At 47.8% G+C, this 69,586-nt stretch overlaps 3 protein-coding genes across 3 annotated transcripts; all 3 read left to right on the top strand.

Annotated features, from left to right (window-relative positions):
* Positions 1–8,860: 8,860 nt before the first annotated feature.
* LOC114605532 (neo-calmodulin) lies at positions 8,861–20,834 on the top strand. Its single transcript, XM_028746897.2, has 2 exons — positions 8,861–9,629; positions 20,600–20,834. The coding sequence occupies exon 1, from the start codon at positions 9,171–9,173 to the stop codon at positions 9,618–9,620; it is 450 nt and encodes a 149-aa protein (XP_028602730.2). The 5' UTR covers positions 8,861–9,170; the 3' UTR covers positions 9,621–9,629; positions 20,600–20,834.
* Positions 16,045–16,370, top strand: LOC114605533 (calmodulin, striated muscle-like). The gene has a single exon (XM_028746899.2). It carries the CDS (start codon positions 16,076–16,078, stop codon positions 16,346–16,348), a length of 273 nt encoding a protein of 90 aa, XP_028602732.2. The 5' UTR covers positions 16,045–16,075; the 3' UTR covers positions 16,349–16,370.
* A 5,350-nt stretch (positions 20,835–26,184) lies between the features above and the next one.
* LOC144329016 (neo-calmodulin-like) lies at positions 26,185–27,343 on the top strand. The gene has a single exon (XM_077935365.1). The coding sequence runs from the start codon at positions 26,399–26,401 to the stop codon at positions 26,846–26,848; it is 450 nt and encodes a 149-aa protein (XP_077791491.1). The 5' UTR covers positions 26,185–26,398; the 3' UTR covers positions 26,849–27,343.
* Positions 27,344–69,586: the final 42,243 nt, after the last annotated feature.

The following is a 69,586-nucleotide window of genomic DNA, read 5'->3' as shown; positions in this document are numbered from 1 at the left end:
GCAAGCTATATGGGCTTTGCTGCTGGGAAATGAACCATAGAATTATAAGATAATTATAAGGGAGGAATCTCTTGCCCAGCGTGAGTCTCGAACCCAGAGCCCTGAGATTAAGAGTCTCATGCTCTACCCGACTGAGTGATCTGGATGTGGCAGCAATGCTTGTTGACAGTAAGGGAATGTGCGCATTCATAGGGAGCTGGCTTATGTGGAGTCAAACCAATAGTCCACCTTTGCAGTCCTACCTGAGGATTCTGGTAACTGTCTCTGGGACCTTATACATTCAAAGGATGAGTTCTACCATTGAACTACCACCCTTCCCCAATTCCCAGCATAATAAGAAGCTAGCATTGCATACACAAACAGTCCAAGGGAACCTGGCTGTAAATATTTGCATTTTAAAAAATCCCTCTTGCTTGAAACTAATGGCATGACGCCTACATAATAACATTAAAGGTAAAGGGACACCTGACCATTAGGTCCAGTCGTGGCCGACTCTGGGGTTGCGGTGCTCATCTCTCTTTATTGGCCGAGGGAGTGCAGCTTCTGGGTCATGTGGCCAGCAGGACTAAGCCGCTTCTGGCGAACCAGGGTAGCGCACGGAAACGCCGTTTACCTTCCCGCTGGAGCAGTACCTATTTATCTTCTTGCACTTTGATGTGCTTTCGAACTGCTAGGTTGGCAGGAGCAGGGACCAAGCAACGGGAGCTCACCCCGTCGCGGGGATTCGAACCGCCGACCTTCTGATTGGCAAGTCCTAGGCTCTGAGGTTTAACCCACAGCGCCACCCGCGCACTGCATTACAAAGATGTCTCTGTCAACTCCGCTGTGTGGGAATCCCTTGTAGACGACTGCAGTTTCCTGGAGACAGGCAGAAATGTTGTGCATCCACAGCAGTGACCAGCGGAGGAATGACCGCTGGGAGGAGCGCAGAGAGAAGAAACACCATGGTGCAGCTGCAGCAGCACAACCAGATGCCTTCCTCTGCCCTAGCTGCAACAAAACATATCTCTCCTGTATCAGTCTGCCCTCCTTCCTGACATCCCTAGAACACGCCAGGTGGCTCAACCTATCTCGGAGTGATCTGGAGCTGTCACCAGCATCCTTGGCTAAAGCATGGCTTTCTCAAATAGGCCTGATTCAGTCTGGCTTCAGCTGAATCCGGTACACAGCTCTCCCAACCACCCTTCAAAGAGAAATCTGTCTACTGGAAAGGTGGACATGCAGTCCCACTCCTTGACTTCATGCTGGTCTGGGATGCCTGCACGAAGGGGAAGAGAGGGGTCTCCCGGAGCAAGAGAAAACCTCCAGACTTCTCCATCCCCCAACCTTTTATACGTTCAGCTGAAATGAAAGCACACGAGGCTTTGCTTCTGTTCGAAAGTGCCCTCTGAACCCCAGAAAGCTCACACGGTTATTCCCTCTGCCCAAGTTGTAATCGGCACGCTCTGTTCAAAGAGCAGCATCTGGCTTTTGTGTCTTGCTGTGCGTGATGTGCTTTTGGAAAACATCTGGCCCAGAAACGTTTTATTTAAAAGGGGGAGGGGGACACACAATTGAAGCCTAATTGTTTTCAGCTGCTGAGCTGCACGTCAGACGCCGAGCTGGTTTGTAATGAGGCTGCGGGTACCACTTGCGGCTCGTGCGCCGTTCCTCCTTGAAGCTGTGCAACAGCTTTTCCCCATCTCCCTTCGCATCTCCCAGCTGCATCCTACCCTAACCCCAGTCTGGTAACAGAGGGAAAATCCAGCACGAAACCATAGGTGGACCAACTAGCAATAATAATAATAATAATAATAATAATAATAATAATAATAATAATAATATATTATTTATAACCTGCCCATCTGGCTGGGTTTCCCCAGCCACTCTGGGCAGCTTCCAACAGAATATTAAAATACAATAACCTATTAAACATTAAAAGCTTCCCTAAACAGGGCTGTCTTCAGATGTCTTCTAAAAGTCTGGTGGTTGTTGTCCGCAGTATAGGTCAAGAGTATTATCCCAACATCCCAGATGGCTTCTGAGAGAGAGAGATGGTTAGCTGCTGAGTTTCTGGGCAAGGTGATAATTGAGGACTTGGGAGCAGAGCAAAGACAGGTGAGGGAAACAGGCAGACGTCGTAAATAATTGTGGGTTAGTCAATGAATTGCTTGCGGCTACTGGTCAGGTGCTTTAATTAGCCATGTGATTAATTAGGATATAGTTCAATTATCCCTAGGACCTCATGCAGCTGGTATGTGGTGTCCTGTTTAAAAACAATAGCATCAAGCAGGTATGTCGTTTATACATTGGCACATGATATATGGTAATTGCGATAATGATAGAGGAACAATTCCATTCTTGGATATTTTGGGGTTTTTGAGTGGAAGTCACTGGGTTGGGATTAGAACTCAGTGCCATCGCCATCATGAACAGAAGAACTGAGTTCAAGTGCCACCCTAGTGAATTCCCAGGACCCCAAATTCTTTACCAGTAAACAAAGGTCCATATAGTTCAATCTCTGGTTTTCCCAGTAGTGATGTATGGAAGTGAGAGCTGGACCATCAAGAAGGCTGATCGCCGAAGAATGGATGCTTTTGAATTCTGGTGCTGGAGGAGACTCTTGAGAGTCCCATGGACTGCAAGAAGATCAAACCTCTCCATTCTGAAGGAAATCAGCCCTGAGTGCTCACTGGAAGGACAGATCCTGAAGCTGAGGCTCCAATACTTTGGCCACCTCATGAGAAGAGAAGACTCCCTGGAAAAGACCCTGATGTTGGGAAAGATGGAGGGCACAAGGAGAAGGGGACGACAGAGGACGAAATGGTGGGACAGTGTTCTCGAAGCTACCAGCATGAGTTTGACCGAACTGCAGGAGGCAGTGGAAGACAGGAGGGCCTGGCATGCTCTGGTCCAGGGGGTCACGAAGAGTCGGACACGACTAAACGACTAAACAACAACAGCACTGGTGTGCTTTCAAACTGCTAGGTTGGCAGGAACTGGGACAGAGCAATGGGAGCTCACACCGTCGTGGGGATTCAAACCTCCAGCCTTGTGACTGGGAAGCCCAAGAAGCTCAGTGGTTTAGACCACAATGCCACCTGCATTCCTCAGTGAGCTTCATGGCCGAATGGGGATTTGAACCCAGGTCTCTCCCAGGCCCTAGTCCTCATTGAATCCCCACAACAACCTGGTGAGGCAGGTTAGGCTGAGAGGCAGGAACTGGCCCAAGGTCTCTTCCAGGTCTTAGTTCAACACTATCCACTGCACCACTATTACAGACAGAATTATTACGGATAGGACTGACGGCTGGGGCAGATGTGGGGTGGCAGCTCTGACATCTACTCCCCCCACCAAAAAAGCACCTCTTTGGTGTTTGAAGGGTGGTCCAATCCTTCTCACCAGCAAGTTTTAGTCCTGATGCAGATTGTCACCCGCTCCCCGGGCACAGCCTGTTTTCCTTTCTGTCTTTCCTTTCTGGTGATGATAAAAAAGTGGGTGTTGAAATATACTCAGAGTCGAGTGTGGATTTCATGCTCTTTATTCAGCTCATAGTAGTGAGGAATGGAAGTTCCCCCAGAATGTCTGCTTTATATACATTATTCACACAATGGGCCCCACGTGATTGGCTAATTCCAGGATTCTCCCGTAGGCCAATCAGGTTGCGGATTCACTTCCACCTGCAGTTGGATTGGGTGGCTCCTGAGGGCCAATCAGACTGCTGCATTCTGAATCCTATTGTTCTAGGACCAATCAGACTGCTGCATTTTGGATCCTATTCAACTCAGTACATAACAGGTGGGGTTTTAAATTGGAAGATCTGCCTGGAGGGGGGCAGGGAAGCATTAAACCTGTTTCCTCCCCATGTGGTTGTCAGGAGCTCAGCCTACACTCGAGTAGGACCCTGGCAGAGACACATGCCCGACTGGCATGTTCCTTCCCTCCTTTTCGATTGTTCGGGAGCTTCATTAGCTTTCTTCAGCCCGAACATCACAGCAACTGATGCCAACAGAAATCGGCACACTTAGGGATCCGCAGAGTCTTCACAGCTTACATAACAGCAAACTCAGCATTTTGGCTAATCTACTTTATTTAAATATAAACACACACGGAGCACTGCAACATGGCTCCCTCTCTCTCTAGCATCAGACAGCAAAGAGAAAAGGAACAAAGGACGATAGTCCCACTTCAAGGGACACAGTAACACAAACATCCTGCCTCCGTCACTTCCCACTCTATGGAGTCAAAACACACACCGTCATGTGATAGACAACAATCCCATGACTGCAATCACGAAGCAGGAATTCTAACAGTGTTATCTTGCTGCAAATCACGCATGTGCACACATACAGGTGAATTTCTGGGAAAGGTGTTGGAAATTCCAATCACAGAATTTCCGACTTCCCATCCACAGTGGCTTCAGGGCACAGCCCTTACTCTGTAATGGTTAGAGCATCAAACTAGGACCTGGGAGACCAGGGTTCAAATCCCCATTTGGACCTGAAGCTCACTGGGAGACCCTAGGCCAGCCGCTGCCTCTTAACCTACCTCAAAGGGTTGTTGTAGGGCTTTAATGAGGAGAAGGGGAGAAACATGTGCAACACCTCCAGCTCCTTAAAATGGAAAAAGTGGGTTATAAACGCAACAAAGAATTAAAATATATATCTCATTCGAGCACCTGAAGAAACATGGAGCGGGAGGGAGCTCTACGTCCAGTTTCCTGCTTTCTTCCACTGGCATGTGTGATAAACGAAAATCTGTCCTTATTCCATTATAGGGGACACAAGAGCCCTTTGTAGGTTCTCCATCGGTTGGAGGAAAGAACAGAGGCCAACCAGAGAATATTGAGAAGCAAAGCAGCTAGTAAGCCTGATCTTTATTGAACTGTTGCAACAAGGTGCTCCCCTCAGATGCAGGAAAAGAGGAGGACCCAAAACAAAGGTGTGCCGGCCCTTAAATAGACATTTTAAATTGCCTTCCCCGGAGCTCAAGACCACCCCCCACAAACATCATACCTACATCACAGAAAAGGCGGTCTACAACAGAAATTTGAATGCTGTTGTTTTTCCTGTCTGCCAGGTTATCTGATAATGCCTTATCTGATTGCCTTTCCTGGTAGTCTGGCCATTCCTTTGAGATGGTGATTTCCCAATTCCTGAGACAATGGGAAGGTTCCCTCACCCCTTCCCTCCTTGCAGAGAAAACATTTGGTCAGTCTGGGAGTCAAAATGGTTTCAGGACAATCTTCCTGTGCTGCTCCAGACATGTGGTTTATATATTTACGTGTTTGCTTGGTACATTTATGAACATTTATTACATATCTAAGACCTTAAAATTCTTAAAGCAGCTTGCATGAGCTTGACGGAGACCTCAGCGTCCTCGTCGCCAGCGACTGACTGGATACGGCACCAAAATGAAACGAAGAGCCTGAACCCGAAACCGAAGGTAAAGTGTGTTGGCAAGGGTCACATCCTGTTTAGAAGTGAGTCACCTCCGTCCTCCGAGTGCCTCGGAACTGCGGGAAAAGAAGTGAAACTGAACAACCCAGGCGCTGCGTGCGTGATATTTCTGCATCAAGGCTTCACGGGGAAATAAAGGCAGGTTCTTCCTGGGTTGTCAGCGACACAGAAAACGCCTTGGTTTTGTTTCTTGAAAAAGAGACCTCTGGAGAATTGCAAGCGCAGTTCAGGCTCAAAATACACAACGGAGAGAAATACTGTAGAACTGAGTAATAATGGAAAACAATAGCGCAGAGGCAGGGGGAATCCTACTTGTATGTAAAGGCTTATATTGAGATCTTGAGCCACGGAAACTGGTCCGGTGCCAGGATCCGTTCCAGGAACATGTGAAGTCCTGTTGAAGCAGAGAGTTACAGGCCCAGCGCTGCCATGAAGGTGAATGAGTCCACAGTGGTGTTTATCAGAAAGGGATCCATCACTGTCGCTTAAGCTGGGTGGAGAAACTCCATCAGAAGGTTGTGTTCGCTCCCAGGCAATTTCCCAGGGGCAAGAGGCACTTAACACCTGTGCTGTGAAATCCCTGCTGTTCAAACTGCTGTGAGACGCAGCTGCCCAAGCTGATTTGAAAGTTGGCAACCTTAGCCTGAACCTGGCTGATCCTCAGGAGTTGCTGATCTGAAACTTGTTAACGGATAAATCTGAAGTCCCCCTTGGACAAAAAACAAGGACACCAGCCAGGAATACCAGAGCAAAACAGCAGCCAGTCGGTTTGGTCTTTATTGAAGACTGTCGGACAGGACTCCCACCTGACACCAGGTGGAACAAGATGGAAGCCCCAAACAAAAGACCCCCCAAACTTTTATTAGCTGCTAATCCCCGTGTTACACCCACCCAAACTACATCACGGTTAAATCATGGTTACATCATGAAAGGGGAGGTCTGGTGGCAGTAATTTGAGCATCCTGGACCCTGCCCCATGGTTCCCCTTGCCCTCCACCAAACACCCATCAAGTGTAACAAAAGAGATATTGACATTTCCCTCTTTCCCAGCCAAGTTAATCACACCCTTTGTCTTCATCTGGGTTGGTTATTTCTGGAATGGCTACCTGTCTGGCATTCGGGTATCAGGATGCCAGGGATTACCACTCAGGCAGAGGGGCTGCTGAGTAGCTGAGCTCACATGTCATATATGAATTTCTGAAGTTTTCACAGTGAGCCAGTACATAGATCCATTTATCAGTGAATTCTTACATTTGGTATCGTGCAGCAAAGGCCCTTTGAATAGATAGGAAGAAACTGTGATGGAGTGTTTGGTGGGGGCAAATCACAAAAGTCACAAAAGTGATGGTGTTGATTTTGGCAGTGGGCTGCATGTGCATGATATCTGCTGGAGGGGCAACCCCCCCCCCCAACCTATACATGAATTCCTGCAACAAACCCTTTGCAGCTTGCTTCAGAGATTTGCTCCCAGGTGGAGGGGTTGGGAAAGCAAGCAGACAAACAAACAAAAATCCACTGCGTCACAGGGTGGTCTCGGCCCCTGGAAATTTCCACGCAGCCCAGAGCGTTTTCCCGTGTAACGGAGGGGTGGAGCGCTGGAATCATATGATATGTAGCTGCTTTGTTTTCCTTCGGACGTTCCTCCTTGTCTCTTCCCTTCTTGATGGAGCAGCTCTCTTGCTTTGGGAAAACAGAATGTTTAAGTCATCATAAGAGTAGCAGACAATTGGGGGGGGGTGTTCCCATGTGAAATAAAAAAAATTAAGGTCTTATATATATAATATATATAATAAATGTACCAAGCAAACATCTACATAAATATATAAACCACATGTCTGAAGCAGCACAGGAAAACAGCCCTGGAACCGTTTTGGACTCCCAAACTGACCAAACGTTTGCTCTGCAAAGTCAAACGGAAAAGCCTCCCCATTGTCTTTTCCTTCACAAATCCTGTCTTAAGGGTATGTCTGTGTATGAATAGGGTGTGAGTCTATGACCATAGTGCAAGTAGATAAATAGGTACCGCTCTGGCGGGAAGGTAAATGGTGTTTCTGTGCGCTGCTCTGGTTCGCCAGAAGCGGCTTAGTCATGCTGGCCACATGACCCGGAAGCTGTACGCTGGCTCCCTCGGCCAATAAAGCGAGATAAGCGCCGCAACCCCAGAGTCGGCCACGACTGGACCTAATGGTCAGGGGTCCCTTTACCTTTATGACCTTTATGACCTATGACAAAAGACTGGCCAGGCTCCACAGGCTATCCAATCAAGTAAGCATTAACAGGTAACTTGCCAGACAAGAGACAAACAACCCACTCAGATTTCTGCTGTAGACCACCCTTTCTGTGATGTAGCTTTGATGTTTCTGGGGGTGGTCTTGGACTCCAGGGCGGGCAATTTAAAATGTCTATATAAGGGCAGACACACCTTTGTTCTGGGTTCTTCCTCCTTTCCTTTGTGTGAGGGGAGCACCCTGTTGCAACAGTTCAATAAAGATCAGGCTTACTAGCTACTTTGCTTCTTTGCCAATCTTATATGTAAGCAAATATAAATGCTGTAGAAAATATGCTCTGGATCAATGCCCATATGATACTGCAAGATTGTCTTGTAAAGAAATAGAACTGTATCCTTCTCATATTAATTCTCACAAGTCTGGCTGATGAAGAACAGATCAAGATAGGCTGGTGATGATTGGTTATCCGGAAACTCTGTTCCGGCAATATTCGGTGACAGATTATGTACATATCGAACTTTTGAATTATTCTACCGCGACTGGTGAAGAAGATTTAGAGACTTTGATTGCAATTTCTGACCATTTGCATTAGTCTATAAATAGTGTTTAGTGCCATTGTTATTGGCCATCGTGTTGTGTTATATTGTTCAGCTTAGCTTCGGCCCAGTATATCTGAAGGAGCGTCTCCACCCCCATCGGTCTGTCCAGACGCTGAGGTCCAGTGCCGAGGGCCTTCTGGCTGTTCCCTCACTGCGAGAAGCCAAGCTACAGGGAACCAGGCAGAGGGCCTTCTCGGTGGTGGCACCTGCCCTGTGGAACACCCTCCCACCAGATGTCAAAGAGATAAACAACTACCTGACATTCAGAAGACATCTGAAGGCAGCCCTTTTCAGGGAAGTTTTTAATGTGTGACATTTTAATGTATTTTTAATCTTTGTTGGAAGCTGCCCAGAGTGGCTGTGGAAACCCAGCCAGATGGGCGGGGTACAAATAATAAATTATTATTATTATTATTATTATTATTATTATTATTATTATTATTGAGATCCCTGCGTTGCAAGGGCTTGGAATAGATGCCCACAAGGACCATTCCAACTCTACAATTCTATGATCCTAGGAACTATGGCCAGTCACAGTAACTAACCGGTGCTTTTAGCTCAAAGGAGTCCCTCTCAGCCCTTCCTGGAGATGTCAGTGGGAACTGAACCTGAGACCTTCTGCTTGCTAGGCAGATGATCTTCTCACTGAGCTACGGCCCCTCCCTGAGGAGCACCCTCCATCTGTGGCATCAGACCACGCCTGATGAGTCTATCTCCCCAGCAGGTTTCTCCAGAAAGGAGCAGCATCTAAAGCCAGGCCTTAGGCCACGAATGAGGGTGTGGGCTGACATCACTCAACGCCCCTACACCATGCTAGCTTTTCCTGTTTCGGCAGGGATCACAACTGAGAGAGAGCGAGAGAGAGAGTGTGCGAAGTTGCTTGTTGTGAGACTGGAGGCAGCAGCATGGCTCAGCGGCTCACGGAGGAGCAACTCACCGAGTACAAAGAGGCCTTCTCGCTCTTTGACAAAGATGGCGACGGGGCCATCACCACCAAGGAGCTGGGCACTGTCATGCGCTCGCTGGGCCACAATCCCACCGAAGCTGAGCTGCAGAGCATGATTGACCAGGTGGACGCGAACGGCAGCGGCACGGTGGACTTCGCCGAGTTCCTCTCGCTGATGGCCAAGCAGTCGAAGGATTCTGACAGCGAGGAGGAGATCCGGGAAGCTTTCCGGGTCTTCGACAAGGACGGGAATGGCTACATCAGCACGGCGGAGCTGCGGCACGTCATGACCAACCTGGGGGAGAAGCTGACGGACGAAGAAGTGGACGAGATGATCAAGGAGGCCGACGTGGACGGAGACGGGAGAGTCAACTACGAAGAGTTTGTGCGGGTGATGATGGAGAAGTGAAGGCCCTAGGTAACAAACCGTTGCAATTTTCTTTTAAAAATATTTTTATTAGTTTTTTAACATATCATTTCCAACATTCATATAACATAACTTCTTATCTTATACAATGTTTTTGACTTCCGTCAACACCTCTGATGATTTTCCGTTCTTCTGCATTTTGTAATTTCTCTATTACTCTTAATTATCACTAACTAATAAGTCTCCTCATAATCTTACTTGCAATATTTCAAATAGTCCTCCTTACAAAACTTCTTGCAATCCTACTAGCGTAATCTGCTCATTACTATTACTTTTCAAATGATTCATATATTTACTCCAGTCTTTTAAGTATCTCTGGTCCTGCAGGTTTCAAATCCTTCCTGTTAGTTTATCTAATTCTGCATAGTCCATCGATTTCGTCCTTTTGTCGGTAGTTCTTCTTGCTTCCATTTTTGTGCCAATAATATTCTTGCTGCTGTCATTGCATATAAAAACAACTTACAATCCTGTCTGTTAATATCATCTCCTACAATGCCAAGTAAAAATGCTTCTGGTTTCTTAATAAATGTATATTTCAACGTCTTTTTCATCTCGTAATATATCATTTCCCAGAAGCTTTGAACCATTGCAATTTTCACGGCAGTACACTGCATTGCGGTGGGGTGCAGGAGGCAGTTCCCTGCCCCAAGCTGCCTACAGTCCCAAAACTCAACTGGAGAGAGAACGAAGGGAAAGGAGGAATAGGAGAAGGCAAGGGATGGGGATGAACAGGTACTGGCACAGGCCTGCAGACTTTACTGTGGCCAACGATGACCACTAATTCGTGGAGCTCCATGTTTAATTCGCAGGGAGCTCCGTGGAGCTCCGCAAATTGCACTTTCCCTTAGTAGTCATTTGCTTCTGTCCTCTGTGCTCTCACTTTTTCTTTTGCCTGGCCAGAAGCCTTTCTTCCTGGGAAGGTGGTGGTGTAGCAGGCAGGAGAAATTTGACAATTAAACTGGACAAAGCGCCGCCTGCACTCCGTTTCTCTGCAACCCAGCGAATTTGAGAGGCTTCTCAAACTGCTGGAGGCAGCAAGCAATCCTTCTAAATGCCAGTTCCTGGAATCCACAGGAGGGGAGACGACTCTTTTTTATTTTATTTTTGAATCGGTTTTATTAAGATTTCGGAAAAAAGGAATGCGAAGTTTATGACCAAATATCTTTTTGTCGAAACTGGAAACCTAATCAATGCGAAAACACAATCCAAAAAGAGAGAGAGAGAGAGAGAGAAAATAGGGAAATAGAGGAAGGAGAAAAGGAAAAAGAGAAAGCAAGAGGAAAAGAGAAAATAGAGAACTTCCGATTCTTCATCTGTCAGTTGTATATAAAAATTGTTCAACACATCCAAACAGCCAGCAAAACTACTTTCTTATATGCCAACATTATCTTCAATCCTCAACCCGAAATATAATAACTTATTTTTTCTTTTTTGTGCAAAACAATTAAGATCCCCCCCCCCCATCTTTAGTAAATGTTGACAACGGCTTTTCTCTGATTAGGCACGTCAGCTTTGCCATCTCAGCTGAATCCTGTAATCTAAACAAGCGTTGAAGAGGGATCTTGTGTTCGAATCCTGCTTGTGGGTTTCCCACGGGCGTCTGGTTGGCTGCTGCGTGAACAGGGTGCTGCAGCAGATGGGCTGCTGGCCTGATCCTGCAGGTCTCCATAGCTTAGCGGCAGAGCATCCACTTTGAGTGCAGAAGATCCCAGCTCCATTCCACCAGCATCTCCAGGCAGGGGTGGGGAGGACTGAGGGTTGAAACCCTGGAGAGCTGCTGCCAGTCAGTGTGGGCAATATCAAGCTCAATGGGCCGACGGCTGGACTCAGTTGCCTTTGTTCCTGTGGTTTGTATCCATCTAAGTTGCATTCTAAGGCAGTGAGAGATTTTCCTTTCTTGGGCTCCATGATCACTGCAGATGGTGACAGCACTCACGAAATTAAAAGACGCCTGCTTCTTGGGAGAAAAGCAATGACAAACCTAGACAGCATCTTAAAAAGCAGAGACATCACCTTGCCAACAAAGGTCCGTATAGTTCAAGCTATGGTTTTCCCAGTAGTGATGTATGGAAGCGAGAGCTGGACCATAAAGAAGGCTGATCGCCGAAGAATGGATGCTTTTGAATTCTGGTGCTGGAGGAGACTCTTGAGAGTCCCATGGACTGCAAGAAGATCCAACCTCTCCATTCTGAAGGAAATCAGCCCTGAGTGCTCACTGGAAGGACAGATCGTGAAGCTGAGGCTCCAAGACTTTGGCCACCTCATGAGAAGAGAAGACTCCCTGGAAAAGACCCTGATGTTGGGAAAGATGGAGGGCACAAGGAGAAGGGGACGACAGAGGACGAGATGGTTGGACAGTGTTCTCAAAGCTACCAGCATGAGTTTGACCAAACTATGGGAGGCAGTGGAAGACAGGAGGGCCTGGCATGTTTTGGTCCATGGGGTCACAAAGAGTCGGACACGACTAAACGACTAAACAACAACAACAAGTTGCATTCAGGGCAGACACACTTAAATTAATGGGACACAGTTAGCCATGGGAAACATAGAACTGTAGAGTTGGAAGGGCCGTTCTAGTTCTAGTACATGAAGGAATCGAAGAATTTCCATAGGGCAAATCTGAGCAGGGCAAGGTCTCGGTACCACCCTGTGTCCTTGTTGCTCATTCACTTACTTCCAGAGAGCTGTTGCACTCAGGTGCCACTTGTGGCTGGCCGCTGTAGGAACGGGATGCTAGAATAGAGGGGGCACTGGCTTGATGTAGCCACAGGCGCATAGCTGTCAACCGTCCCTTATTTGGCGGGAAAGTAACTTATCCCAGCGCTGTGTCCCACTGCTGTCCCTTATTGATGATGTCCCTTAAATTTCCCGGGTTTCAAAGGAAGCAGCTCCTCTCCCTCCCTCCCTGCCAGCCAGGGAGGAGGGAGGTTCCAACTGTGTTGCTTGGCTGCGTTGCTCACCCAATAAGAAGTCTGAGAACGACTGGGGGGTGGAGCTTGCATGCCTTGTGCCGATCAAATCGGCCGTGTTGCCTGGGGACTCGCCTTTGCTCAGCGCTTCCCAGCGGAGAGGTGACGGTGGTTTTCCTTGCTGCATCCCCTTTGCCGGGTTGCTGCGCTGTGGGAACCACTGCTTGAGGCTTTGTTTGGCTGTTGGCTGGGCTTTCTGCCTTTGGCTCGGAGGGGCTCAGAAGTTGAACATACTTGAAAATCCCTTATTTTGGCTGCTGATTCCTTATTTTCGAGGCTGCTGGTCCCTTATTTTGAAATCTGTAAGTTGACAGCTATGCACAGGCATCTCCTGATGCTCTCATCTTCTGAAATCAGGGCAAAGCCCAGTGTAGTGAAATATGGAAACAACCAGGGTGGCAACTTAAGTTGACAGAATTTGCGCAGTTAATAATAATAATAATAATAATAATAATAATAATAATAATAATAGACTCCCAGTCACCAGTCCAGCTGCCACATTCTGGATTAATTGCAGTTTCCGAGTCACCTTCAAAGGTAGCCCCAGATAGAGCGCATTGCAGTAGTCCAAGCGAGAGATAACCAGAGCATGCACCACTCTGCTGAGAGTGCGCGGGCAGGGAAGTTCTCAGTCTGCGTACCAGGTGGAGCTGATAAACAGCTGCCCTGGACACAGAATTGACTTGCGCCTCCATGGACAGCTGTGAGTCCAGAATGACTCCCAGGCTGCGCACCTGGTCCTTCAGGGGCACAGTTACCCTATTCAGGACCAGGGAGTCCTCCACACCTGCCCGCCTCCTGTCCCCCCAAAACAGTCCTTCTGTCTTGTCAGGATTCAACCTCAATCTGTTAGCCGCCATCCATCCTCCAAGCGCTTCCAGGCACTCACTGCCTTCACTGGTTCTGATTTGAAAGAGAGGTAGAGCTGGGTATCATCTGCATATTGATTAACATCCAACCAAAACCTGCTGATGATCTCTCCCAGCAGCTGCATGGGGGAGAGGATGGAGCCCTGAGGCACCCCACAAGTGAGAGCCCAGGGGTCTGAACACTCACCCCCCCCCACTTTCTGTACACGACCCAGGAGAAAGGGAGAAAGGAGCAGAACCACGGAACCACTATTATAGCGGAATCTGTAATAATAATAATAATAATAATAATAATAATAATAATAATAATAATAATAATAATAATAAAAAAATTAAACCCTGCCCATCTGACTGGGTTTCCCCAGCTACTCTGGGCAGCTCCCAACAGAATATTAAAAACATGATAAAAGGTCAAACATTAAAAACTTCCCTAAACAGGGCTGCCTTCGGGTGTCTTCTAAAAGTCAGATAGTTGTTTATTTCCTTGACATCTGGTGGGAGGGCATTCCACAGGGCATGCACCACCACCGAGAAGGCCCTGTGCCTATTTCCCTGTAGCTTTGCTTCTCGCAGCGAGGGAACCGCCAGAAGGCCCTCAAAGCTGGACCTCCATGTCCTGGCTGAACGATGGGGGTGGAGACGCTCCTTCAGGTATAGCTTGCAGACTTAACGTATAGAAAAAGAGAACAAGAAGAACATACATTTAGAGAAGATTGGAAAACGTTTATTGAATATATGGGAAATAATTGTGTACAACTGAAAACGCTGGCAGCATTAAGATAAATTTAACAGGGTAAATAATTTATGATGGATGTAATAATGGAACACTGAATGGTATAGTTTCTGTAAAATATGCAGGGATTTATGATATGTAAAAGGAACCATGGAAAGAGAAGGAGGGAAGTCACTGGTATTTTAAGGGTGTGAAAATGAGTATCTTAAATTGTAAAACAGAAAATTTAATTAAAATTTTATACAAAAACAACAACGCAAATTCGAAAAGGTCTGAGATTGATGCAGACAGGAGGAAGGATGATGTAAGTTGTCACCAGTGATATCCCTTTCCAATATGGGTCTAGGAGGGTTGATGAGATCAACGTTTCACATTGTGGTCATAATAAGGATGCAATTATAAAAAGCATAATAAGGAAATAATTATATGTCCTTACAATAAAGACATAATTATAGAGGCCCATTGTTCTTCATCTCAGATGCTTCCTAGAATCTCAGGGTGTGAAAGAATGCATTCCATCAGTAGCTGGCACTGAGAGGTACACTGCCTCTGCACAGGGAGGCAAGTCATCAAGTATAGGAACCATCAGTAGCCTAATCCTCCATTAACTTGCCCAATCCTTTAAAAAAAACCCAAACACCTGATGTCGAGTTCATCTCCAAACTGTGAGCGAAGGATCAGCAATAGCAATGGACTAGCTAGAGAGGGAACTGTGTTTTCCCTGTCAGTAAAATGGTGTCTCTTGAGAGTTGAGAAAATGTGTTACACCTGCAGCAGAATCACTGTGTGGACGATTAATATTTGGCCTATGTAGCTCAGTGACAGACTGCATTCTTTCCGCACCAGGAAAGAATGCAATTCTGCGATTCTCTGAGACGAATACCGTCAGTTCGACTCCTAAGTTCCTACCATAGCTGTCAACTTACAGATTTGAAAATAAGAGATGAGCAGCCTCAAAAATAAGGGATCAGCAGCCAAAATAAGGGATTTTCCAGGCACAGGTATGTTCTGCTTCTGAGCCCCTCCGAGCCAAAGGCAGAAAGCCCAGCCAGCAGCCAAACGAAGCCTCAAGCGGTGGTTCCCACAGCGCAGCAACCCGGCAAAGGGGATGCAGCAAGGAAAACCACCATCACCTCTCCACTGGGAAGTGCTGAGCAAAGGCGAGTCCCAGGCAACGCGGCCGATTTGATCGGCACAAGGCATGCAAGCTCCACCCCCCAGTCGTTCTTAGACTCCTTACTGGGTGAGCAACGCAGCCAAGCAACACAGTTGGAGCCTCCCTCCTCCCTGGCTGGCAGGGAGGGAGGGAGAGAAGCTGCTTCCTTTGAAACCCAGGAAATTTAAGGGACATCATCAATAAGAGACAGCAGCAGGACACAGCACTGGGATAAGGGACTTTCCCGCCAAATAAGGGACGGTTGACACCTATGCAAACGGTGCATTTATCACACACACACACACACACACACACACACACACTCAACTAGGGAGACCTCAGGGCTTTGTCCTGATGTCATGAAACCAGACGGATAATGCAATGGATAATGCGACGTGCGAGAGCTCCACCCGATTCGGATTCCTTGAAGTTGCAGAGATGATGGATGTCGATAGTGGAGCATCACCTGCTTCTGCCAACCCTATAAGAGTGTGACCTACACTGGGGCAAAGCTGTTCCTCTGGTTTTGCCACAAACAAGTAGATCCCTCTCCAGGCCAGGGTGTGGACCGAAGCAATCTGGCCCTTCATCATCTCCTCCTTCCGGCAGACGCTGGATTTTCCCATTTCAGCAGGGATAATGAGAGAGTGATTTCCTGGAGACGAGAGAGAGAGAGAGAGAGGTTGTGCTGGGCAGAGGACGGACACGCCATGGCTTACCGGTTCACAGAAGCAGAACTCAACGTGGTCAAAGAGGCCTTCACACATTTCGACACGGACGGCGACGGGGTGATCACTTCGTCGGAGCTGGGAGAGGTCATGCGCTCCCTCGAGCATGTGCTGGTCAACCTGAGGGAGACGTTCACGGACGAGAAGGTGGAGGAGATGATGAAACAGGTGGACGCCAACTCGGATGGGAAAGTCACCTACGAGGAGTTTGAGAAGCTGATGGTGGCCAGAGACCCCCGAGGCCCTGCACTCTAGGTACAGGTTAATCTCACATTAAATGCACAGTTGCAGGAGAGTTCTCTGCCCTGAGGAGCTTCCAGTTCAAGAGTTTGGCAGTGATGCGTGGATGAAGGATGAGGGGAGAGGGGAGATGTGACCACGGGCAGGGAGCCATCTCTTAGGGACAGGGCAGAAATTCGATTCAATACGTACCATTCTTTGAAATTTGCGCTTCTCCGAATTTTGCATTCTGTTTTTCTTGCCCCAACCAAGTAATGCAAACTCGTGAAAATGACGAGGTGCAAAGATGCATTATATTAGGAGAAGTTGCTTAGCAAAAATGTATATATTAGGCATATATCTGTCAGCACTTTAGCATGGGTTTCTCCGAGAAAAAAATGTGGAAATATGGAGAAGGGGAAACGAAGAGTAAAGAAAGTGGGTGATTATTCCTGTTCCTGCTATATATCCCATTTTGGGATGGAAATTGGGCAAAATCAGAAATGTGTTTCTTGCTGACCTTCTCTCTTGCTTCTTTCCTCTGCCTAATCCTCAGCTCTCAAACTACCTTTCGTTTCAAGATATTTGAGATGCACAGAATAGCTTTTAAAGAACAACCAAAACTGAGGGTGAAATGTATGGATGTGACTAACTTTGGCCTGTGAATTTTGATGCATCTACTTTGAGTAACGCTTGGCTGGCGACAATCCGAAACACACAGTTTTTGAGGGCTCTGAGTTTGACCAGAGCAGGAGGTTTGGGGAGAGGGGAGAGGCTTAACCCCTCCTATGCCATTTTCCTGATGTAAATATCAGAGGTACAGACACAAATATCAAAGGTCGACTAAAAAAAAAAAAAAGGCACGGCAAAACAAAACAAAAACTCTTTTTTGGGTTCGTTTTATTTCATAAGATTTATACACGGTAAAAACAACAACCCGTAAAGGTAAAACAGTAAAATCAAGGGAAATTTACAATAGTAGCTTAAAACCTACAAGAAATTAAAATGATGAGACATTTTAAAATTCACATCAACTTTCTAAGAATCTGGGTAAAGGTAAAGGGACCCCTGACCATTAGGTCCAGTCGCAGACGACTCTGGGGTTTCGGCGCTCATCTTGCTTTACTGGCTGAGGGAGCCGGCGTACAGCTTCCGGGTCATGTGGCCACCATGACTAAGCCGCTTCTGGCGAAGCAGAGCAGCGCACGGAAACGCCATTTACCTTCCCGCCAGAGTGGTGCCTATTTATCTACTTGCACTTTGACGTGCTTTCGAACTGCTAGGCTCATCTAAACAAGGATTTCTTTAGCAGGCGCCAGAGTACAGTACAGTGGTACCTCGGGTTAAGTACTTATATCGTTCTGGAGGTCTGATCTTAACCTGAAACTGTTCTTAACCTGAAGCACCACTTTAGCTAGTGGGGCCTCCTGCTGCTGCCACGCCGCTACCGCATGATTTCTGCTCTCACCTTGAAGCAAAGTTCTTAACCCAAGGTACTATTTCTGGGTTAGCAGAGTCTTTAACCTGAAGCATATGTAACCTGAAGCGTATGCAACCCAAGGTACCACTGTACAGCGAAGGCACCTATCAATAGGCAGGGAGTTTCAAAGTGTAGATGCTGCCACTCTGAATTACCGAGCTATTACAAATGTGGAGCAGGTATTATGTGGCACCCGTGCCAATTCCACCAATCAAAGCGTTTGAATGGGCTCATGTGGGGCAAGGTGATCTCATAGAACCGTAGAGTTGGAAGGGACCCCAAAGGTCCTCTATTCCAACCCCCTGCAAGGCAGGAATCTGAGCGAATGCGTCTTGTAGCTGAAGTGGTCCCAAGTTGTTCATACCCAGCCTTTCCCTGGCTGGGGCTGATGGGAGTTGGAGTCCTAAGGATCTGCGTGAGCAACGCTCATCAGTAGAGCCTTCGGACGAGAGGATGGGGAGTCACGCTGCCTCCCTGTCTTGCTTGTGGGTTTACCTGGATCCCCCCGGTTGGCTGGACACAGCAGGATGAGGGATGAACTCTGCATAATAATAATAATAATAATAATAATAATAATAATAATTTTTTATTTTTATCCCGCTCTCCCCAGCCGAAGCCGGGCTCAGAGCGGCTAACAACAATAAAAGTAACACAGCATTCTGAAATCAATTCATTCTAAAATCAATTCAGAATCAAATTAATGGCAACCACTGGGCTAGAGTGCTATGAGGATTACTGAAGAAGGAGGTCAGGCTGTGCCTTGGCCAAAGGCCTGGTGGAACAGCTCTGTCTTGCAGGCCCTGCGGAAAGATGTCAAGTCCTGCAGGGCCCTAGTCTCTTGTGACAGAGCGTTCCACCAGGTCGGGGCCACAGCTGAAAAAACCCTGGCTCTGGTTGAGGCCAGCCTAACCTTCCTGTGGCCCGGGACCTCCAAGATGTTTTTGTTTGAAGACCATAAGGTCCTCCGTGGGACATACCAGGAGAGGCGGTCCTGTAGGGCTGAGGCCCTGCAAAGCTCTCCTCACGGCTCCAGCCTTACAAAAGGCTTTACCTGGACGAAACCAGGCATGAGACGGAACGTGTCTTCTTCGCATTGGCACCCGATTGTGTGTCTGTCCTTCCCATGCAAACAGCAGCTTCAGAGGGGTCCTTTTCATCAGGATTGCAGGGGCAGTGAGGGAGGGAAAGGGTTAAACTTCCCCACTTTGCCTGCTGTGATTAAAACCATTATCGGCCTCGGCCCAGTATACCTGAAGGAGCGTCTCCATCCCCATCGTTCTGCCCAGAAGCTGAGGTCCAGCTCTGAGGGCCTTCTGGCGGTTCCCTCATTGCGAGAAGCCAAGTTACAGGGAACCAGGCAGAGGGCCTTCTCGGTGGTGGCACCCGCCCTGTGGAACGCCCTCCCACCAGATGTCAAAGAGGAGAAAAACTACCAGACTTTTAGAAGACATCTTAAGGCAGCCCTGTTCTGGGAAGTTTTTAATGTATGACATATTAGTGTATTTTTGGTCTTCGTGGAAGCCGCCCAGAGTGGCTGGGGTACAAATAATAAATTATTATTATTATTATTATTATTATTATTATTATTATTATTAGCCCGTCCAGCAGTTGCTAGTTACACGTCTCTAACATGCATGTTAAAGGACATTTTTAATATAGCGTCCGATTCAGTAGTATCCTTCTCATAGGATGGGAACAACAGAACAGGTGAGGGATAATGGTACAGGATCTGTCCTGGCGATTATGCTATGTACTGCTGCTCTTTAGTGTTTTTCTATATATATCCATGGACTCATGGAGTGGGACCCGGGGCGGTCATCTAGTCCAACCCCCTGTTATGCGAGAACCTCTCTCTGTGTGTGTGTGTATAAAATACTGGATGAACACAGCTTTTTTGGATTTTGGACTCTTCTTGGGACTTTTGGCTATAGGAGTCGGCCTCACCACCAGGTGGCCCTGAGGCCCGAACAGATGATCTTTGGGTTCCCTGCAATTCCGTTACTGTCTGTGGTGCAAAAGCTCTTGCTAGCTTTTTCTTGGACAGTTGGACAGCTATCGGACATGGATGCTTCAGTTGAGATTCCTGCGTTGGAGGGATTGGACTTGAGGACCCTTCTGACTCCATGATTCCTTACACGGCTCAGGACCGCAATATGTTAAGGACCGCCTCTTTCCATATGAACCTACCCGGACCCTGAGATCATCCTCTGAGGCCCTCCTTCGTGTGCCTCCTCCTCGAGAGGTCTGGAAGGTGGCAACACGAGAACAGGGCCTTCTCTGCAGTGGCTCCCCGTCTGTGGAATGCCCAGGGAAGTTCACCTGGAGCCTTCATTATATTCCTTTAGGCGCCAGGCAAAAATGATCCTTTTTAACCAGGCCTTTGGCTGATCTGATTTGCATCCTATGTGGGTTTTTTTGGGCTATTGGATTGTTCTTTTTATATTTATTAGGTATTTTGTGGTTTTATATCTTGATTTTATTCTGTGAACCGCCCTGAGACCCCCGGGTATATAAATTACAGTGGTACCTAGGGTTAAGTACTTAATTCGTTCCGGAGGTCCGTTTTTAACCTGAAACTGTTCTTAACCTGAAGCACCACTTTAGCTAATGGAGCTTCCTGCTGCTGCTGCACCACCAAAGCACGATTTCTGTTCTCATCCTGAAGCAAAGTTCTTAACCTGAAGCACTATTTCTGCGTTAGCGGAGTCTGTAACCTGAAGCGTATGTAACCTGAAGCGTCTGTAACCCGAGGTACCACTGTATTCTCTATTTTACCATTTCTTTCTTCTCCCCTTTTCTCTTTGCAGCGGAGCTGAGACTTCGGTTTACCCGCTGGCCGAAAATTGCAGAGAAATGCTATGTGTCTCGCCTCCATCCCGAACTGCAACCTGAGAACTGGAGGAGCTTGCAAAGGAACATTCTCAAGCGTCTTCCTCTTCACAGCCAGGTTGAAGGAGGCACGCCCGAAATAAAGATCTGGGGCAGATGTTGCTGATGTTGACATCTCAGGCCCCAGGGGAAAAATAAATCCATGCTACTCTTTTCAGTTGTGGAGTCTATTATTTGGCAAGGCTGGCTCCCCGGGAGAACACCTGGCAGTTCCATCTCTGGGCGCAATCTCCTGGGAGCTTCTCCCATTCAGTTCAGGGGAGCTTGTGCAGTAGACCTTACCAGGGTTGGGTCACATGTCTTTGTAAGCCAGAGCGAGCAGGTTTTGAGCTTTGATCTTCCCTTGCTATTGGGTTGGCCCTTTTGCCAGAATACCTACCCATTCCCGTCCAAACTTTAGTCATAGGCAATTCACAGGCAACTTGGTTTCCAGTGAAACTTCGGGCACGGACCCATCTCAACCAGGGAGAATCATTATTATGATTTATTAAATGTTTCTACTGCCCTTCATCCGAAGATCACAGGGTGGTTTAGAACACAGTGGTACCTCTGGTTGCGAACGGGATCTGTTCCAGAGGCCCGTTCGCAACATGGAAGGAACGCAACCCACAGCGGCGCGTCTGCACAAACGCGGGTTGCGATTCGCCGCTTCTGCGCATGTGCGCGACGCCATTTTGCACGTCTGCGCATGCTCGAGCGGTGAAACCCGGAAGTAACCCTTTCTGGTACTTCCGGGTCGCTGCGGGACGCAACCTGAAAAAACGTAACATGAAGGAAACGTAACATGAAGTATGACTGTATAAAACCACAAAAATACATACCATAAAGGTAAAGGACCCCTGACATTTAAGTCCAGTCTCGGACGACTGCGGTTGCGGCACTCATCTCGCTTTACAGGCCGAGGAAGCCGGCATTTGTTCGCAGTTTTTCCAGGTTATGTGGCCAGCATGACTAAACCGCTTCTGGCACAACGGGACACCAAAACCAGAGCAGCGCATGGAAATGCCATTTACCTTCCCGCCAGAGTGGTACCTATTTATCTACTTGCACTTTGACATGCTTTCGAACTGCTAGGTTGGCAGGAGCTGCGACCGAGCAACGGGAGCTCACCCCGTCGCGGGGATTCGAACCGCCGACCTTCTGATCGGCAAGCCCTAGGCTCTGTGGTTTAACCCACAGCGCCACCCGCATCCCGATACATACCATACCATATGTACCATACATACATACCATAATAACAAACAAAAACAACAACCCTCCCACAGGTCAGAAGACCATGTTTAATCAGCCAAAGACCTGGGAGAAGAGGGGTGTTTTTGCCTGGCAACTATAGATCTGTAGTGATGGCGCCAGGTGAAACTCCCAGGGGAGAGCATTCCACAAATGGGGAGCCACCACAGAAAAGGCCCCGTTCTCAGGTTGCCGCTCTCCTGATCTCTTGTGGAAGATGCACTTGAAGAAAGGCCCCAGGTGATGATCACAAGATCTGGGACATATGTGCAGAGGCAGTCCTTGAGGTATTTAGCTTCAAGGCTCCACCTCTGAGTCTCAAGACGGTGGTTTCAGAGCATCGGACAACCCCAAACAACTTGATTCCCTGGCGCATGTGAAAAATAACCATCTCAGAGTAGTTCTGAGCCAAACACGCTGTCAGGGGCTCAGGAGCAGAGGCGCAGGGGAGAGAGGGAATGGAGAGCGAAGGGGAAGAATCTGAGGGCAGCGGAGGGCAGAATGACAGTGACCCGAGAGATTCCATAAGCCTCTCCAGTGAATCAGAAGATTCCCAGAAGGGGGCGCCAATGGCCAGGGCAAGGGGGGTCCCAGGGGGGACACACCAGAAGCAGGGGGCCAGCGGAGACTCCCAGGGCAGTAGCTGGAAATCAGGGCCAGCTTCCCCACCGGAGCGTAGTGGGGGGGAAGAGTCCCATAGGTCAGAGTCAGCGTCTCCTCCGGCAAGCAGGGAGGAGGAGTCAGGCCCAGCTAGCGTCCCCAAAGAGGGGAGCAGCGACAGGAGCAGTATAACGGTCAGAAGGAAGGTGGCAGGCTGGGCACGCGCACCAAGTTCAAATGTACGGGCGCGTGGGACAGCAGGAAGCCCGGATTGGGAACCAGGTCCTAAAGCCCGCCGGAGGGAGGGGGAAGACTCGGGGGAGTCAGCGTGAGAAGAGTCCAGAAAGGGGAAAACCCCGGCGGACAGGCGGACCCAGAGGAAAAGGGAGCAGAGGAAGAGGTGGAGCAAGGCCAGGGTCTTAAACTGGTGTCTGGGGGGAGGAGACTCAGACGGAGCTTCGGCGGTCTAGGGTTTAAGACGTAGAGCTGCGCGCCGTGGCTGTAAATGAGAAACTGAACTTCAATAAGGACTATTTAATGTAGCAACGGACTGGCGTTGGTCCTCTGTGAGCTGGGACCTGGGGCAGCTCTGACACACGCGTTTCCTGAGAAGGGAGGAGGAAAAGCAAATGGCTCTCGTTCTGTCAGCGGCCTTTGGGTTCCTACGGAAAATGGCGGAGGGTGACAGATGATCCCATCTGGGGGCCAGAAACTAAAATGACAAATGGTGGTCAGATCAGAAGCACCACGCTGAGCCACCAGATCTTTTCTCCAGACAGCCTGCCGGGAAGTGAAGCAGGGAGGGAGCGAAGGAGGACATTAGATCCAGAGAACAGGCAGGCCGCTTTGTTGTACTCACGTGGATGAGGGCCCGAGGGCCAATTCCCTGTTGGGCAGCCATTTAGGGGCCGCATGCTGGCGATGTGTGGGCCAGAGACAAAAGTGCATTGGGCAATGAATGCAAATTTAACCTTGATATACTTAGTTAGGGACACGGGTGGCGCTGTGGGTTAAACCACAGAGCCTAGGACTTGCTGATCAGAAGGTCAGCGATTCGAATCCCCGCAACGGGGTGAGCTCCCGTTGCTCGGTCCCAGCTCCTGCCAACCTAGCAGTTTAAAAGCACGAAGTGCAAGTAGATAAATAGGTACCACTCCGGCAGGAAGGTAAACGGCGTTTCCATGTGCTGCTCTGGTTCGCCAGAAGCAGCTTAGTCATGCTGGCCACATGAACTGGAAGCTGTACGCCGGCTCCCTTGGCCAGTAAAGCGAGATGAGCGCCGCAACCCCAGAGTCGGCCACGACTGGACCTAATGGTCAGGGGTCCCTTTACCTTTATACTTAGTTATGTTTTCAGTGGCAGCAGCTCATCAGCTGAAGAGGAAGCAGTGGAAAACTGGTCTAGGTTTGACATTTCCCTGGTAGTCAGTGGCATAGCGAGGGTTGCCAGTGCCCGGGGCTTTGTGGAGGGGATGGTGGGAGGGAGGGAAAGGGAGGAAGCACTGCCTCAGGGTGCCCGTGTCACCCAGGAGACCGAAACCACAGAGATCTTAAAAGAAGAGTCATTCCATTGTCTGGAGAGGTTGCTTCCTGGTTTGCAACGGAGCCTGGAGACGGAAGCTTGCAGCTGTATTGAGGCAGCACCGGGTGTGGAAATTTTGCACCCCTAACAATTTTGTGCCTCTAGGGAAACCTCCAAGCATGATCTGAGTGCAAGAGCAACTCTCCCTCTCCTGAAGTTTCCATCAGCTGGTATTCAGAAACATCACCACTTCCAACCTCACAGCCATTAGTCATCCATAAATTTCTCCAATCCCTTTTTTACAGCCGTCCATGTTGGTGGCCATGACGGTTTCCTGTGGGAGGGAGTTCCACAGTTTAACTCTGTGCTGTGTGAAGAAGGACTTTCTTCCTCTGTCCTGAATTTCCCAACATTCAGCGGATGTCTGCAAGTACTAGTGTTATGAGAATAATAATAATAATAATAATAATAATAATAATAATAATAAATAATAATAATAATAGATTTTTATTTATACCCCACCCTTCCCAGTTCAGAAAACCGGGCTCAGGGCGGCTATCAACAAATTTAAAACACTTAATTGATGCAATAAAAACAGCATAAAATACAGCATAAAACATGAATAACAATAAATTCAGAATTCAAAAATCAATTTAGGGGGAAAATCCACCCAATAAACATTAGATGATCACCAGGGCTAGCGGGCTAAATTAGTCCTATTTGGGCCAGCGAAGAGACCAGGGGAGAATTAGCTGTGGGATCCCAGAGTGGGTAATCTTCATAAAAAGAAAAGAACTTTCTTTCTTTCTTTCTTTCTTTCTTTCTTTCTTTCTTTCTTTCTTTCTTTCTTTCTTTCTTTCTTTCTTTCTCTCTCTCTCTCTCTCTCTCTCTCTCTCTCTCTCTCTCTCTCTCTCTCTCTCTCTCTCTTCTCCCTGTCTTTCTGTCTTTGTTTCATAAAATGTATACACCTATTAATTGTAAAGAAAAAAAGTCCCAGCGGTTTACAAAAAGATAAAACAGCAAAACTGGGGGAAATTCAAAACTATGCATTAAAACATACTGAAACAAGATTGAAATTATTCCAACTTTCTAAGCATGTGGGTAGACATGTCTAAACAAGAATGTTTTTATCAGGTGCCAAAGAAATTCCAGTAGGAAGGAACGTACTTTATCTCAATAGGCCAGGAGTTCCAAAGCTAAACGATCTGTCCTGAATCTTCCAACATTCTGTGTCCTTGGATGTCCATAAATTCTAGAGTTATGACAGGGGGAGAAATTCCTTTCCCCATCCATGCCATGCCATGTTATAAACTCCTATCATGTCATCTATTGGCGGGAAGGGGAATGGCATTTCCATGCGTTCTGGCTTCCGTCATGGTGTCCTGTTGTGGCAGAAGCAGTTTAGTCCTGCTGGCCACATTAATAATAATAATAATAATAATAATAATAATAATAATAATATTTTATTTATATCCTGCCCTCCCCAGCCGAAGCCGGGCTCAGAGTGGCCAACAACAGTAAAATAATACAGCATTCTAAAATCAATTCATTATAAAATCAGTTCAAATCAAATTAATGGCAAACCACTGGGCTAGAGTTCTGTGAAGAATTACCAAAGGAGGGGGTCAGGCTGTGCCTTGGGCAAAGGCCTGGTGGAACAGCTCTGTCTTGCAGGCCCTGCAGAAAGATGTCAAGTCCTGCAGGGCCCTAGTCTCTTGTGACAGAGCATTCCACCAGATCGGGGCCACGTCCGAAAAGGCCCTGGCTCTGGTTGAGGCCAGCCTAACCTCCCTGTGGCCTGGGACCTCCAATATGTTTTTGGAGCTGGAAAGCTGTCTGTGGACAAACGCCAGCTCCCTCGGCCTGAAAACCAAGATGAGCGCTGCACCCCCTAGTCAAATTCGACTGGACTTAACCATCCAGGGGATCCTTTACAATTTAACCCTTTTACCTTTACCATCCCAAGATTCTGCAAACTGCTTTTGCCCACAAATGAAGGCCTTCCTATAAAACCACACTTCTAATTCCACGATTCCCCTTCCTCCAATTACATGAAATCCAAAATAAAATAATGTTCACTACCTTCTTGCCTTTGCTACCTAAACGGGACTGGCAGGTTGTGTAACTTAAAAGGGTGTGGATCTCCTACTTCCCCGTGATTCACTTTGCTCCAACAGAAGCTCCACCTGGGTGTTGCCTAACCTTTCCCCAAATTGTGGCTCATCCCTGGGCCGAGGGCCAGAGAAGACACCCGCGGTTCTTGGCAACTCCCAAAAAAGGGAAGAGAAGAACTTCTTCATTGCGCCGGAGAACGCCAAGGCAGTCACAGGGCGACCGTGGAAGTTGTCAGAAGCAAGGAGGAAGCCATGGCTGAACATCTCTCGGAAGAGCAAATCGCTGAGTTCAAGGAGGCCTTCCTGATCTTCGACAAAGATGGAGATGGTGCCATCACCACAAAGGAGCTGGGCACCGTCATGAGGTCTCTTGGGCAAAACCCAACAGAAGCCGAGCTCAAGGAAATGATCGATAAACTGGATGCTGACGGGAACGGCACTGTGGACTTCCCAGAGTTCCTGTCCTTAATGGCCAGGAAGATCCAGAACTCCGATGGGGAGGAAGAAATCCGGAACGCCTTTCGGGTCTTTGACAAGGACGGGAATGGCTATGTCAGCGCTGCGGAGCTGCGCCACATCATGACCAAGCTTGGTGAGAAGTTGACGGACGAAGAGGTGGAGGACATGATCAAGGAGGCTGACGTGGACGGAGATGGGCAGGTCAACTACGAGGAATTCCTGCGGATCATGTCCGGCAAGTGAAGACCGCTCCTGAGGGACTTGGGTCTGCGTACCCGAGGACAGTGGGACTACGGGCTATTTCAGTGGACATGTCTTCTTCTCCTTTGCAAGGTCTGGGTGAGGTGGTTTGGCTTAGTGGCTGATCAAATATGATTAAATGGATAATGAGCGGTGGAGCATTAATTTGATGGAAGAATCCGGAGTTCCAATGCACTTTTTCCTTTCGCTTTCTCTGTGGCCCAGAGGGATTTGTGGCGCGGCAAATGGGATCACATTGCATTCTTGCTACAAAATGAATTGAGAGGAGGCTGCCAACCACAGTCTAGAACGGAGCCAACAGATGGAAGGTAGATTATGATCTACTGGGTGGACTGTAGAAGATTGGGGAGGGGGCAACCCAGCCAGATGGGACGGGTACAAATAATAAAATGAATATTTCTGACGCCTGGTAGTGTAACATCAGCAAGTGAAAATAAATTTTGCCGTGGCTGGTCTTGTTTTAATTGCTCAACCTCATCTGCAGAATAAAAGTATTATTAATTGGTTGCTTTTGATCTGTTCTATCTCTCTCCCTCCCCCCCCCCTCCGATTCCAACACTGCTAACCAATATTAAGAGTTTGGGGCCAGAATAACTGATGTGTCGTATGTCAAATGCAGATTTGCACTTGTAGAATGCAGGTCATTTTGGTGCATGACTCGTGGGTGTGGCTCCGCCCCCGAACCCCCATTTTGCACCAGGCTCTGATAGGTGCGCCTTGGAGTTTTTGTTAAAACCCCCCCGAAAGAATTCTGATGCCCTTGCTTCCTGTTTCTGTGAAATGGGTACAAGCAATGACTTGGAAAGTTCGGTGGGAAAGTATTCTTACAAATGGGGAGTACCAGTGTAAGGGGCTGAGGGTTTCGTAAAACTCTTTTATTCCCCCTCCCCAAGCAGAGTAATGTAATGAGTTAAATTTTAATTGCTTAAATGAATAAATAAATAAATATCCCTGCGTGGGAAGGGGATGGAAGGTTGGCAGTTGGCTTTTGAGCTCAGCTCCCAACTTTTCTGTCACGCTCTAAAGTGACCAAGAAACAGAGCTCAGAGTAAGTCTTTGTGAACAGATGGGATTCCTCAAGAAGAAAGAGAGGAGCTGTCTTTATGGCTGCCGTCCCTCTGACTTCTCTGGTCCGCGGGGTTTGAACAGCCAACGAAAACATCAGGTTCAGCGAGGCTATAAAAAGAGCGTTGTGACATGTATTCAGATGAAATACAATAGAAGGGCTGTGCTATTTATAGTGGCTTGCAAGCTTTTGTCCTTTGCGGTCTGCGCTGAACTCTGACGGCATCAGATATTAAACGCTCGTTTGCTTGCTCAAGGAAGAATAAAAGGGAAAGGAAAGAAGGAGTGCGTCACACGGACATGTTTTCCAAGTATACATTGAAAAGGCTGGTGATAAAGATCGCCGAATCTGGCTCCCTACCCACAAGTGAGGGGTGGGAAGTGAGTAAACCAGATTGGCTGAAATCCGGTTTCTGCTCTGACCGTGTTTCCAGGCCCCCCCCCAAATTCCTTGGAAACTTAGCAGACAGAGAGTCATCAGCACTCAGAAGATGTCCCTTGTGATGCATCGTTGTAGGAGAATCACAGAATTATAGTCCAAACCTCTGCAGAAATACAGTGGTACCTCGGGTTACAGACGCTTCAGGTTACAGGCGCTTCAGGTTACAGACTCCGCTAACCCAGAAATAGTACCTTGGGTTAAGAACTTTGCTTCAGGATGAGAACAGCAGGAGGCCCCATTAGCTAAAGTGGTGCTTCAGGTTAAGAACATTTTCAGGTTAAGAACGGACCTCCGGAACGAATTAAGTTCTTAACCCGAGGTACCACTGTAATTATTATTATTATTATTATTATTATTATTATTATTATTATTATTATTATTTATACCCCGCCATCCCCAGCCAAGGCCGGGCTCAGGGCAGCTAACAAGCAATAATAAAAACAAGTTAAATGAATACAATTTAAAAACAACATTAAAAGACAACATTAAAATATTGAAACATTAAAGTATTAAAATGCAGCCTCATCACAGGAGGAGAAAGGAAAAAGAAAGAGAGGGAGGGAATCAAATTGGCTCCAAGCCAAAGGCCAGGCAGAACAACTCTGTCTTACAGCTCCTGCGGAAAGAAATCAGATCCCGCAGGGCCCTGGTCTCATGAGGCAGAGCGTTCCACCAGGCTGGAGCCATCACTGAGAAGGCCCTGGCTCTGGTTGAAGCTAATCTAACTTCCTTACGGCCCGGGACCACCAGGGTGTTGCTATTTATGGACCTTAAGGTCCTCCGTGGGGCATACCGGGAGAGGCGGTCCCGTAGGTACAGGGGTCCTAGGCCGCGAGGCACTGTAGGCAGCTCTCTGAAATGTGGATCGAACCTGTAACCTTGGCGTTATCAGCACCATGCTCTAACCAGCCTGGGTAGCCCAGCTGGTTTGAGTGCAGTGCTATTAATGCCAAGGTTGCAGGTAAAAACTCCTTATAGGACAACTGCGTATTCCTGCATTGTAGGGGTTGGACTAGATGACTCTCAGGGCCCCTTCCAACTCACAATTCTATGATTCTATGAACTGAGCTATCCAAGGCGAAGTCCTGGGGGTGTTCAAAGGCAGCTCCAGGGGTTGCACCCTACCACGGGACCCATTGCCAACACACTCGCCCCAAAGCCCTGACTTTGCTTCTCATTCATGGAATCCATGCAGATTAGTTGGCTGCAATAAGCCAATCGGCGCCAGAGGCCCTCTGCCATTAGCACTATACAATGTGGATGTCAGCTCACTCAATGTCAGGGACTGGACTGAGGAGGAGCCATAAGAACACAGGAAGCTGCCTTATCCAGAGTCAGATCATTGCTCCATCTAGCTCAGTATGGCCTACACTGACTGGCAGCTGCTCTCAAGGGTTTCAGGCCGGGTTCCCTGCTACCTGGAGATACGATAATATTTATTGTCATTGTCCCATACAGAACAAAATTGAAAATCTACATCAGACATTCAGAAACCAACAAGCCTTCTGTCTCTGCTATTCCAGCCTGGTTAGCCCCCTAAAAACTCCGATACCCCATAATTAAATACAATATACTCCTATAGAGACTACCTTAGGTAAAGGTAAAGGGACCGCTAACCATTAGGTCCAGTCGTGACCGACTCTGGGGTTGCGGCGCTCATCTCGCTTTATTGGCCGAGGGAGCCGGAGTGCAGCTTCCGGGTCATGTGGCCAGCAGGACTAAGCCGCTTCTGGCGAACCAGAGCAGCGCACGGAAATGCCGTTTACCTTCCCGCCGGAGCGGTACCTATTTATCTACTTGCACTTTGATGTGCTTTGGAACTGCTAGGTTGGCAGGAGCAGGGACCGAGCAACGGGAGCTCACCCTGTCGCGGGGATTCGAACCGCCAACCTTTTGATTGGCAAGTCCTAGGCTCTGTGGTTTAACTCACAGCGCCACCCGCGTCGCATTGACTACCTTACACTGTGTTTAAAACCAAAATCGCATTTGGTATAAACTGCTTCTCAGGTGGCTAGTCCTAGTCTTTATAACCTTGTACCTTCTTCCAGAAGGCAGAAGCTGAAAGAGATCATTTCCGGGGTGTGCATGATCCTGCGCTGTCTCTGCCGCTTTCTTATGACACCTGGAAGCATCGATTTGATCCAAGGTGGGAAGAGTGCACCCAGTTATTCTCTCCGCAGTCTTCACAACCCTAGACAGCGTTGTTTTTCCCCTGACCGTGCAGCTCCCAAACCAGACACACAGACCATAAGTTAATACACTCTCAACAGGACAATGGTAAAATGCCATCAACAGGTCCTTTGAGAGAATCCGGAGGATTCTCAGAAAATATAACCTCTGCTGTGCTCTCTTCATCAGGTCTTTGCTGTTTTCTCCCCCGGTTAGGGCGTCTCTCAACTCCATTCCCAGAAATCGAAACACCGAGACCTGTTCCACACACTTCCCCTCAAAGCTTCAGGATTTGAACCCGGAACCTTTATTGTGCAAGGCAGATGCTCTACAAGTGAGCTATGGCCTTTCTGGGCTCTGGATCCAGGTAACTCTCCAGAAATGAAGGCAAACCACCCCAATTCCTTCCTAAAATGGCCCCCTCCTCCTGAACCCCCTCCCAGCCAAACGCTGCCGCACAATGACTTGGGAACGAGAGCCAGAAGATTTCATCCCTTCCTGGCTCATCTTTTCCCTTTTCTTCCCCTTAAACCTTCGGAGAGCCACATGGAATGCGTGGCCTTTGCCATCTCGGCATTCGTGTTTTCGGAGCTAAACAAATACCGCCGGCCTCCTCTTTTCGATCTGGATGCCACTGGTGGCCTAAAAAGTTGGGCTTCTCCGGAGAGCCTCTCTTGCCCCAGGGCTGGAAAAAACAACAACCCCAAAACAGAAACAGATGCAGAGAAGGGGGAAAGGAAAATTGGAGACAGCTCTTTAAGAGAGCAGCTCGTTTCGCCGGGATCATCTGGAGCCATGGTTGCCGTGCAAGGATGTTGACGCAAAGGCGCCTTAACCCCCGCGTTCTGTGCCTGCTGCGCCTGGTTAATTGCTGCCTGGCATTTGGAGAGTCCGCCTTCGCCGCCAGTATTGTGTCCCTGTCGTAGGAAACCCCCCACCCCAATCATTCAGTTTGTACAAACTTCACACACACACACACACACACACACACACACACACACACACACACACTACATACGCTACGCTTCTGTTATGAATTCATAGAAAATCAACCATACACCGGATCTGCACTGTTCCACTTTTATTTTACTCCATGAAGGAAGGACTACAAAATGGGGAAGGTTTGATACAGGCCAGCCATAATCCCTTGAGCATACCAGCACATCCACAGGAGCCCTGCCCAGTTGCTATGCCAACCCTGATGGTCCTAGGCAGAAGACCATCAAGATCACAAAGAACTTGCATATGGGAGTGGATTCAGCACGGACTGGAACAAAGGACAATGATCAGCTCTTCCCTCTGGGGGCAGGAAACTGCAAACTCCCCTTTGTCACCTGGAAAGTACTCATGGGGAGGGGGGAAAGGAGGAACCAGCCAGGTGACAAGATACTCAGGTTACCTCCACAACTCCTCCCTCAACCCCTCCTTTTTGTGATGTAGTCTTAGGGGTGTAGTTTGGGGGATTTGTTTAGTCGTTTAGTCGTGTCCGACTCTTCGTGACCCCATGGACCAGAGCACGCCAGGCACTTCTGTCCTCCACTGCCTCCCGCAGTTTGGTCAAACTCATGCTGGTAACCTCGAAAACACTATCCAACCATCTCATCCTCTGTCGTCCCCTTCTCCTTGTGCCCTCCATCTTTCCCAACATCAGGGTCTTTTCAAGGGAGTCTTCTCTTCTCATGAGGTGGCCAATGTATTGGAGCCTCAGCTTCAGGATCTGTCCTTCCAGTGAACACTCAGGGCTAATTTCCTTCAGAATGGATTGGTTTGATCTTCTTGCAGTCCATGGGACTCTCCAGGGTCTCCTCCAGCACCATAATTCAAAAGCATCCATTCTTCGGCGATCAGCCTTCTTTATGGTCCAGCTCTCACTTCCATACATCACTACTGGGAAAACCAGAGCTTTTACTATACGGACCTTTGTTGGCAAGGTGATGTCTCTACTTTTTGGGGGATTAGTAACTAATAAAAGTTGGGGTCTTCTTTTGTTCTGGGCTTCCATTTTGCTTCATCTTGTTGCAGGTGGGAGTCCTGTCGCGACAGTATTCAATAAAGGCCAAGCCTACAGGCTGCTGTTTTGCTCCAAGTTATCCTGGTTGGTGTCTTTGTTTTTGTCCAAGGGAGCCCTCGGATTTTTCCATTAACATCCCGACAGATAGAGCTTCAGAGCTGTTCTCTGCATCACGGAAGGGGGGGAATCCATCGCGCTCCTGATGTTGACGGACTCCGGTTCTTGTCAGCTGTAGACAGCATGGGCCAGGGTCGAAGGGGTGGTGGGAGTTGTGGTCCAACAACTTCGGGGGGACAAGGACAACAGGTTCCTCACTCCCAGGTGCACATCTTGCCTGGGAGGCCCAACACGGTAGCTCAGGAGCAGGAGATTCTTAATCTCAGGGTCGAGGGTTCGAGCCCCATGTTGGGCAAAAGATTCCTGCACTGCATGGGGTTGGACTAGATGACCGTTGGGTCCCCTGCAACTATACAGTTCTAGAATTCTATGATTTTCCATCATCCTTGGCCTTGCAGGCTGGGAGTGATGGGAGGTGGAGTCCAACAATATCTGGAGAATACCAGCCTGGAATCTAGGTTGTTATGATTTCTTCTTCTTCTTCTTCTTCTTCTTCTTCTTCTTCTTCTTCTTCTTCTTCTTCTTCTTCTTCTTCTTCTCCTCCTCCTCCTCCTCCTCCTCCTCCTCCTCCTCCTCTTCTTTTTTCAATTTTTTTATTGAGTTTTCCACAACAAATATGACATAGAAAAAGACAAAAAAAACCAAAGAAAAAAAACCACAATACTAAAAAACAAAAACAATACAACAACAATAAAAAAGCAATCTTAATCCCATATCCCTTAAAAACCCATTTTTATTTACATTGTTAATTGGCTTCCCCAAATCCCTCCCTTCTGAATTTCATTGTATCTGCATGTAACAGCTTTCCAATATCATCTTAAACTAAAAATATTTCCTGCTATTCCTCCTCCTCTTCTTCTTCTCCTCAAATCTTCCATTCTTGGGCAAGGTGATTGAGCAGGTGGTTGCTGAACAACTCCAAGCACACCTGGAGGAAACGGACTATTTGGATCCCTTCCAGTCGGGATTCAGGCCTCATCATGGGACTGAAACTGCCTTGGTCGCACTGGTTGATGATCTCCGGCGGGCTAGGGACAAAGGTGAGAGCTGTTTCCTAGTTCTGCTGGATCTCTCAGCGGCCTTTGACACCATCGACCATAACATCCTTCTGGACCGTCTAGAGGGGCTGGGAGCTGGGGGCACTGTCATACAGTGGTTCCGCTCCTTCCTCCTGGGCCGTGTTCAGAAAGTGGTGGTGGGGGATGAGTGTTCAGACCCCTGGGCTCTCACTTGTGGGGTGCCTCAGGGTTCTGTCCTCTCCCCCATGCTTTTCAACATTTACATGCAGCCGCTGGGAGAGATCATCAGGAGGTTTGGGCTGGGTGTTCATCAGTATGCGGATGATACCCAGCTCTACCTCTCTTTCAAATCAGAACCAGTGAAGGCGGTGAAGGTCCTGTGTGAGTGTCTGGAGGTGGTTGGAGGATGGATGGCAGCTAACAGATTGAGGTTGAATCCTGACAAGACAGAAGTACTGTTCTTGGGGGACAGGAGGCGGGCAGCTGTGGAGGACTCCCTGGTCCTGAATGGGGTAACTGTGCCCCTGAAGGACCAGGTGCACAGCCTGGGAATCATTTTGGACTCACAGCTGTCCATAGAGGCACAGGTCAATTTGTCCAGGGCAGCTGTTTACCAGCTCCATCTGGTATGCAGGATGAGACCCTACCTGCCCGCAGACTGTCTCGCCAGAGTGGTGCATGCTCTGGTTATCTCCCGCTTGGACTACTGCAATGCGCTCTACGTGGGGCTACCTTTGAAGGTGACCCGGAAACGACAACTAACTAAACGACACAGTTTAGCTGTGGCAGCTAAACTGGTGACTGGGAGTGGCCTCCGAAACCATATAACACCAGTCTTGAAAGACCTACATTGGCTCCCAGTACGTTTCCCAGCACAATTCAAAGTGTTAGTGCTGACCGTTAAAGCCCTAAACGGCCCCTGCCCAGTATATCTGAAGGAGCGTCTCCACCCCCATCATTCTGCCCGGACGCTGAGGTCCAGCTCCAAGGGCCTTCTGGCGGTTCCCTCATTGCGAGAAGCCAATGCGCCTGCCCTGTGGAACGCCCTTCCTTCAGATGTCAAGCCAGCTTACAAATAAAAAGGGAACAGCTAAAAGCGTAGAAAACAACAGCAATATTTCAAAAGCTATGTAAGTAGCTTTAATTCTATTAACGTTCGCTTTTTAATTATTGTCGTTATTTTCTGTGTTTCCAGCTGTTTCTGTTTCATATGCAAGCTGTAAGATCTATTATTCATCCATCCAATTCATTTTCCCATTTGTTCATTACATTTCTCATATTTTTATGCCACTTTCCATTGTGATTCATTCGTTAATCACAAAGCAGCTCACAAGCAGTGATAACAATAGAACATTGCGAACACAACATAAATCGTATGGAATGATTAACAAGTTCTCAGTAAAACAATTGCAAACCATCAGCAGAACAATGACGTTCTGTAAAACAATGAAAAGAATAAGCTAAACAGAACAATTGCAACAAAAGTCATATTGTAAGGGTCACAAAGTACCATGGCATTCATAATCTATATTAAAAATATACAGATAATTACAATAAAAACAGTGCCAGCACTATAAGCAGTCAGTTCCCGCAAGACTGTTGGAACAAGCAGGTATTCTTCACCAGCCAGCAGAAAGATAGCAAGGAGGGAGCCAGTCTGGATTCTCTAGGGAGGGAGTTCCAGAGTTTTCCAGGAGGAGCCATCACCAAGAAGGCCTTCTCTTGCATCCCCACCATCCGCATGTGGTGGACATGCAGAAAAGTCCAAGATTTTTGCAATATTGTTTATGATGAGATGAAAAAAATGTTCAAATTAACATTTTTAAAGAAACCAGAAGCCTTTCTGTTAGTAATCTTGTTGTTGTTTAGTCGTTTAGTCGTGTTCGACTCTTGTTGACCCCATGGACCAGAGCACGCCAGGCACTCCTGTCTTGCACTGCCTCCCACAGTTTGGTCAAACTCATGTTGGTCTCTTCGAGAACACTGTCCCACCATCTCGTCCTCCGTCGTCCCCTTCTCCTTGTGCCCTCCATCTTCCCCAACATCAGGGTCTTTTCCAGGGAGTCTTCTCTTCTCATGAGGTGGCCAAAGTATTGGAGCCTCAGCTTCAGGATCTGTCCTTCCAGTGAGCACTCAGGGCTGATTTCCTTCAGAATGGAGAGGTTGGATCTTCTTGCAGTCCATGGGACTCTCAAGAGTCTCCTCCAGCACCAGAATTCAAAGGCATCCATTCTTCGGCGATCAGCCTTCTTTAGGGTCCAGCTCTCACTTCCATACAGTTGTCCCTTAAAAAGGGTAAAGGGACCTCAACCATTAGGTCCAGTCATGGCCGACTCTGGGGTTGCGGTGCTCATCTCGCTTTACTGGCCAAGGGAACCGGCGTACAGCTTCCGGGTCATGTGGCCAGCATGACTAAGCCGCTTCTGGCAAACCAGAGCAGCGCATGGAAATGCCGTTTACCTTCCCGCCGGAGTGGTACCTATTTATCTACTTGCATTGGCGTGCTTTCGAACTGCTAGGTTGGCAGGAGCAGGGACCGAGCAACGGGAGCTCACCCCGTCACAGGGATTTGAACCGCCGACCTTCTGATCGGCAAGCCCTAGGCTCTGTGGTTTAACCACAGCGCCACCTGCATCCCTACGTTGCCCCTTACCCATGTGAAAAAAGCTCCCTGTTCACAGTAAGCTAGCACAGCAGCCAGAAACCTTTACAAAACCTTGCACTCTCTAGTGCTAGATTTCTGCATGCAAAGAGGAGGATTTGTGGGGGTTTTAAAAAAATAAAATAAAACCTGGGATGGCATTCAGAAATTCAACCCCTACCTGCAGCCTGATGCAGTGCAGCTCTGCTAGCCGGTCCTGCGAAACTTGCATAACAAGTCTCTGACTAGCTTGTGTAACATGTCTAAGAAAGAAGAGTGCTTAGGAGATCAAAGAGGCTGGAAGATTTACTCCTTGGCCTCCCACTTGGAGATGTTTGCAAGTCCCTTTGCTGATAAGATCTCTCACATCTCCTTGTTCTCAGAATCTGTACACGAGGCACCCTCAGCCTTTGTTGAAGTTGCTTGGAGGAGTCACATTTTATTGTGGCTTGAAGGCACTGGCAGGATTACCGTATTTTTCGCTCTATAGGACGCACTTTTCCCCCTCCAAAAATTAAGGGGAAATGTGTGTGCGTCCTATGGAGCAAATGCAGGCTCCTTGGCTTCAGCGATAGCAACGCAAAGCCTCCGAAGCGCAGAGCAAGACTCTCCTGGCTTCAGCAGAGAGGGAGAGCTGCGCAGCGCCCCTTCAGCGAAGTGGGAGGAGAAATGGAAGGGGCTCTGTTTCTCCTGCCGCTTCACTGAAGGGACGCTGAGCAGAGAGGGGGAGAATTTTTTTTTTCTTGTTCTCCCCCTCTAAAACAAGGTGCGTCCTATGTTCGGGTGTGTCCTATAGAGCGAAAAATACGGTTGTTGTTTTTTTTGCAGTTTATTTGGAGAGAGAGAGAGATAAGGATGCGGAGGCTTGGTGGGGGCAGAGGCTGGTAGCTCCCCTACCTGTTCCTCCTGATTCTGCCAGGTGACCCCAATACATTTTGGCTCCTGAGGTGAATGACAAAACGGTGCTTTTCCTCCCCACCAGGGGGAAAGCGGCGAGTGCAGGTCTACATCAGGAACGAGTAGGGAATAGCGATCTACATCAGGATCTGCTGCCTCTCCAGATCCTGCCACCCGAGGCAATTGCCTCAGCTCGCCGCAAGGAAGAGAACCAAGGTGACCAAGGGTCTGGAAACCAAGCCTTATGAGGAACAGTTGAAGGAGCTAGGTGTGTTTAGCCAGGAAAAGAGGAGACAGGTTACATCAGGGGTTGGCAAGGTTTACCTCACCTGGGCGGTTCACTCCAGCGGAGATCCCTCTGTGGGCCAGATGTTGTAAGCAAAAATTGCCCTTTTCCCTTATGGGGTATCCAAGAGCCCATATAGAGTCCTTACATGGGTTCCCTATTGGTAGGAGAGAATAACAGAGGCCAACCAGAGAATATTGAGAAGCAAAGCAGCTAGTAAGCCTGATCTTTATTGATCTGTTGCAACAGGGTGGTCCCCTCACATGAGGAGAGGAGGAGGGACCTAGAAAAATGGTGTGCAAAACCTTATAAAGACTTTTGAAATGCCCACCCTGTAGATCAAGACCACCCCCAGAAACATCATACATACATCACAGAAGGGGTGTAACCTAAGACCATCCCTCAGATACATCACACCTACATCACAGAAAAGGCGGTCTAAAACAGAAATTTTAATGTTGTTTTTCTCCTGTTGTTGTTTATCTCCTGCCTGGCAGGTTACTTGATTGGATTGCCTGGGGAGCCTGGCCATTCTTTTGTAGTGATAAATACTTAGTTCCTGGGCCAGGTCACAGGCTCACGTCAGTGTGGTGTAGTGGTTAAGAGCGGTAGTCTCGTAATCTGGTGAACCAGGTTCAATTCCCCGCTCCTCCACATACAGCTGCTGGGTGACCTTGGGCCAGTCACACTTCTCTGAAGTCTCTCAGCCCCACTCACCTCACAGAGTGTTTGTTGTGGGGAAGGAAGGGAAAGGAGAATGTTAGCCGCTTTGAGACTCCTTCGGGTAGTGATAAAGCGGGATATAAAATCCAAACTCCTCCTCCTCCTCCTCCTATTCAAACACAGAAGTACCCTTAAGACAGGATTTGTGAAGGAAAAGACAATGGGGAGGCTTTTCCACTTTGACCTTGCAGAGAAAACATTTGCTCAGTTTAGGAATCAAAATGGCTTCAGGTCGGTCTTCCTGTGCTGATCTATGTACGTGCGTTTATGAACATTACCATATATCTAAGACCTCAAAATTCCTATCACACAGATCATGCATGTGTGTGAGTGCCCGCACCAGTGATTTCTGGTGCCCGCGCAGACACGATTTCTGGTGCCGCAGAAGCGAGTCGCCATGCTGCGCTGCGCCGGTTTAGCACAGCACGCGGGGACTCGCTGAGCAGGTGGCTCGGTTCGGGTGCGGCTTGTGGGTCAGTTAAATAACCTCCATGTGCCACTTGTGGCCATGGGCCTTAGGTTGCCTCAGGCATCAAAATGTCTTGGGCTGGCCTCTCCTCAGGCAGCCATGTTTTGTAGGAACCCCGCAACCAGAATGCCGATTCAAATCGATGTGATTGAAAGCCTTCGCTTTCCTCTCCTAGCCCTCCTTCAGAGACCTTGGGCTAATATTTCTCTCTTAATTCAGGCAAGCCAGTTCACAGCTGTTTGACTTCTTAATGGAAACCAGGTCCGAGGCCTGGTCTGTCGGGGCGCGTTTCTCGATCTCAGATGTGCTGGCGGGGAGACGGTTGCGTAGCTGGGAATGTTCTGGCTCCACATCAAAGGGGCTTTCAGAAACCAGATCAGAGCCCCAACCTCCGAGCCGGCTTGATCCGATCTCACTTCCTCCTGCTCAGGTTGACTTCAAATGATCCCTGCTGCGTGCGATGGAGGACGGCTGTGATCTCTGCCTGCCCCAGGCTCCTAACTGCTTCTCCCAGATCAACCTTGAGCTCGAAACATCTGCTCCGAGGGTCTCGCAACCCCTGAAACTTCAAGACTTAGAGCCTGAGGAGCAGATTCTCTCTGAAACCAGCTGGAGTTTCAAGAAACATACCGTATTTTTTGCTCTATAAGACGCACCAGACCACAAGACGCACCTAGTTTTTGGAGGAGGAAAACAAGAAAAAAAATATTCTGAATCTCAGAAGCCAGAACAGCAAGAGGGATCGCTGCACAGTGAAAGCCTGCACTCGCCCCATAAGACACACACACATTTCCCCTTACTTTTTAGGAGGCAAAAAGTGAGTCTTATAGAGCAAAAAATACGGTCCTTTTTGCGTATATTATTGTCATAACTCTACTGTTTTACATTGGAGGTGTTATTCCAGTCCTGCCAGTGTCTTAATATTTTTGTTGTTCTTCTTTAGATATTCAATAAATTTATTCCAATCGTTATTGTATCTCTGGTCCTCTTGGTGCTCCGGATCCTTCCTGTCAATTTGGCAAGTTCTGCGAAATCTATCTTATCTTATGATGAACGGCTAAGGGAGCTGGGCATGTTTAGCCTGGAGAAGAGGAGGTTAAGGGGTGATATGATAGCCATGTTCAAATATATAAAAGGATGTCACATAGAGGAGGGAGAAAGGCTGTTTTCTGCTGCTCCAGAGAAGCGGACACGGAGCAATGGATCCAAACTACAAGAAAGAAGATTCCACCTAAACATTAGGAAGAACTTCCTGACAGTAAGAGCTGTTCGACAGTGGAATTTGCTGCCAAGGAGTGTGGTGGAGTCTCCTTCTTTGGAGGTCTTTAAGCAGAGGCTTCACAACCATATGTCAGGAGTGCTCTGATGGTGTTTCCTGCTTGGCAGGGGGTTGGACTCGATGGCCCTTGTGGTCTATTCCAACTCTATGATTCTATGATTCTATCATCTTCACCTGCCACTCCTGGATGGTTGGTAAATCTTGCTACTGCATTTCTTTCTTTTTTATTTTGTTGTTTAGCCGTTTAGTCATGTCCGACTCTTCATGACCCCCTGGACCAGAGCACGCCAGGCACTCCTGTCTTCCACTGCCTCCCGCAGTTTGGTCAAACTCATGTTCGTAGCTTCGAGAACACTGTCCCACCATCTCGTCCTCTGTCGTCCCCTTCTCCTTGCGCCCTCCTTCTTATTCTAAGCAGAAGTTGGATGGCCATTGCTCATGGACTCTTTAGCTATGATTCCTGCAGGGCGTTGTGCTAGATGACCCTTAGAGATGACTCTACAATTCTATGAATTTCCAGCAACTGGTTTTCAGAGGTCTAATGCCGCTGGGGTCAGGGTTAGAGTACAATGGCAGCTGTTGCCCAGAACATCTGGAGGGTATCAGGTTGGCAAAGGGTGATATACAGCCTTATCAGTGTCTCAAAAAACAAACAAACAAATCTGTTCCCAAGGCTCACTTACGCTAGGTACTGTGACAACTTGTGGCAAGGAGTTCCACTGGCCATTCCCCTGCCCAGCCCTCACCGAATGAAGAATCGTGTGCCTTTCCTGAATCCATTAAGTAAGGAGAATTGCTCGCCTTTGTTCTTGGGTTTGAAACTTTGCTGTTGTTGTTGTTTAGTTGTTTAGTCGTGTCCGACTCTTTGTGATCCCATGGACCAGAGCACGCCAGGCACTCCTGTCTTCCACTGCCTCCCGCAGTTTGCTCAAACTCATGTTGGTCTCTTCGAGAACACCGTCCAACCATCTCGTCCTCTGTCATCCCCTTCTCCTTGTGCCCTCCATCTTTCCCAACATCAGGGTCTTTTCCAGGGAGTCTTCTCTTCTCATGAGGTGGCCAAAGTACTGGAGCCTCAGCTTCAGGGTCTGTCCTTCCAGTGAGCACTCAGGGCTGATTTCCTCCAGAATGGAGAGGTTTGATCTTCTTGCTGTCCATGGGACTCTCAAGAGTCTCCTCCAGCACCAGAATTCAAAAGCATCAATTCTTCGGCGATCAGCCTTCTTTATGGTCCAGCTCTCACTTCCGTACATCACTACTGGGAAAAGCATAGCTTGAACTATACAGACCTTTGTTGGCAAGGTGATGTCTCTGCTTTTTAAGATGCTGTCTAGGTTTGCCATTGCTTTTCTCCCAAGGAGCAGGCGTCTTTTAATTTCGTGGCTGCTGTCACCATCTGCAGTGATCATGCAGCCCAAGAAAGTAAAATCTCTCACTGCCTCCATTTCTTCCCCTTCTATTTGCCAGGAGGTGATGGGCCCAGTGGCGAGGATCTTCGTTTTATTTTATACTTTTTATTAAATTTTCTGGTTTTTAAAAATTATTATTAAAGCTTCATTGCAGAACAATTTACATACTACATAAAAAGCACACAAACCAATACCATACCCTCATAACAACTGAAGACTAACTAACAACATATCATTTGACATCTCACACACTTTTGACTTCCGATTCACCTCATTGTACGTTTTACACACTACTGGTCTATTCACACTTCCTTATTTTTTAACTGTCACATATCAAAAGGAGATTTTTGCTTTTATGATTTCCTTAGTATACAAGGTTCAATCTAGACCTGTCAGGAGATTTGCATTACCACACTTTTTAAGATATTCTTTGAATATTGCCCAATCTTTACTCACTTTCTGATTTGAGTTTCCTCTTAATCTCTGTCATTTTCGCAAGTTCTAAATACAGTCCTACCTCGGGTTACAGACGCTTCAGGTTGCATTTTTTCGGGTTGCGAATTTCCGTCTGAATTATCCCCGACAAAAGGGACTCTGTTTTTTTAAACAAGTACTTTTAACCCCCCCCCAATTCATTATGAATTATTTCCCAATACTCTTTTACCCTTTTACAGATCCACCACATGTGAAAGAATGTTCCCATTTCTTGTAACTTGAAACCATGGGTTCGGTTCCTACTGCTAGAAGCCAAGTTACAGGGAACCAGGCAGAGGGCCTTCTCGGTAGTGGCGCCCTCCCTGTGGAATGTCCTCCCACCAGATGTCAAAGAGAACAACAACTACCAGACTTTTAGAAGACATCTGAAGGCAGCCCTGTTTAGGGAAGCTTTTAATGTTGGATGTATTACAGTATTTTAATATTATTATTTTTTGGAAGAAGCCCAGAGTGGCTGGGGAAGCCCAGGCAGATGGGCGGGGTATAAATAAATTATTATTATTATTATTATTACTACTACTACTACTATCTTTCGGAGCAGGAGAAAAAGTTTGCTCCATCCTCCGTGTGACAGCTCTCATCTCTCATCTCAGTCTCATCTTTTCCAGGCTAATCATGCCCAGCTCCTTCAACCATTCCTCATCAGGCTTGGTTTCCAAACCCTTTATCATCTTTGTCGCCCTCCTCTGCTCCCGTTCGAGCTTGTCAACATCCTTCTTAAATTGTGGCATCTAGAACTGAACACAGGACACCAGGTGTGGTCTAACCAAGGCAGAATAGAGGGGTACACGAGCCCACAAATGGTCTCTGAAAGACCTAAAATGTTCCCTGGGTTTGCATACAAATAATGTGCTTGACAGCTATACCAGCACTGCCATAGTGCTTTAGAAACATAGTGAATTCAGTAGATTTGCCTAAATGCAAATTCAGCTCACCCCGCCCCCCTTTCAATTCCTTATGGGGAGAGGGGACAACCACAAATTTCAGCCTCGATGATGAGAAATATTCTAAAATCAACATGGAAAACAAAACAAACCAACAACCTTGTTTTCAGGAGTGACAAATCTCTAAATTTAGAGTTTCCAAAAATATGGCATTTTTGCAGAAATTCTCCGGAGGGGAAAAGGAGAGAAAAACAAGCTCCCTTTTATTTTTAGACCTCGTTTTCCAAGCTCCTGATCTTTCTAATTTGGGGATGTTTTATTAGCGAAGCCCTTTTGACGTGGGTTCGAGTCGGATTCTTCCAAATACATCACCATGAATGGTTCCTGGTAAACGTTTGCTGCTTTCAATGTGGATAGCGAAAAGGAGTGGGGGTGGGGGTAAGTATTATGGACTGCATCCAGAAATGACAACATTGTTCCAAGAAATTGTTTCGTTGGTTTTTGGTGGCATCAGTCCTTGTGAGTTTTGTGGCTGTCCTGGACAGATTAATCCCATGAGAAGTGAAGAAGTGGGAAAGAGATTTAAGGGCCACCCAGAGGGATTTTTAAATTTTTTTTGCGTCACCCCCCTTGAGACTGCAGTGCTGGTGCCAAAGAGCATTGTGGTAAGAAAACGGATTAAAATGTTGCAGACTACAGCATCAGAAAAGCAAAATTACAGCACAGTGATGTCCAGAACCTAGAGCGCAAGGAGGACACGGTGTTGCTGCCGGTTTGTGGTTTACAAAGGAATATTGGAAACTGCCCTGTATCAAAGCAGGCCATTGGCCCATCCAGCCCAGTATCTCCCACACGGATTGGCAACAGCTCTTCAGAGTTCAGGCAGAGGTCATTCCCAGCCCTGCCTGCAGACAGAGCCGTCTTTGCCATTGGGTTTACTGGTGCGCTACGCCAGGGCGCCAGCCTCTCAGGGGCGCCCCAGCTAGTGGTCGACAACTTTGGGAAACGGGGGTGGAGGGCGGGACACTGGAGGGATCTTTGCACCATAAGAGAAGCAGGCAGGTGGATTTAGGCCCCATCCGCACTATACGTTTAAAACACCGTTATACCCCTTTATGGTCCAGTGAGAGCTGGACCATAAAGAAGGCTGATCGCCGAAGAATGGATGCTTTTGAATGATGGTGCTGGAGGAGACTCTTGAGAGTCCCATGGACTGCAAGAAGATCAAACCCATCCATTCTGAAGGAAATCAGCCCTGAGTGCTCACTGGAAGGACAGATCGTGAAGCTGAGGCTCCAAGACTTTGGCCACCTCATGAGAAGAGAAGACTCCCTGGAAAAGACCCTGATGCTGGGAAAGATGGAGGGCACAAGGAGAAGGGGACGACAGAGGACGAAATGGTTGGACGGTGTTCTCGAAGCTACCAGCATGAGTTTGACCAAACTGCAGGAGGCAGTGGAAGACAGGAGGGCCTGGCGTGCTCTGGTCCAGGGGGTCACGAAGAGGCGGACACGACTAAACGACTAAACAACAACAACAATACCCCTTTAAACAGCCATAGAGTCTCCCAGAGAATTATGGGAGCTGTAGTATGTGAAGCATGCTGAGAGTTGTCAGGGGAGACACCCATTCCTCGCAGAAAGCTACAGTTCCCAGAGTTTCATGCGAAGATTGTTAAACCACCTTGAGAGTCAGCATGGCGCAGTGGTTAGGGTGTCGGACCAGGGTTCGAATCCCTGCTCGTCCACGAAGCTCACTGGGGCCAGTCGCTGCATCTCAACCTGACCTTCCTCACAAGGTTGTTGGGGATTTGATGGGAGGTAGAATCAGGCGCGCCACTTTGAGCTCCTGGGGAAAAACGGGGGGGCTATGAATGCGAGAAATAAATCGTAAATAAAAACATTATCTCTGTTAGAGGAATAGGTAAAGGGACCCCTCACCATTTCCAGTTGTGGCCGACTCTGGGGTTACGGCGCTCATCTCACTTTACTGGCCGAGGGAGCCGGCGTACAGCTTCCAGCTCATGTGGCCAGCATGACTAAGCCACTTCTGGCGAACCAGAGCAGCGCACAGAAACGCCATTTACTTTCCCGCCGGAGTGGTACCTATTTATCTACTTGCACTTTGATGTGCTTTCGAACTGCTAGGTTGGCAGGAGCTGGGACCGAGCAACGGGAACTTACCCCGTCGCGGGGATTCGAACCGCCAACCTTCTGATCGGCAAGTCCTAGGCTCTGTGGTTTAACCCACAGCGCCACCTGCGTCCCTAGAGGGATAGGGGTCTCTTAGGCCCCTTAACTTACCCGCAGATCCCAGGATGCTTTGGGGGATGCCATGACTGCTTAATAATAATTTAATAATAATTTATTATTTGTACCCCGCCCATCTGGCTGGGTTTCCCCAGCCACTCTGGGCGGCTTCCATTGAAACCAAAAAACACTAAAATATCATACATTAAAAACTTCCCTTAACAGGGCTGCCTTAAGATGTCTTCTGAATGTCAGGTAGTTGTTTATCATTTTGACATCTGATGGGAGGGCGTTCCACAGGGCGGGCGCCACTACCGAAAAGGCCCTCTGCCTGGTTCCCTGTAGCTTTGCTTCTCGCAATGAGGGAACCACCAGAAGGCCCTCGGCGCTGGACCTCAGCGTCCGGGCAGAATGATGGGGGTGGAGACGCTCCTTCAGGTATACTGGGCCGAGGCCGTTTAGGGCTTTAAAGGTTAGCACCAACACTTTGAATTGTGCTCAGAAACGTACTGGGAGCCAATGTAGGTCTTTCAGGACCGGTGTTATGTGGTCTCGGCGGTTGCCCCCAGTCACCAGTCTAGCTGCCGCGTTCTGGATTAGCTGTAGCTTAAAGTGGTATAATACTGCTTCAAAAGAGTAATGCAGATGGGGTCTTTAACCCACCTTCCCCTATTAAACCAGTCCTTTTTCCTGCCAAAGAGATTTTAGGGTTATCTGACCTGGATAATAATAATAATAATTTATTATTTATACCCTGCCCATCTGGCTGGGCTTCGCCAGCCACTCTGGGCGGCTTCCAAAAAAAAATTAAAATACTGTAATACATCAAACATTAAAATTTTCCCTAAACAGGGCTGCCTTCAGATGTCTTCTAAAAGTCTGGTAGTTGTTGTTCTCTTTGACATCTGGTGGGAGGGCGTTCCACAGGGCGGGTGCCACTACCGAGAAGGCCCTCTGCCTGGATCCCTGTAACTTGGCTTCTCACAGTGGATATATGTGGCTGCCCCCCCCCCCCCCGGGCTTTCATGCCGATTTGCTGTTGGAGAGCATCTCACAACACTTTCAGAGCCACCCGCTACAACCCAAACAGGAATGGTTAGGAACTTAGAAACTGGTTTTGCTAGGTTTGTTTGTCTTACAATGTCTCACATTGTTTTGCAGCGGCTAACGTGAAGCTGAGATCTGTTTATCTTTGGCCTTGACATGTTGCCTGAAGTGAATATCACTTCCCTTCCTTTTGCAAAACGTGGGCTCCACAATGCATTTTTTAAAATCCCTTTGAATGAGCCCATTATTTTGTACCCTCTTTACAAATTTCTTGCTTCCCTCCCACCCCCAACGGCAAGTACCGAAACACTTTGTGTTGTTTGGGGTCTGAGAAGCCTCGTATTTATATCTCTCCGGTCCAGATCTCTGCGGCGCCCAGTCCCAGCCTAGCTAATTGCCAGATGTCATGCAAACTCCTGCGCCGCCTAATCCTAACAACAGCTGAGTCGAATCTTCATTGTGTACTTCCATTCATTTTGGGGAGTGTGCCAGAGGAGGGGGGGAAATGTTCACTCCTGGTTTGTGTTAGGAGAGGGAGGGAGGAACCGAGAAGGGCAGCGGAACGGCCTTGTTCTACTACCCCAAGCAAGGGATAAATCAAACAGGAGGATTTCCTCAATTTCTCTCATGGGAGCAAGAGGCAATGACCACAGGCTAAAGGCATATTCCAGCAAGGCAAAAGGAGTCAAGGAGGGTGCGGGACAGGGCCGGCGAAGGGTGTGGCCTTGTGAGAGGGGGTGTGGCCTGAGAAGGGGTGTAATTAAGAGATGGTGGCTGGCCCAAGGTCAGCCAGGGAGCTTCATGGCTGAGTGGGGATTCGAACCCTGCTCTCCCCAGTCCTAGTCCAACACTTTAACCACTGCACCACACTGCCTGATTTAAGGGCACCATGCAGATTTGTCCTCAGCGTCAGGCATCTTCATGCATTCTCTGCATCTCTACTAAATAATAATAATATTTTTAAATTATTATTTATATTCCGCCCATCTGGCTGGGTTTCCCCAGCCACTCTGGGCAGCTCCGAACTGAATATATTGGTACCTCTGGTTGCAAACGGGATCCGTTCCGGAGCCCCGTTCACATCGAGAGCAGAACACAACCTGCATCTGCGCGTGCGCAGGTCACGATTCGCCGTGACGTCATTTTGAGCGTCTGCGAATGCACAAGCGGCGAAACCAGGAAGTAACCTGTTCTGTGAAGTAACCTGTTCCGTAACAAGAGGTATGATGGTATTAAAAACACGAGAAAACATCAAACATTATAAACTACCCTAAACATGGCTGCCTTCGAATGTCTTCTAAAAGTCAGGTAGTTGTTTATTTCCTTGACGTCTGATGGGAGGGCGTTCCACAGGGCGGGCGCCACCACCGAGAAGGCCCTGTGCCATTGCAGGGGTTGCAGGAGGTATGGGGCTTGCGCCTATTGCATTTTGTGTGCCCTGATCTCTTCTTTCAGTGCAGCAATTCTCCTCCTGGGTTGTTCCCTCAGCTAACCACCATCAGCTTATCACTCCTACAGCTCGTCTTGGGACCAGCTCCACCCAGCGTGGGAGGGTGCGAAAGATAACAGCAGAGACAAAATCATCTGGTCTTCCATGGAAAGGCTAAACAAACTTCGGCGCCTTGTCATCACTTTCTCTTTCCGGCTAGTTGTGCTGGGTGCAAGGAATTGGGGGGGGGGGGTGTTTGATAATAAAAAGCCCCGCTGAGTCACCGAACTTCCGGCCTCTTCGCCAAAGCTCATCAAAACAAGCCTTTATCAGCCACACCTAAATCCACTTTGCTCACAAGGCCAATATAAGGCAATAAAGATAAAAGGAAACAAGCCTCCCTTCTGTGGAAGGGTTGCAAGTGGGGATGTCTCTCTTGAAAACCGACCGGAAACTCCGCAATTTGGAAAACTACAAAATTTGCTAAGTGGGGCTGGGAGGATGAATCAAATTGTTCCGTTTACACAGGCTCCCAGTTGGATTCCTGGGCTCAGTTCAAATCCCTTTAAATTCCTGAAGTATTGGAAAGGGAATCAGTTACCCACTAGGGGAGAATGGTTATGTAAGCTCTCAGAATATTTGGAATTAGCCAGATTGACAGATATAATAAGGCAAAAACCAAAATGTGAAGTGAAAAAGGAATGGGAGTGTCTGAATGAATACCTTAAAAGCCAAGGTTTGAGGACAGATATCTGGCTGAGTCTGGAATAACCCTGTGAAGTGAAAGGATAAGAAAGAGGGATTTATATCTAGATGCTAGAAAACAGGAAGACACAATGAGAGATAAAGGAGGTGCTGTGGGATTGGTGGAAGTCAATGTTTGTTTTTCTTTTTAGTGTGTATATTATTAACTTGTAAGATATGGATTTGGGGTTTTTTTGTATGTTGGGTTTTGTGTATTGTTATTTTTTGATATTTTTCATGTTGTTGTGTGGAAAATACTAATAAAATGTAATTATTATTATTTTTTTAAAAAATAAAATTCATTAACGGCTTGGAACCAGACTGCCTGCATGATCACCGATGGATTCAAACGACAATAAAGGAGATCCCGACGAAACATTAGGAAGAACTTTTTGATGGTAAAAGCTGTTCGACAGTAGAAAAGACTCCCTCGGAGTCCTTAAGTGGGTTCCCTATCGGTAGGAGAAAATAACAGAGGCCAACCAGAGAATATTGAGAAGCAAAGCAGCTCGTAAGCCTGATCTTTATTGATCTCTTGCAACAGGGTGCTCCCCTCAGATGCAGGAAAAGAGGAGGACCCAGAACAAAGGTGTGCCCACCCTTATATAGACATTTTCAATTGCCTTCCCTGGAGCTCAAGACCACCCCTCCATACATCATACATACATCACAGAAGGGGTGTAACCCAAGACCACCCCCCACAAACATCATACCTACATCACAGAAAAGGGGGTCTACAACAGAAATTTGAATGTTGTCATTTTTCCTGTCTGCCAGGTTATCTGATAATGCCTTATCTGTTTGCCTTTCCTAGTAGTCTGGCCATTTCTTTGAGATGGTGATTACCCAATTCCTGAGACAATGGGAAGGTTCCCTCACCCCCTCCCTCCTTGTTTGGTCAGTTTGGAAGTCAAAATGGTTTCAGGATGTTCTTCCTGTGCTGATCTATGTTCGTGCTTGGTTGGTACATTTATGAACATTTATAAGACCTTACAGGGACGCGGGTGGCGCTGTGGGTAAAAGCCTCAGCGCCTAGGGCTTGCCGATCGAAAGGTCAGCGGTTCGAATCCCTGCGGTGGGGTGCGCTCCCGTTGCTCGGTCCCAGCGCCTGCCAACCTAGCAGTTCGAAAGCACCTCCGGGTGCAAGTAGATAAATAGGGACAGCTTTCTAGCGGGAAGGTAAACGCCGTTTCCGTGTGCGGCTCTGGCTCGTCAGATGCAGCTTTGTCACGCTGGCCATGTGACCCGGAAGTGTCTCCGGACAGCGCTGGCCCCTGGCCTCTTAAGTGAGATGGGCGTACAACCCTAGAGTCTGCCAAGACTGGCCTGTACGGGCAGGGGTACCTTTACCTTTACCTTATAAGACCTTAATTTTTTTTATGACAAGTTCCCTTCGAACTCTCACCAGCCAGCAAGCCACCACTGTGGCTGCCATGCCTTCCTTCCCTTCCAGGGCTCCTTCGCTCCTGCCATCTCACCGCTGACATAGCGAGGAAAATTTTTGCACATCACTTGTGAAGGCAGGTGAACTAATGCCATTGTACTGGAAGAAGCAAAGATCACGAGTGTCTAAGCAATGATTCTTCAACATCAACTTCATTGGACTGGTCATGTTGTGCGGGTGCCTGATGATGCAGCTGTCGACTATTGTTTCCGGGGCACCTGCACCGATCAGAAACTGCGCCTTGGTTTTCGAACATTTTGGAAGTCAAATGGACTTCCGGTTTATTTTGCGTTTTTGTTTTTGAGGCTTTTTCGGTTCATTTGTTTTTGTGACTGTGTGGAACCCAGTTCAGCTATTGACTGATTGATTGTGTGACTGAGGAAATGGATTTAAGCTGACTATCATCAGTGTAGCTAAGAAAAAATAATAATTTTTATCATCTACAATACTGTCATATTTATTTTATGGTACAGTACATGGTTTATGGGACGTGGGTGGCACTGTGGGTTAAACCACAGAACCTAGGAATTGCCGATCAGAAGGTCGGCGGTTCAAATCCCCGCGACGGGGTGAGCTCCCGTTGCTCGGTCCCTGCTCCTGCCAACCTAGCAGTTCGAAAGCACGTCAAAGTGCAAGTAGATAAGTAGGTACCGCTCTGGCGGGAAGATAAACAGCGTTTCCATGCGCTGCTCTCGTTCGCCAGAAGCGGCTTAGTCATGCTGGCCACATGACCTGGAAGCTGTACGCTGGCTTCCTCGGCCAATAAAGCGAGATGAGCGCCGCAATCCCAGAGTCGGCCACAACTGGACCTAATGGTCAGGGGTCCCTTTACCTTTACTTTACATGGTTTATTGCTTTCATTTTATGGATCAATGGTCTCATTAGATAGTAAAATCCATGTAAAATGGCTGTTTTAGGGGTTGTTTTTAAAAGTCTGGAACGGACCAATCCATTTTGCATTACTTTCTATGGGAAAGCGCACCTTGGTTTTGGAACGCTTTGGTTCTGCCCGGACACTGAGGTCCAGCGCCGAGGGCCTTCTGGCGGTTCCCTCGCTGCGAGAAACCAAGTTACAGGGAACCAGGCAGAGGGCCTTCTCGGTGGTGGCACCCGCCCTGTGGAACGCCCTTCCACCAGATGTCAAAGAGAACAACAGCTACCAGACTTTTAGAAGACATCTGAAGGCAGCCCTGTTTAGGGAAGCTTTTAATGTTTAATAGGTTTTTGTATTTTAGTGTTTTGTTGGAAGCCGCCCAGAGTGGCTGGGGAAACCCAGCCAGATGGGCGGGGTATAAATAATAAATTATTATTATTATTATTATTATTATTATTATTAGGGAACCAACTTAAGTTTGAGAACCAAGGTACCACTGCACAGCTATATGAGGGTGTCGCTTTGACCATCAGTTGCATGTTTATGATTGGAGTGGAGTTTGGCTCCGAAAAAGGCTTTTTTTCCGTTCCGTGCGATTTGTCACCACCCAGTCTCATGTAAGAGCAGGTGAAGCGAGGCGGGGAGAGAAACGTCTCAGGTGTTGGGTTCGCGGTTGAACTTTTGCACCCGGAGCTGCAGGTAAGCCCTTTATTCTTCCCCAAATCCAGGGCGTGACGGTGCTGGCTGAGTTCGGCAAGAAAGGAGACGCCGTCCGTTTCTGTGGTTTGGCCCCAGCCGTGTCCAATAACCGCCTTCTTCTCTCTCTCTTCCTCTCTCTTCGCCACGGTGCCTCCTGTTGAGCCTTATGAAATGTTCTTGCAAATGACAAGCTCTGCGGGGGGAAAGCAAGTCTTCGCTTGTCTGCAAGGAAAATAAACAAGCCAAGGAGGTTTCCTCATAACAGGGAGGGGATGGGGGCCCCGATGGGTGTATCTCAGTGTTTGGCTTGGCAACGGCCTCTTTGCTTTAACAATTCAAAGACTGCGCAGGTAAAAACATGCAGGTAGAAAGGGGAGATTGCTCCAGGAAGCGTCGCTCAAGAAGTGGCCGAGAGAGGCTACATTTTTTGTTTCCTTGAGGCTCATCCCAGGTTTGGTCATTCCTGCTCTTTTAATATATATACATAGAGGAAGAGCCTCCCAAAATGAGATGCAGGACAGCAGAACAAGAGCCGACCTTCAAACTTTCTTTTTATTATTATTTTATTTATGATTTTCAATTTTATGTTGTTGTTGTTGTTGTTGTTTAGTCGTTTAGTCGTGTCCGACTCTTCATGACGCCATGGACCAGAGCACGCCAGGCACTCCTGTCTTCCACTGCCTCCCCCAGTTTGGTCAAACTCATCCTGTTAGCTTTGAGAACACTGTCCCACCATCTCGTCCCCTTGTGCCCTCAATCTTTCTCAACCATTGTGCCCTCCGTCTTTCCCAACATCAGGGTCTTTTCCTGGGAGTCTTCTCTTCTAATCAGGTGGACAAAGTATTGGAGCCTCAACTTCATGATCTGTCCTTCCAGTGAGCACTCAGGGCTGATTTCCTTCAGAATAGAGAGGTTTGATCTTCCCTCAGCTCATCTCTCTGGTTTACAGCACATATTATTCTCTGCATATTATAAAATTGTAAAAATCCTTAATTTATCTATCCATATGTTACCAATAAAAAAATTGTGTATGTTTATTCAAAACCTGCCAAGGAGTCTAGTTCATTTTGTTGTTTCTTTAAATACTTTGTAAAAGGTTCCCATTTTTCTTTAAAGTCACAGTTGTCCTTATCATGTAGTTTGTGTGTCAATTTTGCCAAATCCGCATAGTCCATCAATTTCTCTTGCCACAGTTCTTTAGTCGGGATTTTCCTCATTCTTCCATCCTTGTGCTATTAAGACTCTTGCCGCCGTTGTTCTATACATAAAGATGTTTTTCAGTTTCCTGGTGTTATGTACTGAGTAGAATAGGATCCAAAATGCAGCAGTCTGATTGGTCCTAGAACAATAGGATTCAGAATGCAGCAGTCTGACAGGTCCTAGAACAATAGGATTCAGAATGCAGCAGTCTGATTGGGCCGCAGGAGCCACCCAATCCAGCTCCAGATGGAAGTGAATCCACAACCTGATTGGCCTACAGGAGAATTCCAGAATTAGCCAATCACGCGGGGCCCATTGTGTAAATAATGTATATAAAGCAGACATTCTGGGGGAACTTTCATTCCTCCTCACCACTATGAGCTGAATAAAGAGCATGAAATCCACTCTCAACTCCGAGTATATTTCACCTTGGCAGGTCTTTTCCTACAATCCCTAACAAAAATGCTTCAGAAGTTTCTGACAGGAAGAGCTGTTCAAGAGTGGAACAGTCTCCCCTGAGAGATTGTGGACTCTCTTTCCTTGAAGGTTTTTAAGCAGAGCTTGGATGGTCACCTGTTGTGGATGCTTTAGCTGAGATTCCTGCATTGCAAGGGGTTGGACTAGAGGACCTTTGGGTTCCCTATGATTTTATCATCCCACTGGAAATCTAACGTGTTGGTGGCACCACCAGCAGCAAGTCACCTGTCAGTTCAATCTCCCACAATGCACCAGAGCATTGTGGGTTATTAGAATGGCAGGCACCTCTCCGATGCAAGCCCTGGTGTGGGGAACTTTGGGGCAGCCTCAGCAGCGAGGGGTCTCTCTGGCGGGGCATACAGGGAGTTGCGTAGCTGTCAACCGTCCCTTATTTGGTGGGAAACTCCCTTATCCCAGCGCCGTGTTCAAAGGAGGCTCCAACTGTGTTGCTTGGCTGTGTTGCTCACCCAATAAGGAGTCTTAAGAATGACTGGGGGGTGGAGCTTGCATGCCTTGTGCCAATCAAATCGGCTGTGTTGCCTGGGGACTCGCCTTTGCTCAGCGCTTCCCAGCGGAGAGGTGACGGTGGTTTTCCTTGCTGCATCCCCTTTGCCGGGTTGGTGCGCTGTGGGAACCACTGCTTGAGGCTTCGTTTGGCTGCTGGCTGGGCTTTCTGCCTTTGGCTCGGAGGGGCTCAGAAGTCGAACATACCTGTGCTCTGAAAATCCCTTATTTTGGCTGCTGAGCCCTTATTTCCGAGGCTGCTGGTCCCTTATTTTCGAATCTGTAAGTTGACAGCTGTGGGCAGTTGCCCTCGGGTGCCAAGCCCTGGCGCTCAAGACCTTGGGCGATGGGATCCTGACTAGAAACAAGCCTGCCATTTTAAATGGAGAGTTCACCGCCCTTCACTTTGTCCAACGTAACGCAGAACAAACATTACATACTCCCCGAGAAAATGCAGATATCCCACAGAGCTGGAACACTGGTCCTCCTCAGTCTGGGAAGTTTAACAGCGACACCTTTGCAGAGCGAGAAGTCGAAGCCAGCAGACTTGAACCCCGGGAACAAAGGCCCCTACTAGCCAAAAAAACAAGATTTGGCTCCTCGCAGACAGTTTGAAAACAAGTCGCTGTAGGGCATGGAAAAGTCATCAGGAAGGAATCTGTCCAAGTCTGCCTGTTTTTCTTTTTCTCTCTTTTTTAAATGGATTCAAATGCCTCGCAGCCCCTCTCTGCATCACTTTCTCTAATAAAAAAACAACAATTTTCCATGTCTCGTTTCTTGATTGTACTGAGGCAAGAGGAGGGGGAGGGATGTGGACTTTTCAGCCATCTGCGTCCCGGAATGACTATAAAAACTCCTGCAGCATTGGAGAAAGGGGCTTTGGAAAGAAAGGAACAAAATCTGCCTAAAAGAAACGAGAGATCTTTGCAGCCTGAGAGGGGAAATGTTTGAATTTAGGAACCTAGGACGGCGCCTTGTGCCAAGTGACAGGAATGGTTCTCCTAACTCGTAAGAAGAAGCTACTGGATCAGGCCCATGGCCCATCAAGTCCAGTATCCTGCTCTCACCATGGGCAATGGGAAAACCGCCAGCAGGATTCGAACCCAATGGGGAAAATTTATGTTATATAGAGAGAAGATGATGTGAAATAGGGAAAGCAGTAGAATTAAAATAATATCTCATAATGGGAAAATACAAGAAATTTACTGGATAATACTATCAAAATGCAGGACGCAGGTGGCGCTGTGGGTTAAACCACAGAGCCTAGGGCTTGCCGATCAGAAGGTTGGAGGTTCGAATCCCCGCGACGGGGTGAGCTCCCGTTGCTCGGTCCCAGCTCCTGCCAACCTAGCAGTTCGAAAGCACATCAAAGTGCAAGTAGATAAATAGGTACCGCTCCAGCAGGAAGGTAAACGGCATTTCCGTGCGCTGCTCTGGTTCGCCAGAAGCGGCTTAGTCATGCTGGCCACATGACCCGGAAGCTGTACGCCGGCTCCCTCGGCCAGTAAAGCGAGATGAGCGCAACAACCCCAGAGTCGGTCACGACTGGACCTAATGGTCAGGGGTCCCTTTACCTTTACCTTTATGTGGAATTTGTTGCGTAAAAATATGCTTAAATCAGAAAATGGAAATAAATAAATATGAAGAATAATAAAGAATAATGCCGTCCTTTCGGAAAAGAGTGAGAAGCGAGAGGCGCTGTTATGAGTTTGCAAGCTGTCCATCCCATCTGAGTTTGCAAGCTGTCATATTTTCGTAGCGTCTCCCAGCTACATGCGCTGCCAGGAGCCAAAAAGGATTAAGGAACACCTGGAAATGTACGAGACAAGCGTCTCGGTGTGTTTGATCAAACGGTACAACTGGAGGATTGTGAATGGAAACGGGACGGCAAACAGCCACATCAAAGAGGGGTTCTCAGAGAGCAGCTTGTCCTCTAGTCCCAGAGTTTTTCTGGGTAACAATTCTGGAAAGAGGAGCTGGGGGGTGGGGGGTGGAGAAGGGAAGCGTTAAAACAACCCAGATGTTTCTGGGGTCTCCTCCTACCTCTGCCCCTCTTGAAACCTTCTTCTTTGGCGATCCCTCGTAGCCGAGTAAGATTTTCCTCGATTTTATTGCTCTATCATTTTGTAAACCGCTTTGAGGTTCTTTTTGCAAACCAATTTTACGAAATATAGCCGATGAAGCCTAAGTGAGCGTGGTCATCCAGGCTCGAGCCTGATTCCAGAACAAATTCCCACCCAAGTCAATCCCTCTTTTTGTGGAATCCCTGGAATTGTAGATGTTATGTACTGAGTTGAATAGGATCCAAACTGCAGCAGTCTGATTGGTCCTAGAACAATAGGATCCAAAATGCAGCAGTCTGATTGGTCCTAGAACAATAGGATTCAGAATGCAGCAGTCTGATTGGTCCTAGAACAATGCAGCAGTATGATTGGTCTGCAGGAGCCACCCAATCCAGCTCCAGATGGAAGTGAATCTGCAACCTGATTGGCCTACAGGAGAATTCCGGAATTAGCCAATCACGTGCGGACCATTGTGTAAATAATGTATATAAAGCAGACATTCTGGGGGAACTTTCATTCCTCCTCACCACTATGAGCTGAATAAAGAGCATGAAATCCGCTCTCGACTCTTGAGTATATTTCAGTAGATCTTTGAGGGGACTTGGAGTCTCACAGCAAATTTCGGCACCCGGAACAAACATGTAATGGCTGTTTAAAGTGACATCATGGAGCATTGAATATATGGTGTGTATTTGGCCAAACAACCCCTGGATTGTTCCCTGGTAAAACGTGCTATAGCTAAGTCAGTAGAGCTTGAGACTTTTAATCTCCAGGTCATTATTTCAAGCCTCCTCCTCCTCCTCCTCCTCCTCCTCCTCTTCTTCTTCTTCTTCTTCTTCTTCTTCTTCTTCTTCTTCTTCGGTAATCCCTTATTTTCATATACCGTATTTTTCCGTGTATAAGACGCCTCCCGTTTATAAGACACCCCCTATTTTTGGGAACTCCAAATTAAGAAAACACCCCCTCAGCACTACCCATGTATAAGACGAACCGCAATTTTAAACCTATTTTTTGGGGTAAAAAACCCTAGTCTTATACACGGAAAAATATGGTAATTTTCTTTCCGCATACAACATGCTGTACATTTTAAGTCACAATTCCATAACCTCTCCCATGCTGTAAATTGTATATAATACCCAATATCTTTTGCCCAGTGTGTATCATTACAGATAAATCTGTAAATCTGGAATGAGTGGTGCTTGTTCTTGTTTGTGTGAGTCCGCAACAGGTAACTCAACGTTCAAAGGCTGTGGGTGACAGGAAACTGCTCTCTATGACTCCCTGCTGACTTAACTCTTGGACCAGACAGGGGCAAGTTCCCTCAAGAGGATTTGCTTGGCTTTCCCTGAAAAAACAACAACACAACAATTGGTGCTAGAATGGGTAGCTGTGCCTTGAGGGAAAGTCTCTCTCCTGTGGCTCAACTCTGAGTCACCAAATCTTTCTGGAATCTCTGCTAATGCACACATCACAGTGGTTAGCCTCTCTCTTTTGCAGAAAAGCTTCTTCTAGCATAGATGAAGCGTGAGGAGTTTTCTTAGAGAGCTTAGTCACATTTGAGGCTCCCCCTTTCTTGCGTCATCTGCCTCGAACGACAGACAGACACGGCAGAATTAAACAAGAAGAGATCAGGTTTCCAGGGAACAGAAATTACAAATCTGGTTGTTGTTGCTGCTCTGCTGCTTCTATCAGGTTTAAATCTAAACCCATGTCCATGTTAGGAGTTCTCGTGTCCTAAAAGGAATTGTTGTTGTTGTCCGACTCTTCGTGACCCCCTGGACCAGAGCACGCCAGGCACTCCTGTCTTCCACTGTTTCCCGCAGTTTGGTCAAACTCATGCTGGTAGCTTCGAGAACACTGTCCAACCATCTCGTCCTCTGTCGTCCCCTTCTCCTTGTGCCCTCCATCTTTCCCAATATCAGGGTCTTTTCCAGGGAGTCTTCTCTTCTCATGAGGTGGCCAAAGTCTTGGAGCCTCAGCTTCAGGATCTGTCCCTCCAGTGAGCACTCAGGGCTGATTTCCTTCAGAATGGAGAGGTTGGATCTTCTTGCAGTCCACGGGACTCTCAAGAGTCTCCTCCAGCACCAGAATTCAAAAGCATCCATTCTTCGGCGATCAGCCTTCTTTATGGTCCAGCTCTCACTTCCATACATCGGTACTGGGAAAACCAGAGCTTTAACTAGACGGTCCTTTGTTGGTAAGGTGATGTCTCTGCTTTTTAAGATGCTATCTAGGTTTGTCATTGCTTTTCTCCCAAGAAGCAGGTGTCTTTTACTTGCGTGACAGCTGTCACCATCTGCAGTGAATAATAATAATAATAATAATAATAATAATAATAATAATAATAATAATAATAATAATTCCTGCATTGCAGGGGGTTGGACTGGGGATGACCATTTGGGTCCCTTCCAACTCTACAATTATATGACTCTTGTGAAGGAAGGAAGGAAGGAAGGAAGGAAGGAAGGAAGGATAGGGACATAAGGTAGTGTGAGCCAAACTGCGTTTGGTTCTGCGGACAGTCAAGGCCCCTTTCAGGCACACAGGCCAAGCGCTCGACAAACACACTTGTCGTCTTCCCTTCTTTAGGCCCTGAAGCTACGCCAAACCGGTTATTTGGGCTCTCTGTTTGTTTTCCCCAAAGTTAAAACCCCACCAGAGATATAAGTAGTGTTTTCAACGCAAGCCGCAGGTGACCGCTGTCCCCGGCCGCAGGGCCAGCAATGCCCTCATTAAAGGCTAAGCCTCCTGCCCCATCGGATTGATGTGGTCGTAGGGCAGACCCGAAAATTGCAGCTTTGCAGCCGAAAAAAGAGGGGAAGGAGAGGTGCGTCGTCCCCTCCATCCTTTGCAAGTGTGGCGGCCATCACGACTCACCTTTCATCCCAGCCACCCGAGCACAAAAGCTGCCTCACCTGTTATCACGTGGCTCACAGTAGTCACCTGGCCCACCTGCCACTCAGTTGCTCCACACCCCTTGCCCACAAACACCGAGATAAATCCTTTATTTTCCTTCCCTGTGCAGGATTTCCAACCATAGTTGGCTGGCAGGTTATATTGTTTTTCAGAATGCTACAGGTGTGATAAATGTTTTATAGATGGTACTTGTTGTTGTTTACTCGTTTAGTCGTGTCCCACTCTTCGTAGAGCACGCCAGGCCCTCCTGTCTTCCACTGCCTCCCACAGTTTGGTCAAACTCATGCTGGTAGCTTCAAGAACACTGTCCCACCATCTCGTCATCTGCCGTCCCCTTCTCCTTGTGCCCTCCATCTTTCCCAACACCAGGGTCTTTTCCAGGGAGTCTTCTCTTCTCATGAGGTGGCCAAAGTCTTGGAGCCTCAGCTTCAGGATCTGTCCTTCCAGTGAGCACTCAGGGCTGATTTCCTTCAGAATGGAGAGGTTTCATCTTCTTGCAGTCCATGGGACTTAACACCTACCAAAATAGCTAAAATGGATAAGACAAAAACAAATCTGTGCTGGAGGTGTGGTAAAACAGAGGGAAGACTTATACACGTTTGGCGGACCTGTGAAAAAACCAAAAGCTTCTGTAATATAGTATATGACGAGCTTAAAAAAATGTTTAAGTAGAACTTTATGAAAAATACAGAAGCTTTTCTGCTAGGGATAACGGACACAGGCATAGTAAGAGAAGATCAGAAAATATTCCTCTATGCCACAGGAGTGGCAAGGATTCTAACTGCTAAAAACTGGAAAAAAGAAATTGTGCCAACAAAAAAGCTATGGCAAGACAAACTGTTAGAGAATATTGAACTGGCTAGATTAACAGAGGCAATTAGAGATCACACTAGACAAGAGTTTCATAAAGCATGGGGAAAATGCAGAGAATACTTCACAAAACAGTGCCCTAAAATACATACCTGGACTTGTTTCGATTAATGTCTGCAGGAGACTTTGTGGATATTTAAGTCAGAATTGGAAAAATCTAAATAATTACTCATAAAGGAAAGAAGCTTATAAGAAGTAAATAAGGAGGCCAGATACAGGATAAAGGAAGCCTTTTATTTGATTGTTTGTATGCTATGCTTATTGTATGTTATGTTCACATTTAATGAGGGTGGATTTCTGTACTGGGGGTGGGGTGGGGGGTTTATGTTATGTTGTAAATAAAATTTCCAATAAAAAAAGAAAGAAAAACAAAAAACAACAACAGAATGCTACAGGTGTGATAAATGAGGCTACGGCGTCATGTCTCTCTGTGTTTTCATTAATCCTTAATCATTCCACTTGGCATCTTTAGGATGGATGGTGGATTGGACCCCTGCGGCTGTCGCTTGCTTGTTTATTGCATTGATATCCCAGCTTTTCCTGGAGGAGCTCAAGGTGGCCTACATAGTCCTCCACCTGCTCCTTTAAGCTCCACAACAACTTTGTGAGGTAGGCTGGGTTGAGAGGTAGTGACTGCCCGCCCCACCAGGGTCACCAGTGAGCTTCATGGCCAAGTGGAGATTCAGAACTTCATCTCCAAGGACCTAGTCCATCACTCTAATCACTGCACCACACTGCCTCCGACATATGGACTAGGAACATGCCTGTATTTATAGCTGGTAAGAGCAAGAAATTCCTTAGCAGACAAGCCCAGCCACCGTGAAGCCAGGGTTTCCGGCTCTTGCCGTCCCCAATAGAAGGGGAACTGGGGGTCAGATCCTGGTGGCTGAATCACCGAAAGTTCAGCGGCGATGCTGTCCTTTTCAGCGAAGGCATGAGAAGGGTGGGATCATCCGAGCATCGGCTGAGTGAACAGGTGAGCCCATCGTGAGTCACAAGGGATGGGTGAGGGAGATGTCCCAATCAGCCATTTCCATCCTCCTTTTCTGTGACTGAGACAGCGAAGAATTCAGAGTCACTGTTGTGCTTTCAGATCCGGTTACATAAGGAGATTAGAAAAGTGTCTCGATGCACTTCATTGCCCAACAATAATGCTGCCCTGAATGGCACAACAATGGCATTGCTAATATTCCGTCCTTCTTGGATGCTTGTGCCATTCAAAAGTTCTCGAGTCGATAATCTGAGGCTAGACACACAATGGTGGCAGAGAGGAATGGGCAGAGGCCAGATGGGAAAGGTGAGGTTCACCTTTGGATGGTGGCTAACAGATTGAGGTTGAATCCTGACAAGACAGAAGTACTGTTTTGGGGGGACAGGAGGCGGGCAGGTGTGGAGGACTCTCTGGTACTGAATGGGGTAACTGTGCCCCTGAAGGACCAGGTGCGCAGCCTGGGAGTCATTTTGGACTCACAGCTGTCCATGGAGGCACAGGTCAATTCTGTGTCCAGGGCAGCTCCACCTGGTACGCCGGCTGAGACCCTCCCTGCCCGCGGACTGTCTCGCCAGAGTGGTGCATGCTCTGGTTATCTCCCGCTTGGACTACTGCAATGTGCTCTACGTGGGGCTACCTTTGAAGGTGACCCGGAAACTACAACTAATCCAGAATGCGGCAGCTAGACTGGTGACTGGGAGTGGCCGCCGAGACCATATAACACCGGCCTTGAAAGACCTACACTGGCTCCCAGTACATTTCCAAGCACAATTCAAAGTGTTGGTGCTGACCTTTAAAGCCCTAAACAGCCTTGGTCCTGTATACCTGAAGGAGCGTCTCCACCCCCATCGTTCAGCCCGGACACTGAGGTCCAGCTCCGAGGGCCTTCTGGCGGTTCCCTCCCTGCGAGAAGCCAAGTTACAGGGAACCAGGCAGAGGGCCTTCTCGGTAGTGGCGCCCGCCCTGTGGAACGCCCTCCCACCAGATGTCAAAGAGAAAAATAACTACCAAAGTTTTAGAAGACATCTGAAGGCAGCCCTATTTAGGGAAGCTTTTAATGTTTAATAGGTTATTGTATTTTAGTGTTCTGTTGGAAGCCGCCCAGAGTGGCTGGGGAAACCCAGCCAGATGGGTGGGGTATAAATAAATTATTATTAGTAGTAGTAGTAGTAGTAGTATTACAGTGGTACCTCGGGTTACATACGCTTCAGGTTACAGACTCCGCTAACCCAGAAATAGTGCTTCAGGTTAAGAACTTTGCTTCAGGATGAGAACAGAAATCGTGCTCTGGCGGCGCGGCAGCAGCAGGAGGCCCCATTAGCTAAAGTGGTGCTTCAGGTTAAGAACAGTTTCAGGTTAAGAACAGGCCTCCGGAACAAATTAAGTACTTAACCCGAGGTACCACTGTATTATTATTATCATCAGGACTGAAGAAGAGAGTCCTGGATCAGGCCAATGTTCTCACAGTGGCTGAACAGACACTTGTGGGAAATCCGCAAGCAGCATTGGCGCACAAGAACACTTTGGGTTGGTGGCGACCATTGCTTCCTGCAGGAAGGAGTTCCAGAGGTATCTGAACAGGATGTTGGAAGCTGGAGCCACAGAGACCTGCTTGCTCTGAGCTGGATCCAAAGCTGTGGCTAATGGAGAAGCGAGATTTGTTGGGGGTGTTGATGCTGTGAGCCCCTCCATCTTATTCTCAGGGGGTGTATGTGTCAGAAAGACACCGCAGTCTCCTCCAACCTTCATTCCAAGTACAGTGGTACCTTGGTTCTCAAATGCCTTGGTACTCAAACAACTTTGAACCCAAGCACTGCAAACCTGGAAGTATGTGTTCTGGTTTGTGAACCTTTTTCGGAAACTGAAGGTGCTCCATTTTGAGTGTTAAGCTTCCAGTTTAAGTGCCACACTTCCATTTTGAGTATTACGCTTCCGTTTTCAGTGGTCAGCAAAGTTTTTCAGCAGGGGGCCGGTCCACTGTCCCTCAGACCTTGTGGGGGGCCGGATTATAATTTTGGGGGAGAGTGAACAAATTCCTATGTCCCACAAATAACCCAGAGATGCATTTGAAATAAAAGGACACATTCTACTCATGTAAAAACACACTGACTCCCGGACCGTCCATGGGCCGGATTGAGAAGGCGATTGGGCTAGATCCAGCCCCCGGGCCTTAGTTTGCCTACCCATGGTTCTGAGTGCCACACTTCCATTTTGAGTGTTATGCTGAGGTCTGTCTGTTTTTGCTATTTTTTTGTTTTGTTTTTGTGACTGTGTGGAACCCAGTTCAGCTACTGATGGATTGATTGTGTGACTGCAGTACATTGTTTATTGCTTTCATTTTATGGATCGATGATCTCGTTAGATAGTAAAATTCATCTTCAATTGCTGTTTTAGGGGTTGTTTTTAAAGGTCTGGAATGGATTAATCCGTTTTGCATGACTTTCTATGGGAAAGCGTGCCTTGGTTTTGGAACGCTTTGGTTTTGGAACGGACGTCAGCATATGATGAAAACTACGTAAAGAAAATGCTGTTGCTAAAGACCTTCGTTTCTAGAGATGCTGGCAGGCCGAGGATCAAAGCCAATGGGATTTTACTCCCCTTGTTTTTATTTTTAGATTGGGGAGGGGGGTGAGGGTGGGGCAGAGAAGGCCGACCCATAGCCTAGCATCCTGCTGTTTCTGTTTGTTATCCTTTCCTAGCTGTACTGATGTGATTATAGAGTCCAGGAAACTGGCTGCCGAGACCTATGAACTGCTGCTATCGATGGGCTACACTGGGAGTTTAAGTGTTACCTATCAACCACAAAGCGAGTGGTCAAGAAGACTGAGAATGACCTCCTGGTGGGGCAGTTTTTATAAAATGAGCAACCAATCAGAAGGCTGTTCCAGCAGCCAATCAGCAACAGGAGCCAAATGGGTAATGAGAAATACTTAAAAGGGTGGGGGGAAGAAATGGGGATGTTCCATCTCCCCCTAAAAAAACAAGACTCCCGCAAATGGTTGTTGTTGTCGTTTAGTCATTTAGTCGTGTCCGCCTCTTTGTGACCCCCTGGACCAGAGCACGCCAGGCCCTCCTCTCTTCCACTGCCTCCTGCAGTTTGGTCAGACTCATGCTGGTAGCTTCGAGAACACTGTCCCACTATTTCGTCCTCTGTCGTCCCCTTCTCCTTGTGCCCTCCATCTTTCCCAACAGGGTCTTTTCCAGGGAGTCTTCTCTTCTCATGAGGTGGCCAAAGTCTTGAAGCCTCAGCTTCAGGATCTGTCCTTCCAGTGAGCATTCAGGGCTGATGTCCTTCAGAATGGAGAGGTTTGATCTTCTTGCAGTCCATGGGACTCTCAAGAGTCTCCTCCAGCACCAGAATTCAAAAGCATCAATTCTTCGGCGATCAGCCTTCTTTATGGTCCAGCTCTCACTTCCATACATCACTACTGGGAAAACCAGAGCTTGAACTATACGGACCTTTGTTGGCAAGGTGATGTACAGTCATAGAATTGGAAGGGACCACAAGGGTCATCTAGTCCAACCCCCTTTGCAATGCAGGAATCTTTTGCCCAACACGGGGCTTGAACCCACAGACCAGAGATTAAGAGTCTCACAATTTATAATAACTTGAACTTCTGGGTCCAAATACCACCACCTTTACTCCCTCCTTCCCATTATCAGCCTGGAAATGAAGTGAATCAGCTTCACCTGTTGATATCTGCCTGTCCTGCAGCTGCTCAAAGCATGGCGCCTCCTGCATTGCAGAGGGTTGGACTAGATGTCCTTTGGGTCCCTTCCAACTCTATGATTCTGTGAAAAGAAAGGTCTCCTGGTCTGAGGAGCCTGAATTTCCTGGTTCATTTGGAAGCCGCGGTGGAGTTCTCAGTGGCGCAGAGTTGTTATCGCTAGATTCAGACAGTGGATAAGCACTAATGAACAGGCAGATATTCTAAACCATGCAGCGCAAAGGGGCTTTTTCCATGCAACAATGTGTGATCGCCATCAAAGGACAAGGGACTTGCCAGCTTGTTGTGAAGCCTGAGCTTTTGGCAGCTCTCCTGTGCATAATTATATACCTGCTGTTCTGACATGTCCACCTACAAAGGCAGAAGGCAGAAATGCCAGGAGCTTCAACAAAAGAAAACTACAGTTTCCAGGAAGCTAAAGAGACCCCAAGGGACGCAGGTGGTGCTGTGGGTTAAACCAGAGAGCCTAGGACTTGCCGATCAGAAGGTCGGCAGTTCAAATCCCCGTGACAGGGTGAGCGCCCATTGCTCGGTCCCAGCTCCTGCCAACCTAGCAGTTTGAAAGCACCTCAAAGCACAAGTAGATAAATAGGTACCACTCTGGCGGAAAGGTAAACGGCATTTTCCTGCGCTGCTGTGGTTCTCCAGAAGCGGCTTAGTCATGCTGGCCACATGACCCGGAAGCTGTGCGCCGGCTCCCTCGGCCAATAAAGCGAGATGAGCGCTGCAACCCCAGAGTCGGCCACGACTGGACCTGATGGTCAGGGGTCCCTTTACCTTTAAAGAGACCCCAATCAGTATTTTGTCATGCTTTTCTAAAGAGAGAAAGCTGGTTGTTTTTCGACGCTGCTTCGCTGGGGTGGAGGCCCACGTGGCATTCGCCTTCGCAAATTGCGCCTGTTCTGAATCAAGGAAGCTGTTCTCCTCTCTCCACCAGAGCCACCATTTGGAACTGATTACTGGGGCCTGGGAGTCCCTCTAAGTACTTTAGGGCAGGCAAAGAACAGCACGTAGCAAACGCGTAATGATATTAATGAGAGACGGGTCTGGCTTTGAAGAAAGCCTCCATAAGGGTTGGGATGTTGGTAGTGGGGATGAGCTCAGACACACACACACACACACACACACACACACACACACACACAGAAACACACCCCTCCAGGCCCTCCAAGTGTCCCTGTTTTCCAGGGACAGTCCTGGAATTACAGAAGCCGTCCCGGTTTCTGATTTGATCCCAAAAAGTTATTCTTTTCCTTGCTGTTGTTGTTTAGTCGTTTAGTCATGTCCGACTCTTCGTGACCCCCTGGACCAGAGCATGCCAGGCACTCCTGTCTTCCACTGCCTCCCGCAGTTTGGTCAAACTCATGTTGGTCTCTTCGAGAACACTGTCCCACCATCTCGTCCTCTGCCGTCCCCTTCTCCTTGTGCCCTCCATCTTTCCCAACATCAGGGTCTTTTCCAGGGAGTCTTCTCTTCTCATGAGGTGGCCAGAGTCTTGGAGCCTCAGCTTCAGGATCTGTCCTTCCAGTGAGCACTCAGGGCTGATTTCCTTCAGAATGGAGAGGTTTGATCTTCTTGCAGTCCATGGGACTCTCAAGAGTCTCCTTCAGCACCAGAATTCAAAAGCATCCATTCTTCGGTGATCAGCCTTCTTTATGGTCCAGCTCTCACTTCCATACATCACTACTGGGAAAACCATGGCTTTTACTATACGGACCTTTGTTGGCAAGGTGATGTCTCTGCTTTTTAAGATGCTGTCTAGGTTTGTCATTGCTTTTCCTTAGCATGTCCCTATTTTCACTGGAGGAATGTTGGAGGGTATGGAGTTATCTGACCCCCAAACCATCTGAAGGCAGCCCAATATAGGGAAGTTTTTTTAAAAAAAATGTTTAATGTTTTATTATGTTATTATATATTTTGGAAGCCACCTAGAGTGTCTGGGGCAACCCAGTCAGATGGGCAAGGTATAAATATTATTATTGTTATTATTATTTATTAGGTAAAGGGACCCCTGACCATTAGGTCTAGTCGTGGCCGACTCTGGGGTTGTGGCGCTCATCTCGCTTTACTGGCCAAGGGAGCCGGCGTACAGCTTCCGGGTCATGTGGCCAGCATGACTAAGCCGCTTCTGGTGAACCAGAGCAGCGCACGGAAACACCGTTTACCTTCCCACCAGAGCGGTGCCTATTTATCTACTTGCACTTTGACGTGCTTTCGAACTGCTAGGTTGGCAGGAGCAGGGACCGAGCAACGGGAGCTCACTCGATCACGGGGATTCGAACCGCCGACCTTCTGATCAGCAAGCCCTAGGCTCTGTGGTTTAACCCACAGCGCCACAGTGCTGCTCTTATCTATTTCCATCAGAGAAATGTTGGAGGGTATCCTCCTCCTCATCGCTGACCCCTTGTCTCTAAGACAACCAGAAATGTGAAAGGAAAAGGCAGGTTTCATGTATCTTTAATTGGAAGGAGGATCTGTACTGAGGCGGTACAGTTTGGCCATGCAAAGCGAAGTGAACCCTTTTTTGGCAACCAGCTCCTGTACTCGGATATTTAAGGTATAGGAAGTGATTCTGCCTTTGCATTGGTCTGGCCCAGGAGCGGCTCGGCCCATTTTGTCGCCTGAGGCAAAACAGGAAGGTGCAAAAATGCTTTAAAATTCTCCATTCCTAGTTTTTTTGGGGGGAACCACAAATTTTGCAGCAGTGTGAATAATCTTTAGGGAGACATGCTTTGAAAAACACCCCCAGAATGATGCAGAAATATGCAGAAATGGCGAGACTGACGGGAAAGATCAGAAACCAGGAACCCAAGTATTTTGGAATAACTTTCTGGAATAACTTTCTAACATGCTGGAGAGGTCACTGTAAACAGCTGAAATCACTGACAGGAATACAATGACACTTGTAACTTAACATGGGTTTTGGATACTATGATTATATAACAGATGAGTTACGGTAAAAGAGGCAGGAGTAAAATTCAGAACTGGAACCCCTGGAGGGAAGGAAGGTTCAGAAGAACCCCTTTTTTCATGTGTGAAAATGTTATGTTTATGGTGTATAAGTTTTATGTAAAACTAATAAAAAATTATTTTAAAAAAGAAAAAAAAGCCCCCCAGACACTCAGATTAATGAAGAAATGGTGGTCCTCAGTGCCCATAGGATACTGACTGAATGCTGGGTGGGTGGGAGACCCAGGAAGAGGGGAGACTGGAGTGGAATGGAGCAGCATAGTAATCCATAGGTCTACTCTGTCCATTCTGAAGGAATTCAGCCCTGAGTGCTCACTGGAAGGACAGGTCCTGAAGCTGAGGCTCCAAGACTTTGGCCACCTCATGAGAAGAGAAGACTCCCTGGAAAAGACCCTGATGTTGGGAAAGATGGAGGGCACAAGGAGAAGGGGGCGACAGAGGACGAGATGGTTGGGCAGTGTTCTCGAAGCTACCAGCATGAGTTTGACCAAACTGCGGAGGCAGTGGAAGACAGGAGTGCCTGGCGTGCTCTGGTCCAGGGGGTCACAAAGAGTCAGACATGACTAAATGACCAAACAACAACAACTCTCTACTGCAACATTTTACTGCAGTTCCAACTTGCAGTCGTAACGATAACACACTTTCCCCAGGCGCCCTCCTGCCTCGTTGGGACTGTCCTCTCAAGAGACAACTACATTAGTATATTACATGTCCTGCAGTTGTACCACGAGGCCACACCCAGCATTTTTTGGAACATTTCAACACTCCGAGAGATCCAACATCCAGTGTTTCCTGCAAGCCGCGTGCTCAGGAAGGTACTGTGCGGAAAATTGGCTTTCGATCGCGGAAGGGCTGCATCTCAGTGGGGCAGCATTTGTTTTGCATGAAGGAAGTCCCAGGCTCATTGTCCAGGTAGATCTGAGAGAAGCTCCTGTCTGGAATCCGGGAGAGGAGCTGCCAGTCTGAGTGGGCAATACTGAACTGGATGGACCAGTGGTCCGATTTGGTATCTGTCAAGTTTCCCAGGTGTTTTCCTGACAATACCGAAAAACAAAAAAGCAGTGGCAGCAGCCTGCACACTCTCAGGAACAGGGGAACATGCGTGGGTTGTAGGAAAAGCTAAAACCACACCCAGCACTATTGGTGTTCCTGAGAGAAAACACCTCTGGATTAAAAGCGTGTCTGGAGGCGGTTGGAGGATGAATGGCAGCTAACAGATTGAGGTTGAATCCTGACAAGACAGAAGTACTGTTTTGGGGGGACAGGGGGTGGGCAGGTGTGGAGGACTCCCTGGTCCTGAATGAGGTAACTGTGCCCCTGAAGGACCAGGTGCGCAGCCTGGGAGTCATTTTGGACTCACAGCTGTCCATGGAGGCGCAGGTCAATTCTGTATCCAGGGCAGCTGTCTACCAACTCCACCTGGTATGCAGGCTGAGACCCCACCTGCCCGCAGAATGTCTTGCCAGAGTGGTGCATGCTCTGGTTATTTCCCACTTGGACTACTGCTATGCGCTTTACGTGGGGCTACCTTTGAAGGTGACCCGGAAACTACAACTAATCCAGAATGCGGCAGCTAGACTGGTGACTGGAAGCGAACACCGAGACCATATAACACCGGTCTTGAAAGACCTACATTGGCTCCCAGTCAGTTTCCGAGCACAATTCAAAGTGTTGGTACTGAACTTTAAAGCCCTAAACGGCCTTGGTCCAGCATACCTGAAGGAGCGTCTCCACCCCCATCGTTCTGCCCGGACACTGAGGTCCAGTACCAAGGGCCTTCTGGCGGTTCCCTCGCTGTGAGAAGTGAGGTTACAGGGAACCAGGCAGAGAGCCTTCTTGGTGGTGGCGCCCGCCCTGTGGAACACGCTCTCGTCAGATGTCAAAGAGATAAACAGCTACCTGACATTCAGAAGACATCTGAAGGCAGCCCTGTTCAGGGAAGTTTTTAATGTTTAATAGGTTATTGTCTTTTAGTGTTTTGTTGGAAGCCGCCCAGAGTGGCTGGGGAAACCCAGCCAGATGGGCGGGGTATAAATTATTATTATTATAAAGCCACAGGTTCAAAGCCATACTTAACCACAAATTCCGCCTAGCAATCTTCAGCAAATCACTACCTGTCCAAATCAGGTGTTTCCAACCTGGTGCACTGCGGCTCCTGTCACCTCCAGCCTGCCCCCCCACTCAGTGGGGAACTGATAATTCATTGTGATTCCTGCACCTCAGGGGGTTAGACTAGATGACCCCTGGGGTTCCTGCCTACTTTACAATTGTGTGATTCCATGACTCCATAATTCCCCTTTGCCATAACTAGGAATTCAAAGGTGGAATTGATGTCCAGGGGGTGGGGGTGGTTCCGAAAGGCGGTGCTTTGCCCTGGATCTTAGGCAAGCCAATTGAAAAATTGCATTTATTTGACGTTATTGTAATAACAGCTCAACAATTTCTGGGTTTTCCTTAAAAATGCTCAACAAATACAGGTGTACCTTGGTTCTCAAATTCCATGGTAGTCGTACGTTTTGGCTCCCGAATGCCAAAAACCCAGAAGTGTTCTGGTTTTTGAACGTTCTTTGGAACCCGAACGTCCGACGTTGCTTCTGCGGCTTCTGATT

Source organism: Podarcis muralis, chromosome 10 (assembly GCF_964188315.1).
Source record: "Podarcis muralis chromosome 10, rPodMur119.hap1.1, whole genome shotgun sequence".
NCBI lineage: Eukaryota > Metazoa > Chordata > Lepidosauria > Squamata > Lacertidae > Podarcis > Podarcis muralis.
Note: the sequence above shows the minus strand (reverse complement) of the source record. Positions and strands in the feature narration are given on the sequence as shown.

Coding starts and splice junctions, on each gene's coding strand:
- LOC114605532 (XM_028746897.2), top strand. CDS start 9,171: ATGGCTCAGCGGCTCACGGAGGAGCAACTCACCGAGTACAAAGAGGCC.
- LOC114605533 (XM_028746899.2), top strand. CDS start 16,076: ATGGCTTACCGGTTCACAGAAGCAGAACTCAACGTGGTCAAAGAGGCC.
- LOC144329016 (XM_077935365.1), top strand. CDS start 26,399: ATGGCTGAACATCTCTCGGAAGAGCAAATCGCTGAGTTCAAGGAGGCC.